At 40.6% G+C, this 72089-nt stretch overlaps 3 protein-coding genes across 4 annotated transcripts; 1 reads left to right on the forward strand and 2 right to left on the reverse strand.

Moving 5' to 3' along the window:
- Positions 1-14386: 14386 nt before the first annotated feature.
- On the forward strand, positions 14387-20245 carry LOC119775719 (epithelial membrane protein 2-like). The gene is made up of 5 exons (XM_038273795.1): positions 14387-14542; positions 15898-15982; positions 17965-18073; positions 18763-18903; positions 18994-20245. The coding sequence occupies exons 2-5, from the start codon at positions 15908-15910 to the stop codon at positions 19146-19148; spliced, it is 480 nt and encodes a 159-aa protein (XP_038129723.1). The 5' UTR covers positions 14387-14542; positions 15898-15907; the 3' UTR covers positions 19149-20245.
- Positions 20246-20478: 233 nt separating this feature from the next.
- LOC119775718 (germ cell-specific gene 1-like protein) lies at positions 20479-33480 on the reverse strand. The gene is made up of 6 exons (XM_038273793.1): positions 33361-33480; positions 29996-30305; positions 26268-26315; positions 26019-26183; positions 25810-25921; positions 20479-21037 (listed from the first exon to the last, which is right to left on the reverse strand). The coding sequence occupies exons 2-6, from the start codon at positions 30291-30293 to the stop codon at positions 20557-20559; spliced, it is 1104 nt and encodes a 367-aa protein (XP_038129721.1). The 5' UTR covers positions 30294-30305; positions 33361-33480; the 3' UTR covers positions 20479-20556.
- A 2724-nt stretch (positions 33481-36204) lies between these two features.
- Positions 36205-57593, reverse strand: tcf20 (transcription factor 20). Of its 2 annotated transcripts, none has more exons than XM_038273763.1 (6): positions 57069-57593; positions 47278-54503; positions 46234-46327; positions 46090-46139; positions 45842-45939; positions 36205-37647 (listed from the first exon to the last, which is right to left on the reverse strand). In XM_038273763.1, the coding sequence occupies exons 2-5, from the start codon at positions 54199-54201 to the stop codon at positions 45880-45882; spliced, it is 7128 nt and encodes a 2375-aa protein (XP_038129691.1). In that variant the 5' UTR covers positions 54202-54503; positions 57069-57593; the 3' UTR covers positions 36205-37647; positions 45842-45879. The 2 variants fall into 2 exon arrangements, with proteins under 2 accessions (XP_038129691.1, XP_038129689.1); XM_038273761.1 differs by having other exon boundaries at positions 46076-46139.
- Between the last annotated feature and the right edge of the window lie 14496 nt (positions 57594-72089).

Genomic DNA, 72089 nt, shown 5'->3' on the forward strand with positions numbered 1-72089 from the left:
TCGTGCTGTTTGTCCCCGGAGCAGTTTATCACCAACACCTTTCTGGCAGGACCAGGAGGAGCTACAAATGGAGACGTCTGACCGTTTTTCAGTTGCTCAACAACCTGGGGTGAGGTGGGAGTTTCAACACTGACTCCCCCCCCTCTTCATTTGTGGGTCTGCCTCATTCAGAGAAGCATTTCATCTACAATCCCCTGTAAATCCTGTAAATGTGCCCAAGGGGTGTTTTTCTTAAAAAGAGTGAAGAAATCACGGGGCAGGGTGCGACATTGTGTAAAATAGCAAAGGAATGAGCTCAGAGAGTCGGGCGACCACAGACGCAGAGCTTTACTGTTGTGTAAAAGCCAGCGGTGACTCGCCGGTAGTAGGGCCGGCTGCTGGTTTTGTTTTCTTGAAATTCACAGACTCCCCTAAAACACCTTCATTCTGGAGATTTCAGCACAACTGAACCTGAGAGGCAGCAGTCTGTCTTCTTCTTTGCTTTGTTTGTTTAGATCTATTATTTAAGATCAAATATCACATCTATTCAAAGCTTTACTGACGATAATTAACCAATTGTTCCTGAGATGAATGCTTAGCATTACCAGTTTAACTGTTGGTAATTTGGAAATGCATGACTCAGCCGACTGGAGAGGTAACACTCCACGATAGAGGAAAACTTGTTTAAATGTTACCACCTCTTGGCCGCCGTCCTAAGACTCTTTCCTCTATAAAATGTTAAATTGCACATGCGTCATTGTTTGAAAGGCAGTTTCAGCTCTGCTTTTAGCTTTTTGACTGTGGATTAAAAGCTAGAACCCATCAGAATAGCAAAGAATCCTTCTTTAACAATTCTGTCATGTTGCACACATATCAAAGTGTTTTGAAGTGATTTGATGTGATAGACAAGAAAGAATAAAGCACGAATTTTTAGCTGCTATATAAAAACCCGAAAAGTGTGGTGTGCTTTTGTCTGTATCACCGAAATGCTTTCATTAACAACCTTATTTGGTCTCAAGGTTGTTTTTTTTTTAGAAGAAACAGCATCATTAAGAAAAAATAACAAATCATAAACACATCTTTTTTTATTCCTAACTTTATATTTGTTTCTTTAAATAGTCAGAACCACAGATTAGAATCACAAATTGAAATAAAACTGTGCAGACAGGAATTGCAGCTCAGTCATTTTATTGAAATAGTATAATAACAAGATTAAAGATTCATGTGAAATGAATATGGACCCCTGCCAGAAGTGTGATGAGTCTGCAGAAAGGTGACTAACTTAGCAGTTAAACCGTTCTTAATAGAAATGGTGCTGTGGATGGGGGGAGGTTCCCTTCCATAAAAAAAAGCCCCTTTGATGTTACTGGTTCCAGTCCTGCCCAGTCTTCCTCAGCACATCTATACCTGTGACATCCATCCATCCCCGTAACAGCTGAGGTTAGTTCTAAGATCCTGTTTTCTCCTAGATGTCAGTGACTATCATGGTAACAACTGAAAGTAACTTCTCTATATCTCCGTGTGCCCACAGAGATAGAAAGAAAACCTATCAGTAGGACATCCTAATTGTTCCCCCCTCAGTATTGGTGATATTAGAAGAAACCTTGAGGTGCCAAGTAGGAATTAGGGAGGCACTCTTCTTTGGAGAATCCTGTTCAGAGATCAGAGGTTAGATTCTGGTATCAACATCATGCTGAAAGAGTAATGGCAGCACTTATCAAGGCAAGGCAAAGGCAAGGCACATTTATTTATATGGCACAATTCAGTACAAAGACAATGGAAAATGCTTTACATGTTTAAAATATAGGAAAATAAAACAGAATCAAAGCAAGAAGGAAAAAATAAATAAATAAAACTAAATAAAAAATATAAAAAAATCAAGCTTCCTGACTCGCAGACCTCTCGCCTTGATTACTATGTCTCTCCTCTATGACTAAATGATGGTGACATTCCTAGAAAACCTGTAATCATTTTTTAGTAAGGTTAACCCCTTAACTCCTATTGTTGCAAATATGCAGCAAACTGTTTGTTTTATGCAAAAAAACCTAAGTAGGATGTGCCAGTTTTTACACATTCAGTCCGAGCATAGGAACCTTTGTCAAGCACTCCTTTCTGGAAGGATTTCACCCTGAAGAATTAAGTTATTATTGGTTGTTATAAATGTTGCTAAGAATTTCAAACATATCTAAAATTCTAAATATATTTAAGTGTATTAGTCAAACAATCTAAATTTGGAAACTATTTTAAGCCACAAAACATATAATATCTTTTTTTATATACATGTATATAAATTACTGCATTGAGGAGTTAAAGTCAACAATCTGGTAATATGTAGTAAACCTAAGCAACCTAAAACTTAAATGCCGTCAATGTAAACTCACAGGCTGCTCAGTGAGAGTTTTAATCGAAGAATCAAACAAGAGGCTGGTGGTAGGCCTGGAGGAGTTGCAGAGATTTGCAGCTCCGGAGGAAAAATCCAAAAACAACAAAGCTGTTTATCCTTTAGTCTACAAACCTGTTTTTTTTTTTTTTTGTTTGTTTTTTTATGGAATAATTAATTTAGAGAGACATTGGTAAAAGAAACAAACAAAAAAACATAAGAAATCCTGTTTGCCACAAGCAGTCGTTTATGAACATGGGATTCCCACTGTGAAACATGATGGTGACCGCATAATGATGTGGGATGGTTTTTTTTTCTAATTTTGGGACAGAGTTGAAAATGAAATGAGATTTATTTTGAACATGATACAAATATAAAAAATAAAATAGTGCACAGTAACAAGAAGTGCATAAAAAGAAGATAAAAATACAGATATTTGTTTCCATTAACATATCATGCTCAAAAATGGGGTAGGAAGAAGTGAAAACTTATTAACTCCTACCCCCTAAACACATAAAAACTTACAGTCCTACTGTTATAAAAAGAAAAAAAAAAAAGAAAAAAATCAAAGTCAAGTGAAAGTCAAAGTGGCAGTCAGCAGTTACTAATATTTACCTAAAACATTTCCCTTTTTATATAAAAGATAACTGATGAAGTGGTGGCCATAGTAAGCCATCAGGTTCTCCCCATGATGCTCTCCCTCCCAGTTTCTTGAAATCAGTTTTCCCTGTTATAGGGCAGTCTGTCCTGGATTTTATCAACAGTAGTTGCCCCTAAGTCTAAGAACAGCCCCTACTTAAAACACCTGGCCTTAATGTCACTGTGCTGGACAACTTTAGGCCCATCTCTAAGCTGCCTTTTATTTGTAAACTCATGGAAAAAGTTGTTTACACTAAACTCAAGTCATTTTCAGATGAACATGCTATCCTGGATGTGTTGCAGTCTGCTTTTAAATCTCTGCGTAGCATTGAGTTAGCTTTGTTAAGAGTTTTTAATGACTCTTCCTGGCAAATGACTCTGGTGACCACATTATTAGTGTCCTGATAGATTTGACAGCAGCCTATGACTCTGTGGACCGCAACACTGTAAAATCTCAGTTAAACAATGTTGCTAGAATTCGTGGTACTGCACTGGATTGGTTTATGTTTTATCTTTCCAATGGAAGTGTCAGCGTGAGCCTTGAGAACTATGACTCTAGTTTCGCTCCTCCTCCTTATGGGGTTCCACAGGGTTCATTGTTAGGACCCATTCTATTTTCATTGTATTTGCCCCCCCTCCCCCTCTGGGATCCATCCTAAGAAGTCACGGCATCTGTTATAATTTTTATGCTGATGATAGTGAGATATATGTGCCTCATATCTTAACGAGAAAAAAACTGAAGTGATGGCGTTTAGTCCCAGTGACCTCTGTGAATCCTTCCTTTTGACTTGAGCCTTTTCACTGTTTTTTTTTAAGCCTGACGTCTCAAACTTGGGTTTTAAGATGGATATTAAGCTTTTATCATATCAACCAGTTGGCAAGGTCAAACCTTTTCTTACACAGCAGCATTTTGAAACAGTAATCCATGTCTTTTTTACATCTCAGCTGGGCTACTGTAACACACTTTATTTTGGTGTGAGCCAGTCCTCCTTTGCACGTCTCCAGTTGGTGCAAAATGCAGCCACACGGATTTTAACTGGAGTACTTAAGAGGGAGCACATAACTCCCATCCTGGCACCCCCCTAATGGCTGCCATTTGCATTTTAGAGTTCATTTTAAGATTATTTTATTTGTTTTTAAGTATTTAAGTGGTTTGGCCCCTCGGTGGCTCAGGTCAGCTGACCTGCTGCTCCTTGAGGTCCAAACGGAAGCTCAGAGGGGACAATCCTTCACCGTCTATTTTTAAAACTCATCTTAAAACCTATTTTTATTGTTTGGCTTTTAACACAGCATGAAACTCTCTCTGTTTTTGCTTTTGTGGTTTGTTTTATTGTTCTTTTTTTAATATAGCTTTATTTGTTTTAATTAATTTATTTTATTTTACTTGTTTTATTTCTTTAAACTTCTAATTTGCTTTTATACAAATTGAACTACTTGGAATATACAGCACTTTGTGGCGCCTGTGGTTGTTTTGAAGGGCTTTATAAATAAAGTTGAGTTGAGTAAAATACATCCAAACCCCGTTAAGAGTTCAGACCTGAAACAAAATCTGTGAGGAGATAGATAAAGATTAGGTGATGGCAAGGAGACCTTCCAGCCTCAAAGACTTGAAGGGAATCACAAATGATGAATCGTCAAATTACCACTGGAAACATGAAAAAAGCTGCTCTTAACCTTTAACAGGCATTTGAAGACCATAATATACATAGGTTTTACCAGGTTGTAATAAAAGCTTAAATATTTTTTTTTCTCAACACTGAATCTCTCTTTATTTATGATTTAAAAGATGCCCGTCTCATTTCCTTTCAGACACAAACATCGTGTTTGGATGGAATCTTTATATATGAATACATTTGAGCTTAACTGTAGAAACCGAAGACAGGACTCAGGGTTCGACGTCCAATTGAAAGATCTTGAGCTGCTGTGCAATGGTTTACATCGATGCATTTTTATTGAAAGTTCTTTAGCAAGGCTTGAAAATTGAAAATACAAATCCATGCCACACTTTTTAGATTTTTATTCCTTGCAAAATCCTAAAAATTCATCTATATCGTCTTAGCCGTTATCATCTCAACTCTGATACTCAACTCTAGACTGTTATTCAAGGACATAATCAAGCTTTATTATTTGGATACATAAAAAAAAATCCCATAAAAACCTATCGTTTTATTGTTTTCTCCCTTTTATCTCCTCTTTCTTTCATCCTTTCCTGTTCCACTTACATTGCAGTGTCCATATAACCTGTAATACTACCTGTATCATTATAATAAAGCTATTTATATGCATAAATCAAGCGAAACGCTATGGAGATGCCTGTACTGCTCCACTTGTGAGAGCAAAATCTGTTGGGCCCCTTTTTTGTCATAAAGACAATTATTCCTATTGCCACATTGCCAGACACAGGACACTGTTAAAATACAAAAAAGACAAAAATCTCTATCTTAAAAAGATTTGAACTGGAGAAAGTCAATGTATTTGGTCCCTTGCCCATAGGTGGTAAATAAAACAAAAAAAAACACAGTTAGCTATACAAGTCTCTTTTCAGACTCAAGTGAGAAAGAAGTGTTAGATGCCCCCCAGGTCTCTCCTGATTGGACGAATTTTACAGTAGCAATGATGTAAGGGGAATACTTGTCTCTTAGTCTCACTCAGGTACAGGAAAATGCAAAGTGTTCAGAAATTACCCCCCAAAAAAGTCATATTCTCTTATTTCTTCATCCGTTTGGTGATTATGTAATACTTGCCGCTGGCCTCTGATATAAAATCATTCTCATATTCAATGAGGACAATGGTTGTATTGTGATGAAATATGATAAAGTTCAAGAGGTAATTATACCTCTGCAATGTACAGTGATAGTTCATCAGTCTGGTTTTTCAAGTACAGATCTAGAGCATGATCCCCTGCATGTCAGCACGCCTCCACTGATGGCCTTCCTGAGCAGTGTGATTGGCCTGTTGCCTTTTCTGGATTTTGAAACATGTGCCCACCACCTCACCTCATCCCACCCGACCTCACCGCCCTGCTAAACAGTGGTGTGGATTAACATCCAATAGTATTTCAATCTGAATTTTTAAGCTGTATCATGCATGACTCATGGTGTTTCATATCCTTAAATACTCCAAGATGTGTTTTTTTTTTTTATTTAAAAAAGCAGAACATTCTTACTGAGGTTTTTGTTCCACAGGCTTTTATTTCTCTTTGGTTTTATCAAGCCACACTCAGTGCTCATTGTTTGCTGCATAGACTGAGCTGCAGGGAGTGCCGTGTTTCTCCCGCAGTGAACGTCGCAAACCTTGCTTCATATCACCTGCAGGGTGGGGTAGAACACACCCAGAACACAAGCAGGTCCGACCGCATTCTACTATTCCTTTTTTACCTGCCTCCATCTTGTTGGTGTCTGTCTCCGATTGTGGCTCGGAAGCAGTTTGGGTCACAGATGGCTCAGAGCATAGTTATTTATTTGCTCTCAGCTTGAGTCACTTTGCAAAGCAGGACATTTCGTATTATTTCCATGCATGGAGGGATATGTTACTCATCTGGGCTTGGTGTGTTTTTCTGAGATGATCTGTTATCTTTGATTATTTCACAACAATATCAAAATGGGACATTTAAGGTGTGGTGCCCTAAAATACAGACTAATTTATTCCAGTTTTCTCATTCCTTCTGGTATTTAATCATGCTTTTATATAGATGGGGCTACCTGGTCCAAATGTAGCCACATGCGGAGCTGTTCAGGGTCAGAACAGGCCACTGATGTTCTCCACTGAAGCATGTAGTCACTTTGCTCATCTTTCACCTGCAGCTGAGCAGGTCTGACGCTATACTGACCCTGCAGAGTCCACTTGGTGGAATATTCCCATCATATAGGCTCACCAGAAGCAAACAGACGAGCTCATTCTCAGAATGTGTTTGTTCCACCTTTCTCCCACCTGCTTTAGGTTTTGCATATGAAAATGAACGAACTGTTCTGATCCTCATTCTACTTCTCCTCCCTCTAACCGCTTCGTCCTGAAAGCAGACGGTGCCCTAGAAACAAGATTCAAACTAAAATCGTTGTCATTCATTGTGCCTCGAGCAGCAAATGCATGACATCATCCTCTCCACTGTATGTTCCACCTATGTCATGGACTTCCAGTGTCAAAGAGGCCTAAATCGTCTCAGCATTACTCCATTCACAGTCCTTTGCGAAAGAGAGTGTTAGATTTGTTGTCGGTGTTTAGTCTTTAACATTTTTATTCAATAAAATCTAAAGAGTGTAAATTAAAGAGGAAGAAAAGTGTCAATGGATACAAGCTAACACAGATTCCTTAAATGAAGAAGTTCAACTCAAGAATTTGAATTACTTACCCTCATCCGTCTTTGACATAAGCCAATCAGTTTTGAACCACGCCTTTATGAAGCCCAATCAGCATCCAGAGTGCATCTTAAAGGCCTCCAAATCTACAACCCAGTCTCCTACCGAGCCAAAATGCAGGCAGTGGTTATCTCCCTGAGCATGCGTGGGTCTCTCCGGTACTCTGGCTTCCTCCCACAGTCCAAAAACATGACTGTTGGGTTAATTGGCTTCTCTAAATTGTCCTTTGTTGTGACTGTGTGCATGAATGGTTGTTTTCCCTTTTGTTTTGTTTACCCTGCGATGGACTGGCGACCTGTCCAGGGTGTACCACGCCTTTCGCCCATTGACAGCTGGAGATAGGCACCAGCACCCCTCGCGACCCCAATTGGGACAAGCGTGTCAGATAATGAATGGATGGAATACGTTCATATTTTTAGTGAACTGTGAACAGATCAGCTTGAAGTCATGAACGTGAACAAGAGCAACGTTCACTCTGAGAATTAGCGACACACAGCTCACTTTTACATTCAGTAGATAAATGCACTTATTACAGCAAACAGCAGGAGAGACCAGCATGTCTACTGCTAGGACTGTTCTGCATTATTCAAACTGATCTACTGGTATTTCTGATACCGGTTTTGCAGAGTTTATGAACCAAGAAAGAAAAAAAACAACAACTCATGTTTCCGTGCAAACTGTGCCCATAGGGACTTATCAAACAGGTCTGTATGTCAGCCACGTCCACTTTAGATTTAAAGCGACACATCGAGTTAAAGAACTTGAACTAGTTAATTTATAGGTTTGTGAACTTAGTTCAACTTTGAGAAAGTGAACTATGAATGTGAACTACCTTTCCATCTGTGTGAACTGAACTTTATTCTTTTTCTTTTTAATCATGAACTGGCACAACATTGAATATACAGGTGCTGGTCATAAAATTAGAATATCATGAAAAAGTAGATTGATTTCAGTAATTCCATTTAAAAAGTGAAACTTGTATATTATATTCATACATTACATACAAACTCATATATTTCAGATGTTTATTTTGTTTAATTTTGATGATTACAAATGACAACAAATGAAAATCTCAAATTCATCATATCAGAAAATTAGAATATTGTGAAAAGGTTCAAAATTGATGGCCCCTGGTGCCACACTCTAATCAGCTAATTAACTCAAACCACCTGCAAAAGCCTTTAAATGGTCTTTCAGTCTAGTTCTATAGGCTACACAATCATGGGGAAGACTGCTGACTTGACAGTTGTCCAAAAGACGACCATCGACACCTTGCACAAGGAGGGCAAGACACAAAAGGTCATCGCTAAAGAGGCTGGCTGTTCACAGAGCTCAGTGTCCAAGCACATTAATAGAGAGGCGAAGGGAAGGAAAAGATGTGGTCGAAAAAAGTGTACAAGCAAGAGAGATAACCGCACCCTGGAGAGGATTGTGAAACAAAACCCCTTCAAAAATGTGGGGGAGATTCACAAAGAGTGGACTGCAGCTGGAGTGAGTGCTTCAAGAACCACCACACACAGACGTATGAAAGACATGGGTTTCTGCTGTCGCATTCCTTGTGTCAAGCCACTCTTGAACCACAGACAGCGTCAGAAGCGTCTTGCCTGGGCTAAAGAGAAACAGGACTGGACTGCTGGTGAGTGGTCCAAAGTCATGTTCTCTAATGAAAGTAAATTTTGCATTTCCTTTGGAAATCAAGGTCCCAGAGTCTGGAGGAAAAGAAGAGAGGCACTTCATCCATGTTGCTTGAAGTCCAGTGTAAAGTTTCCACAGTCAGTGATGGTTTGGGGTGCCATGTCATCTGCTGGTGTTGGTCCATTGTGTTTTCTGAGGTCCAGGGTCAACGCAGCCACATACCAGGAAGTTTTAGAGCACTTCATGCTTCCTGCAGCTGACCAACTTTTTGGAGATGCAGATTTCATTTTCCAACAGGACTTGGCACCTGCACACAGTGCCAAAGCTACCAGTACCTGGTTGAAGGACCATGGTATCCCTGTTCTTAATTGGCCAGCAAACTCTCCTGACCTTAACCCCATAGAAAATCTATGGGGTATTGTGAAGAAGAAGATGCAATACCCCAGACCCAACAATTCAGAAGAGCTAAAAGCCACTATTAGAGCAACCTGGGCTATCATAACACCTGAGCAGTGCCACAGACTGATCGACTCCATGCCACGCCGCATTGCTGCAGTAATACAGGCCAAAGGAGGCCCAACTAAATACTGAGTGCTGTACATGCTCATACTTTTCATGTTCATACTTTTCAGTTGGCCAACATTTCTATAAATCCTTTGTTTTTATTGGTCTTCAGTAATATTCTAATTTTCTGATATGATGAATTTGAGATTTTCATTTGTTGTCATTTGTAATCATCAAAATTAAACAAAACAAACATCTGAAATATATGAGTTTGTATGTAATGTATGAATATAATATACAAGTTTCACTTTTTAAATGGAATTACTGAAATCAATCTACTTTTTCATGATATTCTAATTTTATGACCAGCACCTGTATATATAGGTCCGGACTTTGAGTAGGCCGTTCTGACACACAATTATTCGTTTGATGTAAACTAGTTAGAGTCCCGGGTTTGTTGGGAGGGAGACCGTCTTTCCATATTTAGCTCAATTTATCCTCTCATCAACTCCAACCAGCGTCCTTGTCTCTACTGAAGAAAGGTATCCCCTTAGCATGATGCTACCACCTCTATGTTTAACCAATGAAGGTGTTGTGTTAAGATGAATAATCAAAGTTCTTTTTTCCTCCCAACCAAAAAGTTTTATTTTCTCCCCCTTCGTAACTATTTGTGACACGTCTGATTATGAAACATCAATAGGCAGATCAAAATGATTTTAGAAATGTTACCTTGAAACTAATAAAAAACATGAAAAGCCACTAAGATTTCCTGCCACTTAGTGAGTTCTCTTTCACAGATACCACCAAGTGCCTGGCCACAGATGAATAGATAACATGTTTTCCACACAAAGCACTTCACTGATTGGTTTTGGCTGTGATGCATTTTTTAAATTGCTTTTGCAATTCTTAATATGGGTAGAGTAAATCTGGTATAGCTGTTATAAAAGACAAATGTTGCTTTACTGAAATCCATCTCTCTTCCTCAAACAAATTCCACATATTGCCTCATATTAACGGGGGAATTGTGCTTCTGTTCTGCCTCTCAGCAGTGTTAAATTTGCCAGAGGGATCTGCTCCTAACTCTGCAGGCAGATGATGAACACAGATATTTTAGTCTTTGTTCGTTTTTTTATGTGATTTCTTTCTATAGATAGAAGTTTCCATCAGTGTCCACTTTCTTGCAAAGGTACCACTGCAACGTTCTACATTGTTTCGTCAGACTGGTTTTAGATTTGCACGCACTGCATACTTATCTGTTCTCTATTTTGAAAAAAAGGAAGATTTTGTTAATTCCTCTTCAGAAAGTAGCTCCAGGTCAGTCAGATTGCATGGAGAACATCGTGAACGTCCATTTTCCCGTCTTGCCTCAGATTCTCAATTATATTCTAGTCTGCAATTAATAGGCTGTTTTCAAGACAAAGATACTTGATTCAAACCTAATTCTCAAAATGTGAAACTGGGGCTACTTAAAGTGTTTGTGAGAACATAATTTAACATTAGCTTTTTTCACGGTAGATTCAAACTCATTATCAACAGAAAGAAAGAAAGTTAAGTGCTTATATTATGAATAATCTACATTTAAGATTATAATGATACTTCTTCATTAAAATCAAGCCAATCAGAGCAGTGATTAGCTGTCCCCTCCAGGAAGCACCTACCTTGACTGTGCTGCACCTGCCCAGTAAACAGCATGAAGACTTTCACCCTTGATATAAGGCTCAATGTTATTCCTCTCGATCAGTTTTACTCAAAATTGAGAACATGTGGCTGTTTTAGCCCTTAACCTTCAAAATGACAGTAGTGCTTCTTTTTTAGATAATGTCTAAGTCGGGGAAATGTGTTTTTCAGCTGCAAGAGCTCTGACTTTTTTCAGCCCTAACATATATTTCAAGAGGTAGCTTGAGCTAGCTATGCCATCAAATGGGGAGCACCCACACAGGGAGAGGTCAAAGTGAAGGCAAGCACCTTTCATCTGGATTAGAGGAAAGAACTAATAATGTAGAGCAAATCAAAAGTTCTGAATAACAAAGATAATATTCAATCATATATATCTGTCTCAGAAGACTTAATTTAGATCGGGTAAACTTTAGGTGATTCATATCCAGGTTCAAAAACCAGTGGGAGATCCTTATGGATATAATTAATGACAAGCTGACTGTTAGAGCAAGAAATGTATTTCTTTGCCTTTTGCACTTTTAAACAATGTCAGTGCATGTTATTTCAGGATTACCCTGCATTTCGTTCATTCAACTCTCACTGGCTTCCTCGTCTCTGCTGAAGAAAAGCATCCCCACAGCATGATGCTGCCAGCTCAATCTTTTACTCAATACAATCCATCTGGAAAAATGCCTCATCTAATCCAACGTCCCCAAAAATACTCCTGTCTGCACACCTCAACTTCTACCACTAGGGGTGTAAATCACATCCATTATGGGGATTGATTCAGTATCGATTTCCTGACTGAAATTGCGGAAAACAACTCATAAAGTTGGACCCGCTAGTAGAGCGAGGTGTGCGAGAACTCTGGGACCCTTTTTTTCACCTGGATCCCCGCTCTTTTTGGCCCTCGTGTCCCTCCGTTGTCGGACAAACCCGCCCCCACTTCCTCACCACCTCGGCCGTATCTAGACCCACAGCGTATAGCGCAGACCACACTAAAAATTTAGCATAAATCAAAAATGTCTGCGTCAAGCTCACTGCGCTACAAGGAAGCGAGGTAGGAGGGCAAAATAGGTTTGGGGCCACCGCAGCACGGGAGTCAGAATTATGCCAAGGAGCAAATGGATAAAAATAAACTGGAGGAAAAAAAAAACGAGTCGCTACTCTTGTGGACGTGTCGATGCATCGGATTGTCGGCTGTTGGATAGATGTATTGATACAAAACGATTATTATTTACACCCCTATCTACCACTGCGTTGCTGTCACCCTCATTATCATGAAACACCCGGAGAAGCTGCTGTTTAGTTTAATTCTACCAATTGTAAGCACTCTAATTAGCCTGCAGGCTGATGATCTAGAACTCACCCCGTCTTAATATTCCTCCTCGGTTAATTCATCTCCTTTATACTTTTCTGAGCATCTTAAAGTGGTATGGTTTGGCTCAACTACAAACACTGCAGTCCCACAAGGCTTTGTGCTGAGTCCCTACCTCTTGCTTTATACCAGTGACTGCATCAGTACGCCTCCAAAGATCATTTATTATTAATAAACTGATGACATGGTCATCCTTGCTATCCACAAAAGTGTTTTATTTTCTGTTCTGGAATATGACAACGCTGTTTGTCACTGCATCCACTGACCTGGAAGTACACCTGAATTTAAACAGAACCAAGGAACTGGTGGTAAGCCCTCCGACTCCTCTAACATCAACAACCAAACAAACAACTTCAAATATCTTCAAGTAACAGTGGATATCAGACTCACCTTCAATCAGCAGATCACAGACATTCATGAACAAGAGCCACTAGAGACGAGCAGCCATCCCAGTGGGACTCTGGGTTCCCCTGTGTCTGCTTCTGTGACTTCTCCAAAAGCATCATCCAATCCAAACTATTACACTGCTCCACCTTTTTTCATGACATGCTTGCTGTTAAAAGAACAGACTAAACTCTGAGGCATAACCTGCTTGGAGAATCATTGTTCTGTTTACGTCCAACCCTTCTGAACTCAATTATAGAGCCATCACACGCAGTGTATTATCTGTAATACAGAACTTTACTCATCCACGACATGAATACCTCACGCCGTTGTCATCAGGACGCAGATGTTGAACACTGAGGTGCAGAAAAGCTTGTTTCAGGAAATCGCTCTTGCACGTGGTCATAGCAGTCGTAATCAACAGGCTGGGTGGGCCATGCATTGATAGGTTTTGACCTGTGCGTTATTTTTATGGTGTTTTGTTTGTTGAAGTATTGCTGTGCCTTATTGTTAATGTATGCTGATGAGGGGGAGTCCAGGGGGTGGTCTGTGGAAAAGGGATTGAGCGAAATGGGATAATAAAGTCTAAAAGGAGATGTAATCTTTGACGGCTAGAGTTGTCTATGGATTCATTCGGGGGTTCAGAGTGAAGGAGGCCAAATGTAAAGACAAACTTTGAATCATTTTCCTCCCTCTGCACAAACAACCACATAATCCTAATAAAGAATTTTATCAGAATGTTTTAATATCCCAATAAAATACTTTGTGGTTTGTAGTTCAGATAAGACAGACTGTAAAAACCTTTAACTGGTATGAATACATTTGCAGGGCCCTTTAAACTAAATGGTACGAAATGCTTTGATGACTTTGAATCACCAGGCTCTTATGAAGCACATAACTCTCCGATGGGAATTAAGCAGTGACAGTAGGCAAGAACAAATAAAGTCACAGCGGTGTGAAAAGTCTCCCAAACCTCCCCACCCTTTACATTCCAACATGTTCCTCCTTACTTTGCACTTAGGCAACAACTTGTACTCGTTTGCCCTCTTCCTGCCTGGCCTCCTGTTGTCAACAGCAACATGCCTTCATCCTGAAACACTTTTCTCTGTAACAACAATGGGAAAAAAAACTGAGGGAAACCATGGGGAAGGAAAGCATAAACGTCTACGTGCCCAGATATAGCTATTTCTGTGCATACGTGTCACCCGTAGCAACAAGACTGTGATTGTGGTTAGCTGGGCTGTCCGTCTGTCGCCATGGCAGCGTGCATCCAGTCAGTGTTTTAGGAGTTCCCCCTCAACACTGCCCGTGAGTCACCAGCGGCCCTCATGAGAGTAAACATCTTCAGCTGATTGGCAAAGACATGAGAAAGAACACCAAAAAAAAAAGACTCGTTTGAGTTTGTATCTATGAGTGAATAACGTAGGGGGGAGGGAAGAGAGTAAGAGATGTCAGGGATTATGTGAAAAGCAAACAAGAGGCTTGTCTAGGGTGTGGACTTAAAAAGTGGGCTGGGTATAAGTGGGCGGAGGGGTATTTTCTTAGGTTTGTGCCTTTAGAATCTCAGTCTGGAATTAGGATCATTGACAGCAGGAGGAATAGAACCTGGAAGAAACTTGCACCCCTCTAACGGTAAGTCAAAGTTTTTGCTTTGCTTCTTAGAGCTGCGGTTGAGTTGATTCAGCAGGATAGGAAAAGGGATGTTTAAACATGTTTCCTATGGAATATTGGGTACTGAATGCTTTCCTTTTAATTCAGGTGCCAATCTTCTTGTCTACCCTAACTTGCTTTAATGGTCAAATTATCACTGACCTGAGTAGTTTACTTTACAGTGATATAAACTAAAAACTGGTTTGGAGATGCAGATAAAAATTCATTAAGACTGAAATTTCTAGTTTCTAAAGTCAAAATGAGATCTTTTTCCATTTTTAAGATGGAAATGCAGTAATATCATGGCAAGACATTAAGGTCTCTGCAGGAATTTGGGGAAACCAAATATTCCAAAAGTGTGTTTTTAATGAAAACATACCCTTTAACCTTTTCTCTTTTTTATCCTAGCCATATTTTCTTACTTAAAAGTCAGTATACCCCGGTAAAATCTGCAGAAAGCATCTATGTTTCAGCATCTATATGCTTTTTGGCTGAAATTGCACATGGTTATATCTAAAAAGTAAGTCTGAGGTGAGACAAGAGGGGAGAAAAGTTGCAAGGTTGTTTGAAGCCCGCTCACATGTCTGGAGGCTCGATGCCCCGTGTATGAAAGGGTTTGTTTGAGTGAGCGACAGTGGGCCGAACCCTGGACCACTCCTTTAACCAAGCGAGAACCAGCACATTCCACTGATCCTCTGATCTCTCCCCGCGTGGCCTCAGGTCCGTATTTAACCCAAACAAGGCCCATGTACACATGCGGTTCTTAACGGGCAACTAAAACTGTAATGATAGTTTTACAGTGAAAACATGAAAACAGTTGGTAAAATTAGTTTGGTGTTTGTTTTAAAAAGAATAAAGGGTTGCATTATCTGCCAGAGTGAGGAGGGATCAGCAGCTTGGAAGGATACAGTAACTGGGTGTATGCTCTACAGTTATTTTAGGGAGTGGCAACCATCTTTCAAACATTGGACAAGCTCAAACTCATCTATCAACTATGAACCATTCTACTCACTTGTCTTTCCTTACCTCCCTAGGCTACTTATTGTTTCTGACCCCCCTCCCCCTGACGATCCACCATCACCTTTGCATTCAGCCCCTGTTAACTGAGCTCAGTTTGCAGACATTTTCCACAAGAGGGCCTCAGCTCTAGACTCAAATTAAAAGCTACGAAGCGACGCCCTGAGTGGATGTGAGGCCTTTTGGTCTTCTATTCAAGCTTAGAATGAGCGGTTATAGAAAGGGTTGGTGCTTTTCCCAGCATATGTTTAGGTTAAGCTGTAACAACATATTCCTAAAACTGTGAGGTGAAACCAATTTTTTTCCATTCATCTTTTCAGAACAGTCATCATGCTGATCCTCATCGCACTTTCAGTTCTTCACATCGCAGCCATCATCCTCTTGCTGGTTGCTACCATTGACAATGTAAGTATTGTTCATATTGCATGCTTGTGAAAACACGTTATGCAGGATTTCACAATTTTAGACGATCACAATGTTTGTTCAAAGGAAAGTTAAATTGGATAGTTTAAAGAGGTTCTGGTAAAAAAAAAATCAACCTGCAGAAGTTAAACGTTAGGCCCCACCTATAGTACTCTATATCATTTTAAACAGATATATTTTTTTTCCATTATTTTCTTTTAATTGCAGAGCTCGGCTAATAATTAATTTTGAATTACATGCATTTAAATACAATCAAAAAGCTGCAGGACACTGGAGTTTGACACCACTGATCAAGTTCAGGTGGTCCCAGAGACTAATGCTAACAGCTAGTCTAAGAGAGGTCAAGACTAAAGTGGACCCATGGCATCTTGAAACAATTTAAGCCTCAAAAACATCACTTTATGCTTCTGGTATTGTGTAAATATTGAAGTCATCACTGTGTTTTCTCTGGGAGGTTATTTAAAGATTAGATGGGATTTATTAATACAGGAAATGACGGTTGGAGGCGGTACACCACCACTGATCTTGCTGAGTGAAACATTTCTGGTAGATTAGACAACTAAAACACAAGTAAGGTATTCTGAAAATGAAAGAAATAACCACAATTTAAAACTTTTGAACTTCTGACCTTTTCATTGTCCAGAAACAGTATGTATATCTATATATATATCTACACTGCAAAAACAATCCAGAAATAAGTAAAAAATTCTTAAATTAAGTATATTTACCCTTAATTTGAGCAGGTAAATAAGATGATCTGCCAATGGAATGAGTATTTTTACTCTTAAAATAAGATAGTTAGATAATATTTACTTGAAATAAGTAATAAAATTGTTTTTTCTTATTTTAAAAGGAAATTGTCTTGTTCCATTGGCAAAGTGTCTTACTTACGTCCCCAATTCAAGGAAAAATTCACTTATTTTAAGAAAAAATAACTTATTGAGGTTTCTATTTTTTGCAGTGTATATATATATCTATATATATATCTATATATATATATATATATATATATATATATATATATATATATATATATATATATATATATATATATATATATATATATATATATATATGTTCTATTCTGACGTTGTGTTTTTCCTTTCCACATTTTAAATCCAATTCTCTGTAACCAGCCATCCACTGAAAACAACAAATAAAAAGTTTTTAAAAATGCATCAGTTTTAGATACCTTGTTAACCTGGCAAGTTAGACTGATATTGGGTTCCTACTGTCTGCCTATGATTGGTCTCAGCCAATCACAGTAACAACATAAAATAGCATCAGACGCCATGAGAAACCACAACAACTTACACTTTCGTGCTCTTTTTGACCTCTTTCAAAAGTGAAATTCAGGATTCTGACAAATGGCATGTGCTAGCAGCAGCTACGCGTACGTCCTCCTGCACTCTCACGTTTTGCTTTCAACTGTGGGCTCGGCAGCTCTTGTCTTGCTTTCATCACATCTTTAATTCCTGCCTTAAACCATAATAATGCAACATAATCAGGCTACCTGTTACAGGTCGGTCTTGAGTGGTTTAAGCTGGAGCGGTTTCTTACTGCAGCTAATATATTAACTACAGATAACCTCACCTCAGACATTCTGTATAATCTCAGTGAGTCAGTTAATCTCTCCTGCCTCTCATTCTTTTTCTGTTAGTGGTTGTCTCTTTCTTTCCCGACCACATACCCATCATTTTTGTTAGACTCAGCTCAATCATAGTTTGTTTAACAAAGTAACCTGCGAATGCTGCTCAGAAATATCTCAGATTCCTATCTGGGTAAGATTCCGAAGTGTGAGATGAGTAATACCAATTTTATGTGGGGATGTGCATGGGCCCTTTAAAGTGTCTCTCCCACCGAGGAGGTTTCTTCCTCTCTGAACTCTGACCTTAAACAATGATGTAACAGACTTTGTCACAGGATTCGATTAATTTTTGTTTTTCTTTTAACCTTCCCATCAGGCCTGGTGGGTAACTGAAACCGTGCGGACAGATATCTGGGCCCGGTGGGTGTTTATGGATAACAAGTGGAATTATACTGACCTCCCGGACATCAGTTCCTACCCACAAGGTGAGCCTAATTTATCCCTATTAATAAGGAAATATCTAATTAGAAATTCTAACTTTTTTATTAATTTATTGCATATTTTGACTAAATATGGCCAAATACAAAAAACCTTTAAAGCCCAAACACTCATGTTCACTTCCTCACACGAAGTCTTTGTTTATACAGGAAATATGGCTCGCTGCCCAATGTAACAGAGTTTGCATTGGTATTAGAAGCACTCAAGGGAAAAAATAAAATAAAAATTGTATTCTAAATCAGGTTCTCTATCAGATTTTTTGTTTTTCTAGTTATGAGTGAGTGAGTGTCGCCATGTGTTATAGCCAAAAAAAAGGTAACAGTGGAAAAGAAACAGGGAGTGATGATACAAAACTTGATCTCTGCATTATAGCTTGCTTCTGCATAAATTAAAGAGCAAATTCAGTCTTTTAAACAAACCATGTTTGACAATTTTTTTTATAAAATCTGAATTTGAACATTACACTGTTTGAGATATAATAAAATAGCTATTTATATGCTATTATGACGTTTAGAAGTTTAGGAATATCCACATATTAGTCAAACCAGCACTGAGCTGTTTTAAATTTCACAATTGCAGTTTTTGATTAACAAAAGAAGGAATTTGGTAATCTTTTATATTTATTAATTTAATTACCCATCTTGTTGATCGTGTTGCTCTCTTGCTCCCCCTGCAGATTACCTCCAGGCAGTGCAGGCCACCTCTGTTCTGGCCTGTATTTTCTCCATCATTGGCCTCTTTGTGTTTATTGCTCAACTCTTCACCCTCCCGAAGGGAAACAGGTTCACCATCTCCGGTGTCTTTCAAATTCTTGCCTGTAAGTAAAGCTATGGTTGAACGTTTTTCCATATCTCCCAATGATCTCCATTAAATTGTTTTTGTTTTGGTTCTTTTTTCATCCCTTCAGGCCTGTTCATCATGATCGCAGCCTCCATCTACACAGACCGCTTCCATTTGGACGAGGCAGAAGGTAACTATGGCCACAGCTACATCCTGGCATGGATCGCCTTCGGTTTGACCTTCATCTCCTCCATTGTTTACTTTGTGCTACGTAAGAAGTAGGGTGGAGCACAATGGACATTTGATCACACTCCACCTAACCAGTTTCTTTGTTATTTTGGACAGATCTACTCTTTCAGCTGAAATCCTGTTGGTTTTTTTTCCCATTAAATTTAAGCTGCTAGTGTAAACAAAACAGACCTGTGGATATTCTCTTACACATTTAATGTTGGACTGAGTCTGCCTTCAGATGTTACCTTCTGAACTTTGGGGCAAACCTAGCCAGTCGCAGTCGTATTTAAGTGTATTTTCAGCCAGGAGTCGGGCTGGTTTACTTCAGGGTATACTTCATTTTATGCTGAACAGAGAAAAGCCTTCCTGTTAATGAGAGACAATGATAAATCAAGACGGTAACACATCATGATGAGCAGACAAATCAAATATTTAATGATTAGCTAAATGCATGAGTCAGGATCATTAAGCTGTTTATGAATGATTTTTTTCCCCCTGTGTAAATGAGGGAGTAAAAATCACTATTTAAAAGAGATCTTTAAATATTTGACTGGCAGCAATATTATAATGTTTTACCTAATAAGATGAATAAATATCCAGTGTAAAGAGTAAAATCTGTGGTTATTTTTCATATATACTTTTACATATATGGATATGTATGTTACAATAGTAAAAATGAAAGGGGAATTTTTTTATGTTTTTGCATTGTTTTTGTTAGTTTATCAATTATATTTTCTTCTTTCATAAAAAGTTTTTTTTTTTTTCCCACTAGGCTAAACTAACGTGATTTACAGTCTTTAGAATATCATATGAAACTAATGCAATTCAAAAATGATTAAAGATACATTACTCAAATATCAGCTTTGGATAAATAAATGTTTCCATAAAAGGATGACTGTTTTAATAAATGAAGCACCACTACTTCTAAACGCAAAATAAGGTTTAATCAAAAATGTCTTTTGATTGTAAATCCAACATTTTCATGCGCTCACATCAGCTGTTTATATAAAGGCATCTGTTCCAGAAATGAAGCATGAGACATAATGTGTAAATAGGCTTTCTTAAAGGAAAGCTCTGTATGTCTGATGTTGTTTATTTTTGCTACATGATTGACAATTACATTGATTTTTGAAATAAACATTTTCTTTTTCATTTACTGGTGACTTGTCATTTTTTTTTGTCCTTCCTTTTCATTTAAGATTAGATGTGGTGGTGATCATAACGGATCACAGTATAAATATTCACTGAATAACAGAACAATCCTGAATAGGCAAGGTGAGTGTGGATTGAATGTTCAATGTCCATCAGCATCTTAGTTAATTAAAATGTCGTCAAGAAGTGGTTTGATTCACAAAATCAATTTTAAAGGGAATCACGTTAAGTAGCCTTAGACAGGGAAATTCAAATTCTGCTCTTGAATTTCAGTAAAAACTAATTATGAATATGTGCCTGTAGGAGTTCAGAGTGGGCTGTAGTCCTCGTACTGTTCGAAGGGATTCTCTTTGTGTTCTGGGAGCATCATGTGAACAGAGATGGAGGGTGAGAGAGAGGGGGAGGGCAGGGAGAGACGGTGGAAGGGGGAAGCAGGTGCAGGGTGGGTCGGAGGAGAAGGGAAGGAGTCTGAGTGTGTGAGGGGAAGAGACTGGGAGTGTGTGAGCCTTGGGGATGCGGGCGGGGAGGACGCTAATGGAGGCTCGTAGTAGGGAGACAGGTGGGAGATCATGGGAGCAGGCAGGGGTGCAGATAGGGGTTCAGATTGGGTGACCGGTAGGTTTGGGGGGGTGTAGTAGGGAGCGGGTGGCAGGAGTCCCACAAAGTTAAAGCTGCAGGGGTTGAGGCTTGAGGTGCTCCTGGGTCCCACCATCAGGACAGTCTTGGTGTAGTTGTTCAGGGTGGAGACGCCTGCTGCCATGCACACAGTGAACGCCACCCAGACCACACTGTCAGAGAGAGACATGATGTATCTGTTTAGGTCTGTTGATTTGAGTCAAACTAAAAGTAGAGCTACATTTCAGAACCGTCTTTATCATTGTGCCAATCACCCTGCAAGATGGTCCGATCCAAATTTTTAAGGATTTAAATGAATAATGGAAAGTTAAAGGGACAGTGGAGGATTTTCTTTTTCGGGGTGGATCATCAAAATAATTGGTCCTCCTAATTGTCATCAATTCTGGTGATATTTGTTTATGTTAAGCTGTCCTACGTGCTTGTCCCCATTTACACCTACCGGTGGTGAGTCTGACATAGTGGAAAAAATGCAAATCTTCTTTTGGAGAGTGAGCTTGTATGAGCGATGCAAACAGCAACTTTTGAAGAGAGAGTGCACATGGAGAAATGGGCTCCTGCATTCTCTCGCGCACGACTAATAGGTGTTACCTCTTGCATTTTTTTTTTTTTTAAGTGGAGAGGACGGGTCTTATTAAAAAATTGCGAAAATCCTCCAATACCTTTAATATCAGAAGCAGATCATTTAAACTGATGTGAGCCATGTGTTTGGTTGTGTTATTTGCCCCAGTAAGTTGACATCAACTGGACCAACAGTTGTTGGATTCCAGCAGTAACGTATATTGTCAGCTGAACAAGTAAGTCCTTTTAAGCTTGTTTGTTTCTGAGGACTATTGAAATAGCTGGCAGGTATCAAGCAACCCTAAAGATTCTGTTTCTGTTTATGTAAAATCAAAAAACCTTGGTAGTGTGAGGAATTTATCGAGGCAATGGAGAATGACATGTCCTTGTCCTTTAGGAGGTTCTTCAATTTGGCATAAAGAGATTGATAGGTGTAGTTCAATTTGAACTCTACACAGAATCCACCTGGAATGGCTGCTGTGGAAATGTTAGCAAAAGGGAGGGACATTTAGTACAATTCTTAGCATTGGTTGGGTAAATATCACCGACTCACACCTGCATCCCATGTCGAGCTTTCAGCCAATCGCAGCAGCAGTAGGAGCTGTGATTTATCACATTCTTGATTTGTTTCTCAACTAGTGGAGTTAACTGATAAATCCAACTCTTGTCAAATCCGGTTTGGAGGAAGACGCAGACATCTTTCCTATCCCAATCACAAACCGTGTCCCTTTGCTTGTATTGCAAAAAAGAAAGAGTGTATTCCAGGTCATAGACTGAAAAGTGGGGTCTGTGCTTCTGGTTGACATCCCATCATTGCATTTCATTGGTTTGAGACATTTCTGTAATCAAGGCTAATTCATCTACTGGGTTCTGACAAAGTGGGTTTTCAGGAGTTTGTCAATTCATCAATCTCATGGCAATTTATCTTGTTTGCAAGGTAAGATGCTGTTGTGAATGAGACACACACACACAAAAAAAAAACAGGGCCCAAGGTGAGTTTTGGACCTTGACTAGAATTGTTGTTGACCAATGGAATGAGAACTTTGAGGATATCCTTATCAAGTCACAATCTCCAAGTGGGATCTGACTGCTTTCGGTTTGGGGTTAAATACGCATTTTTGCACAGGAATGGCTGAGATTTGTCCTTCTTTCCTGAATGCTATGCTCACCAGGGAGGTGTCTTAGCTGCAGTGCCACACTAATGCCGTATAGAGAACTGGTGCCAACATTTAGAGGCAGACTAGACTTGAGGTTATTTTTTCCCACAAAAAAGCTGATCATTGTTTGAACATGTGCCTCTACTTCTCTTTGGATGCACATAAAGCACCATGGGGGAGTGTTGGCCTACTGGTTAGAGCAGTGGGCTTTTGCTCTTAGAAGGTTGCAAGTACCCGATTCGATCCCCATAACCTGCACTCTGGGTCTCTGAGCAAAACCCTTAACCCCACACTGATCCCCTGGTGCTGCTCAGTGGCAGCCCACTGCTCCCCAAGGGGATGGCTTAAATGCACTAAATGAGTTAAGTGAGTTAATTTCTCCATTGTGAGATCAATGAAGTTCATTTTTTTTGTGCCTTTCATCGTGGCCATGGATGGACACCTTTGCAGAACTGCTTAGGGATCGTTTAGAATTCATTGATCTGATCTTTATGTGCCTAAAGCCAGGCGTACGCTGTACAATTTTTTGCCTCTTTCGCGACGATTTTCCAGTATGCGAGAAATTTTTCAATCGGGCCGACTTTCAGCCTGATTGTGCGTTTTGAGTCGTGTAGTGTACAGGAGTAACGAGGGGCAATCAGCAACTCACGACCACCTCCTGATCAGGAATCATGAGGTCGGGAGATAAAGTCAAACGTGTTTGAAATTCAGCTGGCCATCGTGGGCAAATCACTCAGTGGACAAACAAGGATTCTTCTTCTCAGACGAAAACAAAGAAGCATGGTGGGGGTGCGACTGAAATAGAGTTCTTTCTTTAAAATTGAGTGACCATAGTAGCCACCTTTGCTCAGCCATGTCTTTGTCCAAATACGTCGCCCCTTGTTTTTAGGGATTTCCGCACACAAAATTGCACAAATTGTCAAGGCAGCACGTTTCACTCTAGTGAGCTTCGTATTCCTCCTCCACTTGTTTGGCTTCCGGATAGACGAGTCCGAGTAGCGCCATCTCACTGTGGAGCTGAGTTCGACATGGTTTTTAGACGTACAGTGTGAGCAGGTAGATCACATCAGATAGTCGGGTCGCACAGTCTGAGAACAAACATCGCGAGCTGAGAATTTTTAAACCCTGCGGATTCATGCAAAAATTTAAAAAATCGTGAAGTGTACGCCGGCTTTATGGGGAAGGCTTGACACTGTGTCGGGGCTGCTCCTTGTCATTAATCCTGTTGGTCTTGTCTTTGGTCAGGATATTAAGACTTGGTCAATAGGAGGATGGTAGCTAGTATCGGAATCATATGGAAGTAATTATGTGTCGCTGGGATTTGAATTAAAAATGCCACTGAAATTTAAATGTTGTATGTTTGTACTTACTGTTTCAGTGTTAACATATATTCAGAACACATTTTTGACCTACAAAAAATCATTGTCATTATTTCTACACAGTTGAAATTTAGTTATTTTCTCTTCAAGCTAAAAATTCACATTACTATTTCAAAGTGATTACATTTTCAATACTTATTTTTCAGTTAAATGTTTCAGTGTTAAAAAAATGCATATAAAAAAATTCAACCTTTCAAAATTCAAACTCAATATTTTCAGCCTCCTAAGATTCAACCGGCTCTATGTCACTGTTTTAAATTCGGCGTCTAAATTCAGTGTAAAAAGGGAAGGGTTACTTCAGGTCACAGACATTAGCAATGGATTGTGGTGTCCAACACCCAGCCAATCCCGTTATGTTTTCTTAGTCACGTGACGTGACGCTTGCGGCGCTCATACTGAAGGAAAACCAGCATCACGGAGCCGGTCATGCAAGCTAACGCTTTTAGGTCAAAAATGTGTTCTGAATATGTTTTAACACTGAAACAGTAAGTACAAATATACAACATTTAAATTTCAGTGCCATTTTTAATTCAAATCCCAACGACACAGATTTACTTCCATAGAATCAGGGTTTCCGTCTTCTGGCCAGTATGATTGAGCTGAATGTACAGTGACTAAAATGAGTCAAGTCCTTTAAAACTGAGGCTTGGAATTGGAGTTGGCATTAGCAGTTAAGGAGCTCAAGTTTTGTCTTGACATCTTCACAACAATTAATGGAAGGCCTTATTTTTGCCACTTACTTCTGAGGTGGTTTGGTTCTCTGGTCAAATTGTTTCTCTTTTGAAATTTTATGGGCTTGTCACTGGAAAGTTTAACACCGAATTTACTGGGGGAACTAAATGTTTAATGACCATATGTATAATGAGTAGGTCCAATGATTCAAAGAGTCCCCATGACAGCAGGCAACAGGAAGTGCCTATCTCATCCAACTGGATCCTAGACATTTTAATTCAGAAATTAAAAACCAATTGGAGACAATGTTTAAAAGACAGAGCAACAGCAAGACGGAGTAGGAGAAGATTGCTGCACAGTTAATATGTAAGTTTATATGAAGTCTACAATGGCAGGGGGTTTTAACATTAACTAAAATCCCTCTCTCTCTTGTTCCATTTGTTTTCCATCCTTTAATTGAATTTCATTTAAGGGAGGTGCTATGTTTGTATTTTTAACACCTAATATGTCTAAAGGACAAAGATTTCCTTTTAATTATATGCACAAAACTATGACAGAACTCTGCTGATTAACTCAGGAAATAAAACGTGATTGGCTCTAAGGAGGGCGGAGACAGTGGACACTGATTTTACTGAGGAAAACCTGCTCCCGACCAAGTTAGGTCTGGAGAGAATGTTACTACGGTAACAGAAACAGAGGTTGAATAAATGTCTTTGTGAAACAGAAAAATTGTTTCCCTGATTTCAGTTGTAGAAAACGCAGTTTTCAGTAAACGTGCTATGAGAAACAGACACCATGGATCATCCCTGATAAGATGGAGAGACTTTTCTGGGATGATGAGGGATGTTTGGATTCTCACACATCCCACATCTGATCTGACATGTTGAAAACAGTGGATGGATGAATGAATGTAAAGATCCATTAGTGCTGTCAAAGATGCACATTTTGTTCGATGTTGGAATATCAAAACGATTTTTAGGGGTATGTTTTCATTTGGTTTTCATTTCATCTTTGGCCTTAAGAATAATTTTCCAACAAATGTATGAATGCTTTGAAGTTAAACCTTATATTTGAGGAAGTACCTGCAGACTTTTATCAAAATTCAACGTGGTTTCAGATTACAGGGGTTCTGTGAAACAGAATGTCTAATTTACTCACTAGAATGCCCAGGAGTAGCCATAGCTGTGAGGTTTAAAGTCCTCTGGTCCCATCGAAACAGTGGTCTGAAACACCTGCATGAACATCATGTGACCCACCATTCCCAGCAGACCTGCGGTACAAGAAATACCCCCCAAACCCCCAAAAGGTCAATCACTCACATTAAAACTATTAATCAAAATATAAATCTGAGGTAGTGTTAGATATACCTCCCAGAACTGTGAAGACAGCTGCGAAGGAGTTGAGCAACTGGCCCCAGCGTACCGTGGAGGGGAACCAGGCCCTGATGCACAGCTGGCCAGATAGCAGCAGGCAGCTGACCAGCAGCAGACCAACATACATGAACTCCAGCGTAAGACAGAGCCACATCATCGCTGCAGAGGAAGAATGGAGGAGCTGAAACAACCGTATAGGCAGGAGTTTCAATCTATCAATAAGCATGAAGATGAATGATTTACCTTCCTCTGATTCAGGAGTCAAACTGTAAAAGCCTCGACACTTCTCTTCTAAAAAACAAAGATAATAAATTCATGAATAAAAGGTCTCTGGGGCAGAGAACGTAGCTGCTATCTGTTATATCAGATATTTTTTTTTCCTCTAATAGGAAACCTAAAATGTAATTAAACACACCTATTAAGCTATTATGTGACAAAACTGTTTGCATAAAGAGCTTTTAATGCTGGACACTGCCTGATGGAAGATTATAGGATCTGTTTGGTGTAAATCTGCCAGGATGGAAGAGGAAAGAAAAATATTAGCCTCCCCACAAACTAATGGGTTGTTTTTTGTTTTTCATTTTTATGACCTTCTGATAACATTCAAACATTGAGAAACAAACTGAAAGTAATTACTTTTCTTAGAAGAATTTGGCTCCAGGCAAACAAAAAAAGAAGAGGAGAGAAAGGCAGCATCCTCCTGTCTCAGCTTTTAGTTAAGCCTCTTGTGGGTTGATTACCAAACTGTTGACATGATAGCTCCAATAATCGGCCTCCAAATGGACTGAGACATTAAGAGTCTTAAAGAAACAGTTGCAAGTAAGGACAGCAAGAGAAAAAGGAAGAACTCAGCCTCTTCATGTGTTGCACCAATAAAAGTGCAGTTTATGCTTCCAGACGTCTTAAAAATTATGCAGACTTGCTGAAGAATTCACTCCTGACATTGCTTTTGGGGGCGGTGCGCTTTCGAATAGCGATGGTCCTCCTCCAAAAAAAAAGGATGCAGAAATATAAGGAGGAATGGGAAAAAACAAATACCTGGGTGGAAAAAGTCTGCGATAATGAATATAAAGCACACAGCAAATATGTATCTAATTCAATGCAGATTTTAGTAAAATAGAGAAAAAAATCATTTCACACACAAAGAGGGGCTAAAAATAAATCACTACACCAGGAGGGGTAAAGGCAATTGGGTTAGCTGGCATGCACATGAGGTGCCCCTTTTTTTTCAGGCAGTTGGGTACCCTATTTCAGACCAATTTTACCAAAGGAGGCCAGTGAAAAAAAACAACAATGGGGCAACATTTCTTCATTTGGTATATTGAGAGAGCCAAAAAGCTACTTACGGTTCAGGACACCCTAAACTAGTGGATTAAAATTACTATCCTATCCCAATATGGCTGGAGCTAAAAGTGCTACATTTTTAAGATTGTGTAAAAAAAAAAAAAAAAAAATTGGGGTTATCAAATTGTCACACCACATAAATATATTTTATTAATCACCCATCTGAATTTAAATGATAAAAAACATAACTATGGATACAAAAAATTGAATGGCACTCAGAGAGCAGACCGTGGTCGGCTAGGGCAGCTAAAAACATGCCCACAAGCTATTCTATGTTATAGAAAATAACGCTAAATATTATAGATTTAAATCTGGATTTTAAATCCAGAGGGATAAGTGGAAGCTTTGTTTGACTCATGTTCAATGAGGAAACGGAGAACAGTCGCTCTGCTCTCTGATTGAAGACACAGGTTGCAGCTGCTGCGTCTGCGTCCCTGCGCTCAATAACTGTTAACTGAAGACAGAAAACTCAGAATGATCACTGCTCTATGTGTTCTCACCAAAGTATCCAACAAGACAGAAAAAAGTCACCAGATTTTTTGCTGATCGCTTTAAAAAAAAAAAGCAAAATATCCACTAAAGGGATCTGAAAAGACCCTAAATAAAGTTGCTGAGTCGGCAACAATGCAGAAATGTCCTTGCTGTTCATTTTTCTACTGCTGCTGCAGCAGGGAGCGGGCCTATGCTGAAGGCAGCTGCATGGCGACATGAGAACGCACTTTTAGACACGCCAAAAAAAATCCTGAGAGACAGGATTAGTGAAACACAAATTGAATTCTAATGCTGCAGTGCAATCAGAAAAGGTTGGGAGACATTTCATGCATGCAATACACCCATGATATTTATAATGGGTCTGGGAGAAAATTTGGGAATTCTCTTAACAACATCTTACATTTCTTTAACATTTGTTGAAGTAGACCTGTAAAAAATCAAAATCCATTCTGTTACATTTTTGTGTGCAAACATAAATGATCTGATTTAATTGTTAGTATTAAGTCTTTAATATAGGGGCCATAATGAGCATCAGATCCAGTTCTATAGGGGCACTGGCCCTTTTCGGCCCCTGTCTAGAACCGTCCATGCCCTGATTAAAACCCAAGCACCTTCAGAATGAAAGGAAGTGATCTGTGTATGACTGAATGCAGCTGTTGTGTTACGACCTCAGATGTTGTTTGGAGAATTAATTAAATTCAATTCAGTTTATTTATGTAGCCCCAACTTACAACATGTCATCTCAAGGCACTTTACAGTTCGCCAGATCATCCAGTCAAATTAATTCAAAGTTTTCTATCTAAGGAAAACCAGTTGATTGCATCGACTCATTGACTCGAAGGCAATCCCTCACACTAAGCATGCTTGATGCGACAGTGGAGAGGAAAAACTCCCTTTTAACAGGAAGGAATTAAGTGATCAGGCAGAATCATGAAGACCAAATGACATGGGAGAGAGGTCAGCAAGAAACCTACAGAGTACTAAAGCATTGCTAGAAAATATATACAGCAATTTGTAGCAATAACTTAAACTTAAAACCAATAATTAAAAAACTTAAAAGATGCCAAGAGGTCGACTGAACTGATCACTACTGGCTGTTCACTCCAGAAATGTGGTTTCTGTAGAAAGGTAATGAGGAAAGAGAAATCGAGAAAACATCCATGAACAAACATTTGGGGAAGGCTGTGTGTGTGTTTAAATTATTTTTCTTTGTTCCATTTATGGAGACGGATATGTGGGAAAAAACTCTCACTGCTCTGGTGGACTGCAAGGAGGTTAGACTGGTGTTTTAGAAAAAAATAAAGTTTCAGCTCATCTAATCAGCTGCAAACGAGACGATGATAACCCGGCCCATGTTGGTGAATCCTGTTAACCTCTCCCCTCTCAGGCTTTTAATCCATAATTGAGTCATGCTGCTGCAGTCTAAATCTCTGTGAGCAGAACTCGCCCCGGTGATAATCTTCTTTGGGCCCGGCACACAGCATTACAAGCTCACGCACACACATATCTATAACTATCTATATAGTTTTATATATATATATATATATATATATATATATATATATATATCCCAGGTTTATCCAACCTTTCTGTATCCTGCCTTGTATTGGTACCAACACAAAGTTTATGCCAAATATGTTTCCTGTTTCAGTGAAATTCCAGACAGATTGCTTTGATTTCCAAGGCTTCCCATGTAAAATGAATTAGCATCCTTAGAAATGCAGATTCCTTGCATTAAATAGTCTTTTTCAACCTATGTGATCAATTTCAGGGTTGCAGGTGATGCGTTCAATAATAATAATAATTGAACTTTATTGATCTCACATTGGAAAAATGTACCTCTGCATTTAACCCATCCCCATGGGGAGCAGTGGGCTGCAATCATGGGTGCCCAGGGAGAAATGTGGGGTTAAGGGTCTTTCAGAGACCCAGAGTGGCAGTCTGTGGGAGGGGGGCTCGAAATCAGAACCTCAGGATTCCAAGCTATATGCTCTTACCACTAGGCTGCTACTCCTCTGACTTTTGCACTCAGAAAAAAATTAGCAACATATTTCTTCACCCTCCACCTGTGATTTAGTTTTTCCTCTATTCAGGGTTGGCTAACTGGACCCATCTCCCTGCAGTGGTGCTCTCACCCCATTCGTCCACATAGATGTTCTCCTCGCAGATGATGAACAGCCCCGTGTGGAAGGTGGGGAAGACGAAGCGGTCGTCACCCGTCTCCCAGAAGAACTGGATGTTAGAGTTGTTGGACAAACCGGGCACAGGGATGCACCGGGTGAGCTTGTTGGCCGTGCAGAGCGGCTTGGGTATTTTCTGCTTGCCTGTGCACCAGAAGGGGGATGTGAGGGCCACGGTGCTCAGCAGGAGGGACACGACTGTCTGGAAGAAGGAGAGGGAAGGGGAACGAGCTCTCTTAAGGAAGGTCATCATAGGAGGAGCCTGCTGGAGAGAGGAAAAAAGGGATGAAATAAAGACATGATACATTTTATCCATCTTTTACCTACTTTGTTAACTAACACCAGGTCTCCAGGATAGTAGAACCAGTGGACTACATCTCACTTAACCTTTTAAACTTCAGTTGAACAGCACAAACCTCTATGTATCTAATTATTTTATTTAACAGACTAACTCAAAGTATTTAAATGTGCAGAGAAAGAAGGAAGATGCATGGTTTAAACATTTTTACAATAAACAACTGAAAAGTGTGACTCATATTAGCATTCATCCCCCTTAAATCATATATTTCCTTAATAAAATGCAACCCAACAGGTTTCATCCTCAGATTAGTAGACAGTCACACCAATTCCAGCTGCTCTGTGAAGCCTTCTGTGAATTATTGTAGAAGTTAGCAGAATTAGGTTATAAAACATGCCAGTTTCTCACAAAATATGCAGGAGACACAGCAAATAACAATAATAATAAATGAACTTTATTGATCTCACGATGGAGAAATTTACTTTTGCATTCAACCCATCGCCTTGGGAAGCAGTAACGGTAAGCAAAAGGCTTTGCAGTAGAAATATAGCAGAGCACACATTGGTAACTATAAATGGGGTTGGCTGTTCCATACGAAGTGAATTTTGTTCTATTCCTGCTCCAAGCAAAGAATACATTTTTTAAGTTTAAACAAAAATGCATTTCAGAAATGAATAAATGCAAAACATATACACACATGTATATATATATATATATATATATATATATATATATATATATATATATATATATATATATATATATATATATATATATATATATATATATATATATACACATATATATACACATATATATATACACATATATATACACATATATATATACACATATATATATATATATAAAATATTTTGCAAGTATCTTTGCCATTTTCTGTTCTCTTCTAAATTTGTTTTTTTTTTTTCTCTAATTTTTTCCATGTTTTTATTGTATTTCCATTTTTTTCCCAAAATGTATTCACACATTTAAAACTTAAAAGGTTTTTATTTGTTCTGTTGATCTGAATGAGTTTTACAAATGTGTGTTTAACAGATGTGTTGATATTGGCATTTTTATTGGTCTAAGTGCAAGTCAAGAGAGAATGTTTGGTATTTGGTAAGTGGAGAACATCTGTAATGCAATTTAAGAAAAGCACAAGAAAGCAAAGTAAAAGAAAATACAAAATCAAAAAAAAAAAAAACTTTTTGAAAATAAATTTTTTTAAGAATATATGATTTTGCATTTTCAAAATACATTTAAGGAAAAACAAAAAATTACAAATTTCCATTTAGAAAACATGTTCTTTACTTGCAACACTAATGGAACAAAATTCACTCCCTAGATTTCTGTCTTTATTTTAATTTGAATACAGCCAAAAATGGTAACGGTAGGCTTATGCTGTGTGGAATACTCTTTTTCAGGAAGATATTGGAAGCTACTCCGTGCTGAAGACATTTTCAGCTGGAATTTTCCTCACCAAGAAAACACCCCAGGGTGGAACATGGTGATGGGAGCATCATGCTGTGAGGATAGTTATTGGAACATCCTCGTAGTTATTGGAGAGAATAAAGAGATAAATATGAGATAATTCAGGAAGAGGACGCCAAAAATCTGAGACGGAGGTTCAACTTCAGCAAGAAAATTATCCTGCAAATTCAACCAGAGCTACAATTTAAAGGTTTTGTTGAAAAGTACCCTGTTAAATAAAACTGCAGTGGTTGAGCATAGACTAATTCTGCTCTAGATCTGGGATTTTAAACTCCAGTCCTAGAGGGCCGTTATCCTACAACCTTTAGAATGTTCCTGGTCCAACACACCTGAATCAAACATATGACGGTGTGAACATGGAATGCATTTTTGTCAACTTCTAAAATGAGGGACTGTGCTTCAGGTCATGCCACACAAAGGACTGTGGGATTCCTTACAGCTCCCCAGAAGAAACCATTACAGGAAAGATACAGACTCTTTTCTCTACCTCATCATGATCATTGGTCCCACACTACCATTTTAGCTGAATAATCCTCACTGATTTGAACAATTCGGATGTAATAAAGTTCACCAGAATCCTGCTAATCACCTGGTAATTTGATTCAGCCGTGTTAAAATAGAGACATGTCCGAAAGTTGCAGGACGCCGGCCCTTTAAGGACTGGAGTTTGACATCTGTGCTTCAGATCAAGAAAATAGAAAACAGCTGATCATGTAAAACATAGCTCTCCTTTTCTACTAAAAACAGACCAGCAATTTTTGTTTTAGTAGCTAAAAACAAGTCATATGTACCATATAAAAATGTCTTTTCTGTGAAGAAATATTAATAAAAAAGCTGTGACAAAGCCAGCGTTATTGACACCACTGATTTGGAACCAAATGTGAGTCTGAATATCTCAGTCAAAATCTAGCAATCAATGCATTTCAGAATCTGTGGTGATACTTAAACTGATATTGATGATCTCTGTCCTAATGAATCGGGCGTTATCTATTCCGCAAACGGATGGACAGGGTTGATATAGACCAGGCATGTCCAAAGCTGGTCCTGGAGGGCCGCTGTCCTACAGGCTTTCAGTGTTTCTCAGCTTCAGCACATCTAATTCTGAAAAACTGCAGCTCAGCAAAGGCCTGTTCATCACCTATCATTAGAAATCAGTTGTACTTAAGATGGAAAACCTCTAAAACCTGCAGAACAGCCACCCTCGAGGACCAACTTTGGACATGCCTGATATAGACAAACAGAAAAGACTTACAGCTACCCTGGCAAAAAAAAAAAAAAAACAGGCTATCTTCCAGTTTTACAGTGATGATGTGTTTTTGTTGGTCTGTCAAATAAAATCCCAATAAATCGCAGTGAAGTGTAATCAGTGTTTTTGGAAGAGTCATCATCACTAACTTTAAAAAAAAGGACAGACATTTCTCCGCCGCTGATAACAGGTGGCATGAGGATACACAGGAGGAAACCTGCCATCACCATGGAAACCCTCTAGCAGACAGATGCAAACTGTGAATAAGAGACAAAGACTCCTTACCTCCTTTAGTTTCTTGCCTTCCTCCCTTTGAGAGAACAGTACAAGGTGAGTCCCTCTCGCTCTTCAACAGATTTGTCGACTGACGGAGGATTTTGGTCATCACACTGACCTCTACGGAGGGGGGGGGGGGGGGGGGGGGGGGGGACTGTCACTCCTATGAAGCTATCCCACTGAGCAGGAGCATATCTCTCAATCACACTCTATGCCTTTAATCCAGCCGCATGAATAAATCCAAAACAGACAGCTCTCCTCCATCTGCTTCAATTTGATTTCTAGAATATTTTTTTATCCGCTTTAGCCCCTGCCCCCCCATTATTCCAACACTTTGCAGCCTTCGCAAACATGTACTTCAGTTTGATTTAACCTTGACATAGGCACATATACCGTCGGTTAAGCTGCAGCGCTTTAAATATGGAGACGTGAGCGAAGGGAGGAGACTCTGCTCTGACCTTTAGAGAGGAGGCCTTAGGTGGACCCTGACAAACATTCACACTTCATTTATTAAGACTACATATAGCTCCATGAGGAAGCCATTGATCTCTTACGGAAAAAAAGAATAACAAAATAAAAACAGCTTAAGCATATTGTTTAGCATTAAAAGGTGAGCAACACAGGCAAAGCTGCAGACCTCTGACAGATGAAAACTATGATCTGCTATTAATACGGCTGGAGCTTATAGACATATCAATTACTTCTCTTCTGTAAAAACGCATGTCATGATAAGAAATAGAATTAGTACAAAACTGATCTAAATAAGGGAAAATGTCCTTAACTCAAGCAGGTAAATAAGACACTTGGAATAAGACAATAGAGAAGTTTCTTCTTTATTCTAAGAGTAAATCAGCTTATTTCATTAGGAAATTGTCTATACATATATACACACATATATATATATATATATATGACGTGTATATATCATATTTGTTTATATGATTACCCAGAATATCAAAAGCTGACCTGAATTTAACTTGTTAGGTCTAAGCCTTACTGATGCCTGAACTATAAACTAGAGAGATTCCTTAAATAGAGCCTGACTGACAACAGGAAGTAGGCAAAAAGTTACAGAAAAGAAAGAAATTCCTCACCATCTAGTCTATAAATAAATACACGCCATTATTTCTATTATCCTAAAGATGGAGTGTTGAACCTTCGGAGGACAACAGGCCAACTAATACCGATCACACCGATATCAGGTGGGGGTGCTGTGATCATCATAGTTTCTCTGGTACTTAAAAAACTTACTACAAATGATGGAACCCCAAATTCTGCCTCTCTAGTGAGCATTACGAGCCGTTAGCTTTTAGCCTTATGCACCAAGACAATTTAAAGCACACCAGCCAATTCACATCGGACTGCTGCTAAAAGATTGAAGGGATTGGAGAGTGGGCTAATCAAAGTCTGCACTTTAATCTTACTAACGTAGGCAAACAGCTGCTGCAAATGGTACCCTTGATATACCCGAGTCACATTTATCATTTAAAAACTCTTCCATTGTTTGGATTAAATGAAATTAGCAAAAAAAAAAAAAAAGAAAAGGAAAACTAAAATCCCCTGTAAAGTGTAAAATTAGTGTATTACAGGGGCACTCACTATTTTACATAAAGTGAGGATGGTTTCAATCGCATTTTCATTCCACAAAAAAGTCTTTTTGGTAGAAAATGGAGTCACACATCTGAAATAAATAATGTTTTTGTGTTTACTTTTTACTTGAAATGTTAAAGGTTAGTCAGACTATTTCCAATGGTCAACAGAAAAATCTATTTCTGTGTTTTTACTGCTAAAAGTCATAAAAGAATTGGTTCAGGTGGCAAAATGAGGCTGGAATAACTATTTTAAAAGACTTATATGACAAAGCTTTTTACTTCTTTACAGTGCTATTCCTTCACCAATTATCTGGATTCATGCAGGTCTGTTGTCCTTATGATTTTGGCTCTTCCTGACCAGGAAAACCAATGATCGTTTCTGATCGTCTCTGATCTGTGCAGAGCAGTGATGACCTGCCTCCTCCAGGAAGCAGCTCTTTCATCCTGGTTGGAAAAATGGCACCAGTAAACAACTATGTTGTAACAGATTAATACTCTACTGTGCCAAAGGCAATATGTCATCAGAAATATACATATAGTTGACATGGAAGTTTTAACCCGTTAACTGTCAGGGCTCGTCTGCAGTGCTTCCAAATTTGCAGCCTCATCTGCCACAATAAGGCTACTGTCCGCCATTGCATCAGCTGTATATGGCGGCCTGGACCCCCCCAATGGTTTAAGAACAGCAGGTATTTTTAGGTGTTTTTGGTATTTTTGTCCACTTTATAGGTTAAAAAGAAGACATAAAACCTTTAACAACGAATACGATTTCATAGTGTTGAAAACACCATAGCAAAATATTTCTCCATAGATCATGTTATCTTTGTGGTCTGATGGTTCCCAGACTGTTGCAGCATCTTGCCTGTTTTATGAACAAGGAAGTCGGAATAAAACCTCAGCCTTTCAGAACCTTCAATTGTTTCTTCTTTCTTTGAATAGATCTGTCAGCCCTGGGCCATTTAATCACCAACTACTACACCTCAATGAATGCCCTACCTAGACTTGCCCCAACAGGTTTTAGTCTGTGCAGGGCGTAAACCGTGTGAAACAGCCCCTCCCTACCAACTGAAAAGATTAAGTCATGATGGATAGAAGAAAAACTAACGTGTGTGAATAGTTTAGGCGAAAAAGGCCGCTGGTCGTTTCCCGCCTCATGTCATTCAGCTCGTTTGCTTTGTGATACTTTTCTATCAAAGGGAATCTAAAAAAAATTGCTTTGACATGCATGACATCAGTAAATTCAGACAAGAAAGCAAAAAGGTTGAAGCATTTTTAAGTGTATTCATAATTCATATACATATTGACAGGTTTTCTAATACAGCATGGTTTTGATAGTGTAACTGTCTTTCAGTTGACCTTTTTTTTTGTACAAGAATAACAGTAAAAAGTAATAAAGACAACACCATGTATGACTCGCTTTGAAATCTGATGGCAATGGATTTTGCATCTTCTGATTCATTCGCCGCTGCCTTACTGAAGTAGGAAAAACCTCTCTAAGGTACTTGGTCAGGCTCGCTTGGTGTAAGCCAAAACAGATGGCCTATCAAAGCTCCGATTCGTCTCAGTCTGGAGGACTGACGCGTGCCGCTCGAGCGAACGTTTCACCGGAACTACGGAAGCTCCTCAGCGTCCCGTCCTGCCATTCTTCTTCTGGTGGCAAACACGCACCAGTCTGTAGTGTTATCTCCTCTTTGCACTTTATGAACGTTTTGTTCTTGAAAAATAAGACTGTCCATCTGATTTTTTTTTTTTTAATGAATACTATCTGTACCGTAAAAACCCCTGTGATGAAAAATAAGAACACTTTTCAAAAAGGACCAAAAAATGTAATCAGACCCAGATATCGGGTAATTTTTCCTCTCATTCACACACACGCATTCCTCACTCATTCATAACTTGTTTTTTTGTTTTGTTTAGTTTTCTCTTTAAAGGCAACAGATGTCCATTCTCAAAGGCAATAATGTCTTTGTGGCAAACTCGACCCTGACATTCCAGACATTAGACGCTCTGGCTCCTCCTCCTCCAGGAACAGAAAAGTATAGAAAAATAAAAATCCAACTCAGGTGTTGTTTGAATATAAACTGGGATACATCCATTTCATTGTTGTAGGTAAATACTGATGAGGATACAAAATAATGAGGGCTAAAGCAATAACTGTGATCGTTTAATACCGTAACATAAAATACTAACTGGTAAAACGAGGCCAAGTCTCCCAGTGTACTTTCTGGGTTCCGACGCCCAACTTGCTCCCAATGCATCTCCTCAAAGCAAGCAAAAGATAAAAAAGGTAAAAGGATGATGCAGAAAAATGATAACCAAGGATTTAAACACTTTAAGGTTGTCTGGAAAATCAAAGCAAGCCTGGAGAAGAAGTTTGTCTCTTTAGTTCCTCACAAAGAAAGCTGCTTTAATTCCTCCGTCGGTCTCGTCTGTTTTCGCCCCGCTTTGTTCGCTGTAGCTTGTTCGGTTTTCTGCTACGCCTTTTTCTCTCAGCAAAAGTTCCCCTTTGTTGTTTTCGTCTGTTTTCTTTTGAAGTAAAGAGCGATGGTTCTGGTAAAAATGTTCAATTTTCTCCATTGTCCTGGAAATGCAAGTAATGCTGATTCAGTTCTGAGAAATTGTACATTCCCTTTAGTCGCTCTGCTCGATGAATCCAAGTCCAGTCGCTTCACACGTTCCCCGATGTCCTACTGTCCAAGGTACCCTGTGAGAGGAAACAGTCATCAATCACAACACACAACAATAACATATCAGGGTTTATACAGGAATGAGCAACTCTAATTTAATGCTTTTTAATGCTCTTTTAATGCTCTTAAAAATAATTTTAATGCAACAAGTACCCATAACTCTCATATATACACAGCAAATTCATCATCTTTACTGTCAGCAGGCTGCAATTCCTCGATTTCCAGCCACTTTTGTTGAAATTAGCATTTTCCCCATTCTACAGCTTTTTCTCCGACTTGAGCTTCTTTTCCGAATATACGGCGTGACAATCAGCCGGAAGCAGTTCCGCGCAAATATATCGTGATATATTTGAATATTCGCAAATATATATATATTTTAAGAAATTGTTTTAATAAACTTTTTTTCTTAATTAAGCATTTTAAATGCCAAAATAATCACATTTAATGAATTTTAATGCCAATTCAGGCCTTAATTTTAAAAATAATTATTTAATGACTTAATGTTTTTTAATGACCCGCGGAAACCCTGCATATGGACTGTCCTCACACCCTCACATACACACATCTATGGATCCAACACTTCTCAACTATAGCTGTATATAAACTGAAAATCTTTTATCTGCTATTATCTGTCATTAACTATCCTGTATTATAACCTCACTAATATATATACATAATCCATATGCTAACTTTCCTGAATAATATATAGTCTTCATTAGGGCTGCAACTAACGATTATTTTAAAAATCGATGAATCGGACGATTATTTTTTCGATTAATCGATGAATCGGACAAAAAATATTTTTTATATTAACCTCTTTATTCCAAAATAAACATTTTAGACAGAACAAACAAGCACACAAGTACAGGTTGCTCATTAACTGTACTGGTGCAATATGAAAAATAAATGTTTGTGTTAAAACTATGCAAACTTACATGAGAAATGTAGATGTACATCCACAAAATATAGGGTACTTTGTTTCATAAAGTGCATAAAAAGACATTTTTGTTTTTAAAAGCCCCTAAGGGGTTCAAACAATAGCCCCCCCATTTCAACAAATGAGTTTTTTTAGACTAGAAGAGTTCTGCCTTTTAAGACAGGAAAGTATAGCAGTTAAAGTTGCTACTTGAGAAAATACTGAACCATAGAGATAAAAATAGCCCTGTGATTCAAATTATAAATTGTATTTGGAATAAAAATGAGAGAACTAGGAGTGTTAAAAAACACATCCTCCAAAGACAGATATTTACATGGGAATGTGGCATATAATTAATTGACATATTACTGATCTTGCTGGATTTTATTCTGCTTTGCTTCCATAAATTGCAGGATCTTCTTTATCTTTGCCAGAAGATTTAAACTTTAAAAGCCTTGCCCTCATAATTTGCAAGTTAATTTATTTATAAAGTAAATGTAAACGCTGCTTAAGCTAATTCAAATGAAATTAAAAGTAAAATAAGTAGCCAACCTTATCACTGTCTGTAACCTACTAACAAGGTAAGGAAAGCATCAGATGAGCTACCTGAGAAACTAACGTAACGTTTCCCCACTTTAAAACCAAACAAACATGGTGGTTCCGTGCCATGTTAATTTCTTTTGAAAAAAGTTGCATGTTATCACTTTTTTCGCTTTACAAAGCGCAGGCTATTTTAATTATTGTGATCAATTTGCGCCGTCAATCCCGGTGCATGCGCGCTTCATTTGCAGTCTGGACGCTGAGGCTCTGACTGCAGCGCTGAGAGGGACTCCTGCGGGAAAACGCGGTTGGGGTGGGGGAGGCGCCCCACGGCAGAGTAGGAATGATGCATGCTTTCACGTAAGAGTCTCCAAAAGCCGCCAGTGACACCGAAAAAAGTCGCCAGATTTGTCGCTAGTCGCTTTTTTGAAAAATAGTCGCTGGAGGGGTCTGAAAAGTCGCTGAGTTGGCAACACTGCACCTGCAGCGCTGACTCGCTCTGCCGTATTTTTTTTTCTTCCTCTTTCAGTCAAGAGGCAGTGATGACGGCGCGGCGATGACGCAATAATCGCGCGACACAACTAATCGATGATGAAATTCGTTGCCAACGCTTTTAAAAGTCGATTTTTATCGATTTTATCGATTCGTTGTTGCAGCCCTAGTCTTCATATTTATTTATTTTTAGCCTCTTAGAATTATTTCTCTGTTTATATATACCATTTATAGTCAGTACATACATAGTGTCTGACCACATATAAATATTTATATCCTATATAGCAGGGGTCTTCAACGTTTTCCAGGCAGAGGACCCCCAAAACTGATGGCGAGATGGAGCTGGGACCCCCTAATGATATATACAGGTGCTGGTCATAAAATTAGAATATCATGAAAAAGTAGATTGATTTCAGTAATTCCATTTAAAAAGTGAAACTTGTATATTATATTCATACATTACATACAAACTCATATATTTCAGATGTTTATTTTGTTTAATTTTGATGATTACAAATGACAACAAATGAAAATCTCAAATTCATCATATCAGAAAATTAGAATATTACTGAAGACCAATAAAAACAAAGGATTTATAGAAATGTTGGCCAACTGAAAAGTATGAACATGAAAAGTATGAGCATGTACAGCACTCAGTATTTAGTTGGGCCTCCTTTGGCCTGTATTACTGCAGCAATGCGGCGTGGCATGGAGTCGATCAGTCTGTGGCACTGCTCAGGTGTTATGATAGCCCAGGTTGCTCTAATAGTGGCTTTTAGCTCTTCTGAATTGTTGGGTCTGGTGTATTGCATCTTCTTCTTCACAATACCCCATAGATTTTCTATGGGGTTAAGGTCAGGAGAGTTTGCTGGCCAATTAAGAACAGGGATACCATGGTCCTTCAACCAGGTACTGGTAGCTTTGGCACTGTGTGCAGGTGCCAAGTCCTGTTGGAAAATGAAATCTGCATCTCCAAAAAGTTGGTCAGCTGCAGGAAGCATGAAGTGCTCTAAAACTTCCTGGTATGTGGCTGCGTTGACCCTGGACCTCAGAAAACACAATGGACCAACACCAGCAGATGACATGGCACCCCAAACCATCACTGACTGTGGAAACTTTACACTGGACTTCAAGCAACGTGGATGAAGTGCCTCTCTTCTTTTCCTCCAGACTCTGGGACCTTGATTTCCAAAGGAAATGCAAAATTTACTTTCATCAGAGAACATGACTTTGGACCACTCACCAGCAGTCCAGTCCTGTTTCTCTTTAGCCCAGGCAAGACGCTTCTGACGCTGTCTGTGGTTCAAGAGTGGCTTGACACAAGGAATGCGACAGCAGAAACCCATGTCTTTCATACGTCTGTGTGTGGTGGTTCTTGAAGCACTCACTCCAGCTGCAGTCCACTCTTTGTGAATCTCCCCCACATTTTTGAAGGGGTTTTGTTTCACAATCCTCTCCAGGGTGCGGTTATCTCTCTTGCTTGTACACTTTTTTCGACCACATCTTTTCCTTCCCTTCGCCTCTCTATTAATGTGCTTGGACACTGAGCTCTGTGAACAGCCAGCCTCTTTAGCGATGACCTTTTGTGTCTTGCCCTCCTTGTGCAAGGTGTCGATGGTCGTCTTTTGGACAACTGTCAAGTCAGCAGTCTTCCCCATGATTGTGTAGCCTATAGAACTAGACTGAAAGACCATTTAAAGGCTTTTGCAGGTGGTTTGAGTTAATTAGCTGATTAGAGTGTGGCACCAGGGGCCATCAATTTTGAACCTTTTCACAATATTCTAATTTTCTGATATGATGAATTTGAGATTTTCATTTGTTGTCATTTGTAATCATCAAAATTAAACAAAATAAACATCTGAAATATATGAGTTTGTATGTAATGTATGAATATAATATACAAGTTTCACTTTTTAAATGGAATTACTGAAATCAATCTACTTTTTCATGATATTCTAATTTTATGACCAGCACCTGTATTGTATGAAATTGTGTTATATCAAACTGGTCAGGGATTATACAGGAATGAATAACTCAAATTTAATGCTTTTTAATGCATCAATGGGACAGGTGTTGTGAATGAAACGGTGCCCAGCTTGAAAGAGCTCCTGTGTGTCGCTGAATGTGAGCATTGATGACTGAAAGACATCTTCTGCCTCCATTTATCTGTTTACTACAGTGTGTTGATTTCATGTTAATGTGGATTTAAAGACATTTCAATTAATGGAAAAAAACTACAAGGGGGAATATAAAATAAAAAATAAAAAATTTGGCGACCCCAATGCAGTACCTCATTGGACCCCCTAGGGGTCGCAGGACCCCCTGTTGAAGACCTCCGCTGTATAGCACTTCTAGATGAATGCAAACTACATCAGGAAAAAAGACCCAATACTAGGGCTGGGCGATATAGGAAAAAAGCTTATCGATAAAAAAAATGCATATTGATCGATATCGATAATTATTGAAAAGATTTGAAACCATATTTTATGTGCAGCTCTGCCTGGACTTTTTATGATATTGCTAAATGATTTAATTTTAATAAAAAACACAAACACAGACTTCGAATTAAATCTTTATTTAACCAACTTTTTTAACCATAACAGAATTGTTTTAAAGAAAAATAACTTAAGAGACCTGAGTTATGTTATTAAAGGCACACTATGCAACATTTTTCAGTTAATTAATGTGTTCCATAACGTTTTGGATGATTAAATGAGTCATTTCAGGTTGAACAAAGGTATTCTCGGCCGCCCTGGTGGTCTGTGGGGGAAATACTGCACTTGCAACTGCAGGAGCACCGACCCGCACCCACAGGCTCAGAAGTCTCGTGAGAGTCAGTCTTGCTTTACGGCCGAGAACTGCTACACCCCCCAGTTAAAAGCATTCTCGTTGCTAGCACAGTGGCGATCTTTGTGCAGTTATGCTACGTTCACGCAGCAAAAGCAGCAAAATCGTGTCTGCTGCTTCATTTTTACTGCTTGAACCAGTTAGTTCTGATGCGCAGCTGAAGCCAGCTTTGCTGCTCTGGCTGTGCGGTGCAAAAGTGTGTCTGACGCGCGTTGGGCGGAGCTTCACTATCCTTTCTCTGCCTTGCAGCTATATTTGCTGTGATCATTTGGAATAAAGTAGTTTTAATGTGTTTAAATGAGAAAATACACCTGAAAACGTAATCAGTGCCGTCAGTTCATTCAGATTATTATCCTGCCTTCAATATTTTTTCTGTCGGAGCCGCTCAGACCCCCACATACCATCGGTGCGCCGACAGAAGGAACCCCTTCATCAGCAGCTTCTGGCCAGGTCACGTCCTCGCGGTTCACCGCGGCAGCTGGTAGGTGTTTTTCATCTAAATAATCCAAACTGCATATTCTGCCGGCAGATTTCTGCATTTTAAGTTAATTTAGGCGTCAATAAACTGTTTAAGAGGAGAGAGATCATAGCCTCTGATCATCAGCGCTGTGTCTCTCTCCCTGCTTCAGCTGCTCAGACGCGCTGGGCCTGCTGCTCCTTTGCTGCGCCTTGACGCGCGTCAACCATTGACTTTGCATGTAAACTCGCTGCTTCTGTCGCGCCAGCTGCGGTGTGAACGCAGCATTAGTCATTCGTTGCGTTCGCCTGTCTGCTATGCTCAAAACAACCGCGCCTGGCTTGACGGAGAAACCAGGAGAACAGCTGTGCATATTTACGACAGTGCACTTTTACTTTCGCCCTCTGGGGGGAGTCTCGCTGGAAAATCAACACCGGTTGCATAGTGTACCTTTAAATACTGACAAAGAATAAACTAAAGTGACCAGAAAAGTGACCAAAATAAATATAACAAATAAATAAATGCCCCCCCACCGCCGCCGCCGCCCCCGTTTCCTGCTTTAACCTGAGTTATTACTTTGAAGTTTCTGGCCCCTCAGCATTTTTATCTCAATTGTTAGAACTACGTGGGAAACTGCCAGAACTGAAAATATATATATATATTTTCTGAAGATTCCTCGGAGGAGAGCCGCGTCGGGGCCTACACAGCTCGTACTCCTGCGGCTGTGAGCGGCTGAGATGATAAAAAAAAGTTGGTTTCGTAATCAGACTGGTATTCACTGGTTCCCGACACATTTTCCAGATGACTGTGGTTTGTTTTTGGTCCGACTTGCCATGACCGAAATACTGCCAGACTGCCGAACTACAAAAACCTTTCTTTGAAACAATTTCCTCCGCCTCTCCTTGCTGCACATCTTCATGTGCTCTGTGTTGTGGTTTGAGAGGGCGGCGCTTGGTGACGGCATGCCTGGGTCCGCGATTGTGATTGGTTGGGAGGAAGCAGTGACTAGCATAAACCTACATGATAGGCTACAATGAGAAGGAAGGAAAACTGCGTTTCTTTTTTATCGAACTTTTATCGACCCTCTTTTTTTCTATTGCGCCACACGTCTATCGATCGATATATATCGTTATTGAATTATCGCCCAGCCCTACCCAATACACAGTTAAAAACACTCAAGAATGGCTAAGAGGAAAATGCTAGACTACTCAGAAGTGGCCTTTTATGAGTCCTGACTTAAATCCTATTAAGCATCTTTGGAAGCAGCTGAAACATGGCGTCTGGAAAAACCGGCCAGCAAACCTGAGACAACTGGAGCAGTTTGTTCATGAAGAGTGGATAAAAATACCTGCTGAGAGGAGCTGAAGTCTCACTGACAGTAACAGGAATCATTTAATTGCAGTGAATTCTTTAAAAGGTTGTGAAGAAAATATTAGGTAAAGGGTACCGCCGTTTGGTTTGTTTCATTAGTTTATTTTATCCATTCTGTTGAATCATGGTTGAAAGGCAATGTCTGCAAATCCAATGATTTAGGCGCTTCTTAAAGGAGGAAACCGCTTTTAATGGCAGCTACATCCTCACACATCAAAGCAGTAAAAAACTTAAAATTAAAACCTCTGGTCTACCTTTGTTATATTTTAAGGAAGATGAGTTTTTTAGAAAAATGCTGCACTCCGTGTTGGTCTATCATTTATGATCACAGAAAATAGATGAATTTTTGTGCCGTTTGATGTGGGAAACTGTTCTTGCAAGGAGCAGTTAATATGTTTTAACCGTTTGAATTTTAAACATCCAATTTATTTGTTTTTTTGTTTACCAAACCCTCCAAACAAATCAATATAAAGGGGATATGTCCCCATAAAAAAGCCTCAGCTGTACATCGGCTTTATACATCTTGCATAAACGGATAGAAAATGTGAGCTACTCTATATGTGTATCTGTTTCCATGGAGTCTGGTTGGTTTGAATGTGAGTGGGAGGAAGTGACAGCGAGCAACAGGAGTAAATAAAGAATGAATCACGCATCAATGAGATGAATGAGGGAGTTTGGAAGGATGAGGGGGAAAAAGGACGATAAAAAAATAAAGGAATAAAATAATGAGGTAAACTGATAATTAAACTATTGGCCTGTCTGTTAAACTCTTCTTTAATCGTTTACAAGATAAGTTAAGCATTAAATGCTCCGTCATTTTAAATCGTTTATGCTACGTCTCACTCCAACAAAAGTTCCCACGGTTTTTGAAGAGAAACAGCCCCACAGCACCATAGATCTGCAACCTTGCTCAACATTAATCATGAGCAGCTTTTCTATAGTTATAACTGTATTTCTACACCATACTGACCTGGAGCATATTTTTTTAAATAAAAATCCTCAATTCTAATTTAATCTTAGCAAAAGTCCCAGTATGTTTATGTTTGTGACGGTAGGACAGAAAAGGCTTCTACTGCCCCACTTAACTGGTTGGCATTTATCGTTGCTATGGAGATGTGGTCCCAGAATGCCCCTCTCTGGTGCAGCTCGGTAACAGTGAGCTTTGAAAGTTTGCACTTCACGCCTCATGCTGCGTGTTTACGAGACATGAGTCCACTGCAGCCTGATGGCCACTTATTAAAGGGCTTGTGTCACGTCATGTTTATGGCCCAAGGCAACAGAAAGTCATGGGTTATTAATCAGGAGATCCTAGAAACTCTATTTCAGTTACATCTATTTCAAACGATTGTTAGGGGTACAAATTGTGCGTAAAAACAATTTCTTAACTCATAACTGATTTAATTTTGATATCTGAACTAAGAAAAAACTAGCTGACAACAACAGCTTAACAACTGCCAACCAACAGCTTATTAGAGTCGAATACATCTCTGTTTGGGTCTGGATCTTTAAACTATTAAGCTATTGCAGAACACAAATCAAATATCAGAAAATATGTACAAGAATATCTATAAAATCAGTTTGGACTTACAGCTTCCCAAATCCTGCTCTTCTTTCTCCCAGCTGCCCTCAGCCTCTCCCTGACTGCTCCACATACACTGGCTTGGCGGGCCGGATGCTCTGGGTAAACTGGGTTAACACATGAGATAAGAACAGGCAGAAAAGAAAAAAAAAAGAAAAAGAGAGGGTTCCTGTTAGTATTCCCCAGTTGTTAGGCACTATCAATAAATAAATAGATCAGTGAATAAGGCAAAGAAAGACGAACCTCTCCTTCTTTACCTTGTGCTTCGGACACCTCAGCGAGAAGTTGTCTTCATTTAGAGAACAGTCTACGGGAGAGGAAAAAGAAAGCAGTAATTATTAGGAAACCCCTGCAGGGCTGCAGAGAAAAAGAGTAGGGCTGCGTTTCATGCCCCTCCTCACCTGCTTCAATAGCACACATGTAGTGGTAGCGAAGCGTGCAGCCTTTACTGTAGCAGCCCAGCGTCGAACCGACCATCTCACAGAACGAGCAGCACTGATGAACCAACGCAGACGGAAAAAGAAAACACTTCTCAGAGACTAATAGTTTTATACAAAGCCGTTTGTTGACATTATAACTAAAATCCCTTCCTATAGATGAGCCGTTTCTTTTACAGAATAAACTGATGACTTTTCTCAGTAGTTTTATTAGCATTCTTAACACACAAGTAAAATAAAAACCCTGGCTGGGTTTTATAATAAGTATGATCCAGAAGCTTCAGTCAAGTCTGTGACTCTCAAGTCTCTTAATAATTTTGTACCAAGAGATTTTCTATATAGACAAGGTGTTTTTTTATTAACGTAACCAGCTTAAAAACTAAAACTTAAAAAAAAAAAAAATTTTCAAAATGAAACTAATTTTAAAGGGAGTAAATGCAAAAGTGTCTATTCAGGTTGGTTCTTTAACAACTATTATATAACACAACAGCAGACAGAACCGGTACTGAAGCTCTTCAAGGTTCACCATCTTTCTTTGCTTCTCAAAACCATTTTATTTTTATAAATAACTGACTTCAGTTTTTATTGTCAGATTAAACTTTTTTTTAAATAAGCTACAGTGACCAAGTGAAAATTATCTGCTGTGTTATGCTAAATTAAAACGAAATTATTTAAAGGATTTTCTTGTTCCACTTTAATAAACATGAAGAAGTGTTTTCTAGGGTTCAATAACTTGTTAATATACCCCCATCTTCTTTTGTTTTTTTAGGGTTAGGTTTCAGTAAATCAAAAAGCAAAATAAGGAGGAATAATGAACAGAATAAAACTGAGTTAAAGAAACAGTATTCAAATATAATAGTTAAAATGCTATTTTTCAGAAATTCAATTTCTATCTTTTAAATTTTCTCTAAAATCAAAGATTGTGAAGGGACATTTCAGAAAACAGTGAAAATAAACAAATCAAATCCATTCACAAAAGAAAGCTAAACATATACAGCTGTTACTCACTGTCTCTCTGGCGCCATCTAGTGCCTCCTGGAGGCCGTACAGTCTTCCGTTGACGAGGTACACACCGCTTGTCCACACTATACATCCTTCATGCACCCACAGCTCCTCTGGATCCATGGGCATCTGTGGCAGCTGTGCAAGTTGTGCCAAGGGTCCCAAGGAGTCCAAGGCAGGGGGAGGGGGCTGAAAGGGCAGGGAAGCCTTGCTGTTGGATGGCACCATCCTGGGGGAGTCATCGCTGGACTTGTGTCGCCTTTTAAAACGTGGGTGTGAGGTCAGCTTTCTGTGCTGAGGTCGCTGCTGAGTGTCATCCGTCAACAGCTGAGGATGCTTCTGAACCTGCTGCTGCTTGCTGTCAAGGTCCGGCTCCCTCTTAAGCTCGGGGATGGGACGCATGTCAGGGTTTTGATCCCAGGTTGAAGGTGTTTTAACAGGGTGAGAGGTGCTGCTGAACTTTTCAGGCGTATGAGTCGTCATCTTCATCTCCTCTGAAACAGGATAGGCAGTTCTGTCTGCTGGGAAGGAGCTGTAATCTTCACTCTCAGAGGACGGCTTGTTGAACTGAGCAGGCCGTGTTTGTGTGGCTTGGAGTGTACTCAAAGCGTTCGTGTCTAAATTTGGTCCGGTTTTGTTTGGGCCTGCGGTGGCCTGACACTGTCTGATCTGGGGCTGGTTCTTTGGGAGCTTGGCGGCGTATTCGGCTGGATAGTACGGCCCATAGAGATCTCCGAGATGTTTGTAGTTTGCCCATTTCTGACACAGGCAGCAAAGCAGGCGGCCTGAATGACTGGTCTCTGTGATCACAGGCCCTGTAACAACGTAGCCGGATGAAGGAAGCGCTTTGCCTGACTGAAGCGTGGTTTCCACCTCATCTGTCTCCCTTTTCTCTGACTCTCTGTCTCTCCGAGATAACTGAGAGGAAAGAGCTGAGGTTAGGAGTGAATCAATCCCACCGCCTCCTGCTCTCCCCGCCACCGCACCCCGCTCTCCTTTCATCTTGTCGTCCTCAGCGTTCACGATGGTACACACTGCTCCGATCTCAGGTACTTTTTTCTCCACATGTATGTGAGGAATAAAGAGGTTTTTTCTGCTTGGATCTGTGCAACTTCTGCTTGTGCCAAAGGTCCCCACTGCCCCTAAAGGCACGTCCAGCTCAGTTTTAGACAGCGTTGGCGGCAGCAGTGGGGCCGCAACCGGTGCCCTCCTCCTTCTCCTCCTCTGCCGCCCCCTCACTTCAAGTGACTCCCCATCAACTTTCGCCCCCCTGCGTCTGCGGCGCGCCTGTTTCACCTCGATCTCTGGCTGTGTGTCCTCGCTTTCAACATCAGCTTTTACCGCCTGGGCCAGAACCGGGGGAGCTATCGGGGGAGTGACTGCATTTTCTGACACAGTGGGTGCGGTGGGGGTTGGTGTGTTGCTGGGGGGCTGTGTTGCTGGTGGGGTGGAGGCAGGAGGTGGGGCTGGAGGAGTTGGTGTAGTTGGAGCCGAGGGAACACTCAGAGCTGTGCTCGGCGGCTGGACTTGAACGTGAGCTTGGTTCTGGGGTTGCACTGGGGGTTGGGTTTGAGCCCGTTTCTGCTTATTGACGCTTCCAACGGGCCGGCCCTTCTTCTTACCAGATGGGAAATAGCCCTTAGGCACGACGTTCTCTAACGGCTTGGAGTCCGTCGGTGACAGACTGGACCTTCCAGAGGAATTCTGATGCCTGTTCAACATGTGGCCTTGGTGGGGCGGGGTGGTCCCGTAGTAGTCGCTGCCAGGATAATCCTCAAATCCCATACTGGATTCTTGAAGTTTCTGTCGGAGGAGGTTAGCAGCAGACTGCTCACCCCTTCGAGTCTCCAGCTGCTGGTAAGTGTTTGTAAAATGCTGAATGTCTGACAGCGCAGAGGAAGAAGGAGGCGGTGAACCCTGGACCGGGCGGGGGAGAGGTGGGGGAGGAGGCAACGGGCCAAGCAAAGCAAAGTCCTCCTTGTCACCAGATGCAGATGCCACAGAAGCCCCTAACCCAAAGTCAAAATCTTGCTGCTTGGCTTGAGTCGCCTGGTGGGATTCACGGGGGAAGGAGGGTGGGGGTAGAGGCCCAGTTTCATCCACTCCTCTGAATGGAATCATGTTATTTAATGAGTGACTTTCATCCATGTAACTATCCTCCCCTCCTGAAACCCTGGGGAAATGCAGCAAGTCTTGGTCCTGTGACTCATTAAATGTTGCCGTTTCTGAGTGCAAGAAACCGGGATAATGATTTGACTCATCAGTGGAGCCCGCTGGCTTTTTAATGTTTGGAGTGATTTTCTGTACTATTGCCTCCAACTTTAAGCCTCGTCCTTTTCTGGCGGCCAAAACCTTAGTGTTGCCACCTGATGGAGACAGTGGCTGTATGAAGGTGTTCTCCCCTGGCTGTGGGGAGGACAGCCGAGGACACGGAACCTCACAGTTGGATGAGTCATCGTCGTTGTGATGGCTGGGTTCTGACTGAGCTCCAGGGGAGTGATGCGAGTTTGGAGCGGCTCTTTGCTGAGGTGCGTCCTGGAGCAGTCTTTTGGCAGGAATGGGAGAGATAAAAGAGCGAACCCTTCTTCTTAACATTAGGGGATTCGTGTCACCGGAACCTCCAGCCTTAGTCACACGTTGTGCCTGTGGCTGAGTGGCGTTTTTTTCTGCAGGAGGCTTAGAAGAGATGGGTGGAGGAGGTGGGCAGGGGTGTTTGGCTTCCTCCAAAACTCCTCTAGATGCTTCCAGTTTGGCAGCACTGTGGCCATGAGTCATTGGCGTCTGAACGTGACTGTGTGATGCTACTGGGGGAGGAGGCTGGGCTCTATAGAAGTCTCCCTCCCTCATCCGCGCGCCCCCTCTGTCCGGATGCGTCGACTCCCACATTTTCATGTCATAATAAGCATTTTGATGATGCAATGATTGCGTTTTGCTTGTATGTTCAACTTGCATGTCAGCCGGTGGGATTAATCGCTGTCTCTGCTCCGATTGGTTAACCTTGTGTCTCCCAGGAGAAGCTCCTTGCTGCATCATCATCTCCTTCGAAGGCCTGTTTATGGCTTTGACCCAGTCGCTCATGTCGTGAGGATGAGGGGGGCCACGTTGGTGAGGAAACATCTGAAGCTTACTGGTAGATTGAGGCTGTGGAGGTAAATGGTGGAAGGGATGGTGTGAGGGAAAGTGCAGATTACTGCGTGACATCACATTGTCTTCCCTTGAGTCTCCGTATCTATACCCAGGAAATGCACCGCCGCTGCCAGACGATAGATCGACTCCATGGAGATATGAGTGATGCCTTGTTGGCGAGGACAAAAAGGTCATGGTCACAGGGTGGGAGGGCATGGGGGTTATATCTACGGCCCCTCGCCGGTAGGGGTCAGCGCTCACTCCGCTCGATAAATGTGAAGTTTTGGAATGATACCCCGCCTCGGATTCACTGGCATGATTCTCATTTTGCAGATTTCCAGACTCTTTAGGAACATTTTCTATTTTCACTTGTTTTTCTCCATCATCCTTTTTACAGAGATCACTGGGTGCAGCCGAAGAGGAAAATGGCTGCTGAATCACGGAGGCCCCGTTTTGACTCTTTTCCCGTTCTTTTTCCCTTTCCACCTCCCTTTCCCGCTCCGGTGTGCCACGGCGGTTCGGCGACACGTCACATATGACTGAACGCCGTTCTGACGGGGCAAGCGTGGTACCCGACGATTTCTGAGGCTCGTTTTGAGAAGCTGGGGTTAACGGTTCGGGCTCTTGCAAAAGCAGCTCCTGTACGTTAGATAAAGTTTTTCTCTGTGGCATAGAATAGTCAGATAAGCTGGTATGTTTAACCGGAGGGTGTTGGGAATCAGCAGTCTGTGTTATATGGCTGTGGGAAACACCCATGTCAGATTTTTCAGTATTTTGTAGAGTATTGATATTGGATACTTCTGATTTTACTAGGGGCTTAGTGTCTGAGGTGAAATCCGAATCTCCTCCATGTTTCTGATTTGTGGACTTTCCGATCTGAGCTGAGTAAGAGGAACCCTCAGGTGCTCCACTCTGTATCCGAGTGCCGTCTGTCGTGCCAAGTGAATGTCTGCCTGGAAACTGCTGTGGGTCTTGGTGACGTGCAGGGAATGTTTGCTGTGGTCTACCGTAGCGTCTATCTAAATTGTAACCCTGCAGAACCTCTTGCAGGAGACTCGGGAACTGCTGCATCTGCAAGTTCTCCTCCTGAGCTTTAGACCCCGCCCCGTGGCCCCTCTTCACCATGGCCTCAGAACTGGACGCATCTTTTGGAGTGTAACCAGTTTGCGGTTGCTGGTACCCGAAGTACCTAGGGTTTGTTTCCATTACTGTTCCAGCCCTGGCTCTGTTTTTCATGGATAAATCTGAGCCATAGGTCGATTCTGGGTAGTTGTATTTATGCGAAGCAGAATGTGGAGGATTGGGAGACCTCCCACTGTTTGACCTTTGATGATGGGACGAATACATGCTAAGATCTACGCTCTCCTCCCCGTTATGACTGCTCATCTTTTTCAAATAAGAGAGTGACATTTTCTCTTCCACACAGTTGTCTTGGGGATGCTTACTTTTGTCAGTGTGACTTGAAACAATCACACCAACGCTGCTGACATTCTGCTGCTCCTCTGAAGCGTGTTTTTTCCCCTCCTTGTTACTGTGCGACTGAGATTCAGAGTGCAACATACTTTCTTTCTCCTGGCCATTTTTTGCACTCGCTCCTCCATCTTGTTGCATTTGGCTGCTGACCTTCTCTGTTTTCTCAGCTGCTGCTTCGCTTTCCTTTTTAATTTCCCCACCTCTGTGGTCACTGTGTGCCAAACCAGTTTCTTGGACACAATTTTGCATTATGGCAGAAGGAATATTGGGGGAGGGGGATGAGGGAAAAGGAGGTGCTGAATGTGAAGTCAGGCCACCCTCAGAGGATGGAGATGCTGCTGATGAAGGAATGGTAGTTTCTTCTGTTTTAGCGTCTGTGAAGGCTGCTTCTTTCGATTCTGCATCAGGGACAGATTTTTTAATATTACATCCCTCTCCAGTCTGTGTTTGGGTTGGAGTATAGCCTGCTGCCTCAAACCCCGTGCTCGCACCATCCACCTGCCCTGCTCTCCCAGGCTCCCCCTCTGACAGCCGCTCTTCTCGCTCTACTTTGGTCCCTGATGGAGCTACGCAGGGCATCCCAGAAGAGTCATCCTCAGCCCCTTCACTGGTCCTGACGTCTTTCGCTGCGCTGCAGTTTGAGGCGGCACTTAAATGCCGACTCCTGGGTTGTGATTGGGGCTGGCAGTGTGCTGCCTGTGGCGTCTGCCCGCCGTCTCTCTTCTTGTGGGAAAACACTGTGTCAGTGAGAAGCATGTGCTGAACGGTGTTTGGCAAATTGGCTACTTGGGAGCTCAAGGCATTTAGACTATTCAGACCGGCATCCTGCATTCTGTCAAGAGAGGAAGTGGAATAAACAGAGGAGCCTTCCTCTCGGGATCCCTGGTTGATTTTACTTCGACCCACTGAAGGTAGACCGCTCCCTCCGACCGCATTCAGGCTGTGAGCTTTTTGGCTGCCACTGCTGCCGCAGCTACTGATGCTGCTGTTAGAGTTGGGGGTGGGACTTAACTGAGGCGCAGTTTGCAGTAACCGTCCGTGGCCATGGGTGCTACGAGTGCCGGACATAGATGGACCATGATTTGAGGCGTTTCCGAGAGCCTCGGAGACCCCCATGAGTGGGGAAGGAGAGGAGCTACAGCTGGGGGAATGAACTGCAGAGGCAGCAGGGGAGGGGTTGGATATGGGGCTGAAGTTTTGGTTCATGTGAGTTTGCTGTGCATTAGAATGCATAGGGGATTTAGCTATTTCTTGGGAGGATGGCTGAGCTATACTCGTGGTTGAGGCTTGATGATGTTTAGCATAAACAGCAGCAGGAGATGGACCCTGGTGAGGCATTTTCAGAGAAGCATCATAGCCGACCCCTGAACTATGCTGAGAGTTTCTGTGCTGTAGTGCGGCTTGTTTGTGGAGCGAATGAGGCTGCGGGAGGTATCCAGAATAATTTGAAGCTGGGTAACCCTGCTGAATGCTCTCCACTGGTCCAACATTGTTAGCAGCGCCTGCACTGGAGACTGAATTGGAGCTAGCAGGGACACTTTGGGAGCTGTTACCTTTAGGATCAAAGCTGGTGTTTGTAGCTCCGTCCAGATATCTGTGCGGAGGTGGGCTGTACATTCCAGACGACCCTGTTGATGCTCCCCCCTGTGGAGAGTAATGAGAGTACTGTGGGGTCATCCTATGCCCGGAGTGTTGGTAGCTTCTTTGTTGCTGTGCATGGTGGACAGGAGGAAAGCTCTGCCCATGCTGGCGCTGTGGCATTTGAGAACCTGGAACTGACTGCATCACGGGGTTCTGATTCATACTGTACTGATGAGAAGGAGAGAAGGCTCCGGCAGTTCCCACGGAACCAGCAGTAGAACCGTAATCCACTGGGTAAGGGGACATCAGGCCGGATGAGGCGGCAGGACTGGATCCAGGATGTCTATACTGGTGGGGTATATGTCCGTCAATACTTGGGTAACCGAAACCTCCACTGTAACCCATACCTCCCCTCCTGTGTCTGTCTTTTCCACACATTGAAAAATAATAATCCATAGCCTCCTTCCTGTAGGGGTTGTTGTTGTTTCCCGTGTGGAGGTTACCCTGTGTTTGCGGCGGCTCCAAAGCTCCTCTGTTTCTGGCGCCGTATGTGAGCATGTGGCTGGCTTGACTCGGGTGGTGGTGTCCTCTGTGAATGCTCTGCTGCTGCATCCCGATGTAATCTTCAGTCATCCTTGGAGAGATCTGGGGCTCCACCGGCTGAGGGGGATACGGCGGTCCACCCATGCTCCTCCCGCTGAATCCAGGAGGGATTGTGGGAGGAGCAGGGCTGTTGGGGAAATTCTGCATTTTTCTTTACCCCCCGATGTCAGTTAAAAAAAAAAATAAAATCTCTCAGTGTCTATAGCAGGCACTCATTTGGCCTATAGATGCATTTGTTCTATTATTCAGTACTTTTTTTATTAGGACTCCTCCTGGTGTTCACCGTCTTCAGCATTCACTGCTGCTCCTCCTCGTCAACAGTTCCACGGCAACAGTTTTTCCAAAAATAGGGGTAATCCATTTATTCCAATTCAGATTCCATCAATCCCAGTTTGTGTATTCAGTAAATCCATTCACATGCGATACTTTTGCTCCCATCAGCTGGTGGTCTGTAGAGACAGAGAGACAAGCCAAAGGAATTAGGAACAATTTCTTAATGTTCATTGATTTAAAACTACAAATATTCTGCTGTGCATTATATAAAAAAAAAAAAACACAAGATCATTTCAAATTTAATATGTTGATTTTTTTTTTAAATCAGGGCATTCCTGACTGATAAAACCTTTCAGACTACATTAGGACCTAATCATTTTTGATTTTGAGCCATTGAACAATAAAACGGGGAAAATAACATGCAGACACATTTTTTTTACCCCTACAGGGGTGGGGGACTAATTCAACAAGTATTTGCAGGAATTTCTCATGCTTGCATAAAGACTTTCATTCCAGACCTTTATATGACTTACTACACATAAATGTGCATCGTGCTATTTATGTGATTCCTTTATAACTCCAAAAGGGTGTGTTTCTGGTTTTTTGGGGAGGGGCTGTGAATAGGGGTTCTGTATTTTATCCAATCACTCAAAATAAAATAACCTAATTACATTGTTCGCCTTACTTGTTGTTGCATATTCATAAGCATTAATAATGCAGTTAAAACACAATTCTTTCAAGTGATATTTCATGTTTCTTTCCGAGGAGCTTTAGCTCCTAGAAACACGAACAAACATTACATTCCCAATCATATTTTAATATGCATGGTGAGAATATTGCATCTGTTCTTGCATTAACAGTACATGCTCTATTCGTCTCCTGTGGCCTATTACAAACAGATTTATAGAAGAAAACAAAAAGTTTGATTTAAGTAACAATAACACATCAACTACACCTCGATGTTTCATTATGTAAACAAATAACCTTGTTAATTTTCACATGCATTACACACACATAACACGGAAAAATGAAAAACAAAACAAACAGTTATTTGGGGAGATGGCTGGAGGCAGGGCAGTTCCAACTTTAATGGGGTCAGTGTCTTTATTTGGCATTGTGACACTAGCCTCTTGTCAGTTTTAAATGCATTGGAAAACTGTTAATAGTCCCAAAACAGCTGTGTGTGGATTCTCAAACAAAAGGCAGCACAATGACAGGTTTGCTGTGAAATGCGAGACATGAAGTGAAACAGGGTCAGGAAAGGCTGCAAACCCACCTAATCAATCAAACAGACAAACATACTCTGCAACTTCAGCTGGACTCATTTGAATATGTCAGATTTTTAGGAACCAAATTAACAGGAAAACAGCTTTTTATAGGATTAATCATTTATAGAATCCATTTTTTATTCAAAAATTCTGTAGGTTTTTAAACCTACATTTTTAAAGATCTCAATTCATTTTTTTGAACTAATTGGAGAATAAATGTATGCAGTGGTCAAAACATGCAAAAACAGACACTTAAAGATAACAGATGCAAAGCTGGATGGATTGACAGACCCACAGATGGATGGACAAATGGATTCCTTTAATGATGGTTGACAAAATTTGGCCCTTTATCAGCTATTTATGCAGTTTATGATTAAGTAGCAGACAGCCGAGAGAAAAATAGGAAAGTTTGATCAAAAGAATGGATGGTGGAGGTTTGTTTATCCTCTAGTAAAGAAAATTGATGGATAATAAACAAAGAGATGGATAAATGAAAGGAAGATTTCAAAATGATGGACTATAAAAAGGATGGATAAATGATCATCATATAGATGAACTGATAATTAACAAATGGGTGTATGTAGAGAGAGACGAATCCATGAACATACATTAATATGCTCATTCATTAGGGAAACAGACCAGGAAACACTGAAAATATAAATAAAAGCATTTCCTCCTTATTTAACCACTAAATAACACTTGAATAATATATTTGCCAGACTGTGTAGGAAGCCTAAACATCTCATTGTGTGCTACAAGGCAGCAGCAGCATTTCCAGCCCACAAACAGTGCAGCAATAATAAAAAGTGGCTGCCTCAGTGCAGCCTGTCAGCCAGTCAATCACCAGCAGAGCTGCCTAATTGATGCAAGCAGACGCAGTGTTATTGCAGTGAAGGGGCCAGCTAGCTCTGGTTTGTTTTCTATGGTTCGTCATATTGCCATCAATGCCACATTGGAGGGGGGGCTCTATCGCTGCAGATATAGCAGCAAGGAATACGCATTACAATTAGCTCCGTAGAGCCTCTTTTAGCCATGTCAGGTTAGCCCTAGCTAAAGCACAGCAGATATCTCCAATTAAATATGCGAGCTAGCCACGTAAACTGCGAGCTAGCTAAAACGGAACCCCTCGATAACATCTTTGAGTCTGGATATTTGTATTTATAATATCATTAAGATGTCTTTATACACAGGCGTGTAGTTATAGCAGGCTAAAAAGGAGCAGCTACTGAGGAGAGGTGATTAGGTGCAGATGTTACTCCCTCTCTCAGTAAATGGGTTAGCTAGCAGCAGAAATAGCGTCTCCTACCAGGAGACCTGCCATGACTACTGCGTTACAAAAGCTGCCGTTACGCAGTCTGCCTTTTTTTTTTTTATCTCTCTCTCTCTCTAAATAAATAAACACAGAAAACATTTCCCCCCCAAGCAGAGGCAAGTCAAGCAGAGACGGAGCTAGCTTAAACTCTGAAAGCATACCTGGAAACGCAGCGGTTACAGGCCCCGCGAAGAGTGAAAGGCTGTTTTTGTGACAATCCCGCTGCTGTGGCAGGAAACCCCAGCCTAGAGTCGACCCGCTCCGCCGCTTTTCCCCCCTCAGCCTCCTGAGTCCAGACAGCCGCGAACCAACCGGCGGCGAAGCAGGGGGCCCCCGTCACGACACCCAGATCCCGGGCCTTTTCTTCTTCTTCTTTTTTTCTTTTGTCCTTACACCTCCAGAAATGATGAGAGCGGAACACAATCGGGGAGCCTGTGGGTCCCGTAAGCAGTGAGGTCCATACACCCCCTCCCTCCCCTCTCTCTCTCTCCCCCCCTCTCTCTCCCTCACCTATGTGTCCAACTAAAATCAAACATCGCTTTCTCTCACGCCTCTTTTTTCGCGTCGTTTTTCCGTTTCTATAAACGCAACTCCACTCCTCCAGCAGCAGCTCCACTGTTTTTTTCTTCTTCTTCTTTTTCTTGCAACAGAAAGACCGCCTTGGAAATGCACACACTCATATTCCTGCACCCCCTCCCTCATCTCTCTCCATCACCCCTCCACCCCTCCTTCTCTCAAGCTTTAGCTTTTTTCATTGATCATGGCGAATTTCTGCCATAAAATCTAAATATTACCCCAATGCTACTAATGCATTTTTTTTCTTTTTGCATAAGCACTGCTCTTTTGTTCATATTTCATGTCAAGTGAAAGTGAATTAGCCTGATGAAGGCAGCAGGGTACAAAGGCAATATGGAGAAGACCCAGGACTGAAAGCAGTAAGGGTTATGTCAGTAATGACCAGGGAAACAGAGAAAAGAACAATCAGTAAAAAAATAGCTATGGCTACATTAGAGAGATTACAGTGTAATGGTTAGAGCTTTAAAAGATGCTGGAAAAAACATCCAATAATTATTAAATATGGGTAATTAAGTATGGGTTTCCTCTGCTCAATTTCAAAACGAGCAGACATAAGGAGTAGAACAAAATGTTTGATTCTGTTTTGCATGTAATTCGTTAGAGGACATAAGAGGCACAATAGTTTAGCTGACATTAGTAAATATTTGTGCAGATGACTAAAAAGCAATCATGGTCCATGAGCTGCAAGATGTTCAAACTGTAAGAATGATAAGAGAATCGTTAAGCGAGCTGCCAAGCGGTGCCATGGAATTGGAACACACTGAACCGGTTCTAAACAGGAACCGGTTTTTGATTCCCATCCCTATCCATGAGCTGCAATATGTTCAAACTGGAGTAAGAACGATGCTTGTGGTCGATATTAGTCTTTTTCTTGTATCAGCATCAGCCGATGCATGCGTTGGCCGATTCATTGGCCCATTCATCAGTCTTATCTTGAAATCAAGTGAAGCGCATACATCGCCATCCCCTCCATCGGCTGATTATTGTTGTTTGATTTGTTAAGAAATCAATTTCTTTTATCTGAAATTAGCCTTGTGTAACATTTGCTTTATTTACTTTTTATCATGTAAAAATTGAGGTAGGAAAAGCAATATTGGTTCTAAGAATCTGATTCATTCATTGGCACATTCATCAGTCTTATCTTGAGATCAAGTGAAGTGCATGCATTGCCGTTAGGGTTGGGAATTGATACGATTTTCACGATTCCCATGTCTTTATCAATTCTGTGAAATGATTCGATTCCTTATTGATTCTCTTATCGATTGGGTGAAACAATGAACTTGGTAAGTGCACTGTGACATTCGTCTACCTTCACCTGGGACACTATTCCTGCCTGCCTCGGCAAAAACAGAAGGCAGTGAACGGTAGAGGTGGGCAATACTGGTCCTTTTTAATCGATATGATACCAAGTACATACAGGGTTAGTATCGCCGATATCGATACGATACCGATACTTGTTGAGATTTAAGCTTTATGTATTTATTGGGACAATGAGCGAAGTTTCGTCTCCTCTCTCTGTTTCTCTCTGTGCTTATATAAACTTGTTGTGTTTCCACTGCATTTTTACAAGCCATACAGCTTGCTGTTGTTTCATTTACATAATGCGGAACAGCAGTGTAGTTGTATGTGTTAAGTGGAGAGAGAGCCGAGTGGGCGGGGCCATGCTGAGCACGCGTGCTGAGCCGGTGACGAGAGGGGAGGAGGGAGCAGCAAAGCGATGTTACAAAGGCGGGCAGACTGGTCAATCTACTGCAGTTAGTGTGTGCCGGAGAGAAGAAGAAGTATCGGTCTTGTTTAACCAATATTGTTTGATATCAATACCAGAGTTGGTATAGATAGTATCGATCCTGGGATGGATTCGCCCACCTCTAGTGAACAGGAGCTGCCAGCCTCTGAGCCAGCCAGGCTATCCGTCTTGTCACAGTCATCTAAATCTGATGGAGAAGGCATCTCTTTAATAAAAAAGCATTACTGTAAAATTTTGGGGAATAAACTCATCTCCTCCTGATTGAAATAAACAAGCGTCACTCTTCTGTCGCTCCCTAAACTGCGCAGCAACTTGTAGCATGTTTCGTTACATCCATTGCATGTAAGAATTCCACCTATCAGTAGTATAAAATGCTATCAATAAATATCTGGATTAACGAGAAAGGCACACTCCAAAAGAGAGGTAGGAAATTGGTTTATTTCCAGAAATGGCATATGATTTACTAGGAACCACATTAAGCACAGCCAGTGATATAAAACTAGCTACTTACCACCAGAGTTGCCTTCCATGATGGTCGTAAGCATCAAAAACACGGCATTCGTAAAAATGTATGCCATGTTGTGCTCGCAGGTGTTTTTGCATGTTGGATGTATTTCCTCCAGCGGATGTAATTGCCACTTTGCAATGACTGCAAAATGCCTTGCTGCCATCTTTCTCTTCCTTAAAATTAAGCCAAACTTTCGATCACTTTGACCGCTTTTGTTTTGCTTTTCTAGACTTACGCCTGGTCACGTCGTACGTGCTTACTGAATGCCATGTGCGTAACTTGCGTCAAAAATGTGACGTAAGTCGTGATGCCGAGAGCTAGGCTCTGGTGCTGCCTGGAATCGATAAGAGAATTGTTAAGCGAGCTGCCAAGCGGTGCCATGGAATTGGAACACACTGAACCAGTTCTGAACAGGAACCGGTTTTTGATTCCCATCCCTATCCATGAGCTGCAATATGTTCAAACTGGAGTAAGAACGATACTTGTGGTCAATATTAGAGGCCTTATCTTGTATCAGCATCAGCCGATGCATGCATTGGCTGATTCATCGGTCCATTCATCAGTCTTATCTAGAGATCAAGTGAAGCGCATGCATCGCCTTCCCCTTCATCGGATGTTTATTGTTGATGTTTTGTTCGATTTGTTAAGAAATCTATCTCTTTTATCTGAAATTAGCCTTGTGTAACATTTGCTTTCTTTATTTACTTTTTTATCATTTAAAAATGGAGGTAGGAAAAGCAATATTTCTAAGAATCTGCCCAAAATATCAGCAGCACATGTGTCAAAATAATCGATATTGGCATCATTCCTAGAAAAAAAAAATCAATCATCTAGTGTTATTTTAAACATGTGTATAATTGAGATGTGATTGTGTCTATATTTGTGCCCTCTCCACTAATATAGAAGGGACTTTGGCATGTTTTTTTTTTTCTCCCGAGAGGGCACTTTAGCACGTGTTTTGGCTCCAGAGAAGGTAGCTTGGCACAGATTTTGGCTCCCATGAGGGCACTTTAGCATAAGTTTTGGCTCCTGGGAGGGCACTTAAGCACATGTTTTGGCTCCTGAAGGACACTTTGGCGCATTTGGGGTCCCAAGAGGGCAATTTATCATGTGTTTTGGGTCCCTAGAGGACATTTAAGCATATGTTTTGGCTCTCGAGAAGAGACTTTTGCACCTGTTTTGGCTTTGGTGCTAAAACCCGTGCTAATATTCGTTAGCACGGGTTTTAGCACCCAAGAGGGCACTTTTGAATTTTTTTAAAGAAAATAATAATCTGACTACACTGGTATTTTCAGGGTTAAAGCTTTATGAAAACTAAAGGAGACTCAAAATCCCGATCAGTACCTAAAGCAGACAGTGAGAACGATCGTCTTTAAAACATGAAATGATTTGAATGTTTGACATCCCTTTGTAAATTTCATCCTCTGATTGTTTCTTTTTTTTGTGTGCATATTTTCCACTTTTAGTATGGATACATACCGGTAAAAAAAAAACAACAGATCACATAAATGTTAGCTCCTTGAGAAGAAAAGTCGTCCAATTCTAAGTATAACTTGAAGATATTTATTAACCCCCAGTCTATTACCTATTACTACTGGGACAACAATGGAGGGGAAACAAGAAGCAACCTTTTCCTGGTTTAATTTATGGTGTTGTCTCTGACTTGGCTTATCTTCACTAACACAGGGCCCTCAAGCTAGGCACAGTCTCCAGTCATCGTAATGATGCGCCCTATGCCCCTCCCATCAAGGCTGCTGCACTTTTAATATACTGCTGTGTGCCAGACGTGCAGCCTCTCACTTCCACATGCGGTCACCATATCATGCATCCATATGTAAAACTGACATATGGACTATAGACCCAAGCCCTCATTCACAAACAGTAGCTGCCCTGTTGTCCTTATTCATCCAAACACTTAACCTGTCAATCACAGGCCAACATCGCTTGCTGTTTCCAACCAACACTTTAATACATTTCATTCCCGTGCAGATGCACATCTATTTCTATCATTGTTGCCATAGCAACTGCATCACAGCGCCTTAACGGGGGGATAATTTTAAGGCTGCATTTGCTCTTTATTTTCATTGACGATTTCATGCAGGCTCTCTTTCTTTGTCGGCACAAACGAATCCCTCATGAGCGGCTAGGGGTTTTAACAACAACAAAAAAAAAAGTCGACAGGAAGAAGCAGAGGGGCAAGATGAAGAGGCTGAGATACCGAGGACCAACAAGCCAGGCAGCCAGGCCTGTCCAATCAACAGGAATGCCTGCTGAGAAACACTCAGAGTCTCTCCATCAGAGACAAGGTCAGAAAATCTTCCACAGAGGAGGATCAAAGAGCACAGATGTGAGGAAGGCAACCGGTTTGGCACACAGCATCACAAGGTTTAAAACATCCAGGGATAAACTAAAGTAGAAAGACAGGAGAGTGAAAACTGCACTAAAACACCTTTAAAAGGGATTGGTCCAGATTTTCTCCAAAGAGTTTATAATTAGTCGATATCTAACCTGCAGTAGATGGGACCCTTGGCATATCTTTTTTATATGAATCAAAATTCTCACTTATGCCTGGCAGTTGTATTTTGTTTGTGTGCATATACAACAATTCAAAGCAGTTCAAAGCAATTTGTTTGAGCTCAACTAAACTAAAAACAAAACACCCTACTGTTAGACTTCAGACCCAACCATCCAGTGCTACAAGCTAGTTTAAGCCTATCAGGCTAGGATCGGTCATTAGCATGGTTTGATCTATGAATCCAGATAAATTGGTCCTGAATGAATTAGGGCTCAGAACTAAAAACATAATTTCAGTAACGGTATTTTATGTATTTTTTTTCCCCTTAAACTGTTGAGATTTTTTCGAAGGATATTGATTTTAAATAAAAAGAACAAAAAAAAAAACTTACTAAATTTTATTGCCACAATGTAAAAGATGAAAAAAATACTAGTTTGAGTAACAATGATTTTAATTATTTACAACATTGCCTCACTGTTCTGTTATGCAAAGCTAGTTCCTCAGACGGACACAGAAGATCTGCAAACTTCTACGGCTCTAGAAAAGAAATAAAATCAAACTGAGCTCTTTGTAATTATTTGTCCTCTGCCATCATAATAATGATTGAAATATTCACATAAACTTTAATGATAATTTTTATGATCAGAGTTATTTTGATATGGTAACTATATGTTTAAGCTTCCAAGCTTTTCTGTTGGTTGCGGCAGATGGCTAATGACATTCACCATGTTTGTGCAGCAGGTTTCCTCCAGTTAAAAAAGAGTTTTTCCTCTCCCCCATCGCTACATGCTAGGTGACGGTTTGCCGCCAAGTCACAATGCAAGCTGCTGTACATCATCACTTTCTTTTTTTTTCTTTTTTTTTACAGTGTCCTGTCTGACAATGTGGCAATAAGAATAATAGTCTTGATGCCAAAAACAGCCCAACAGATTTTACTTTCACAAGTGTAGCAGTATGGCAATTGCCATATAGCTCCACTTGTTTCATGCATATAAATTGCTTTATTATAATTATGCAGGGAGTTTTACAGTTTATATGGACACTGCAATGTAAATAGAGCAGAAAAACAGAAGAAGAAAAGGAAAAAAGAAAAAAAAAGAGAAAAGATGAAAGAAAGAAGAGATAGAAAGGAATGACAATGACAAAACATTTTCAGTCTGCTTCGTCACCTGTAAATTCTGTCATTTCAACAACTTGATCCAATCTGCTTGATTTCATTGGGTGCAAACTTCTGCCAATCTGTCTGTATACTTTGATTGAACTGCCTTTAGATGACATGTTTTTGTAAAAAGATGCTAAAAGAATTAATTCAGATTGAAAAAATTAATTACACTGTACTGCCCACAGTTTTTGCTCATCCATCCACATATTGGCAGTCAGGTGTTCTAACCATTTCCATGGCAACAGATGTATAAAATCAAGCAGACTGTTTCTAGAAACATTTATAAAACAAAATATGTGCAACTAACCTAATCATGACATTCAGCTGTCAGTGGAAATATAACAAAGTGGAAGCAACATGGAACAACAGCAACTCAGCAATGGATGTTAATATGCTGATGTTGATATGCTGAGAGGTCGCAAACTTGCTGCAGTCAATTGCTAAAGACCTCCAGATAGGATGTGACTCTCAGATAAGCTTAAGAAGAATCTATAGAGAACTGCATGGAATTTTTTCAATGTCACCGAAGTTCATATGCATGTTAGGGATTGGGACGTCTTTTTAAGCTCTTAGAAAATCTCAGAAGATCTCGATTATCTAGGGAAAATCTCTCTAACTTTAATTTATAGATGAATCTCAGCATAAATATACCAGCATAAAACAAATGTCTTTTCACCAGACCTCTGTCAAACTTGTTGATGATTTAGCTGTTTTCAATTTGGAATGTACCAAAAAGTTGTAGGGCAATAGACTTGATTTAAAGACCCCTAATTTAAGAATACAGAACAGAAACTAAGTACCTGTCAATGCTAGATGTGTCTGCTAAATGTACTTATCTCTAACAAAAGCACAATTGACTTGTCAACGTTTTTAACATACTAAAAACCTCTATTTCTTTATTTAATTGCATTCTCCAAGTGGCCAGATACTGCCACTGCTTCCATTACTGTTATATACATACTTCTCACAGCAGAATTGAAATAGAATTTAAAATCCTCCTTCTCACCCATAAAGCCCAAAATAACCAAACTACATCTAATATGAGAGATTGGATTGTTACTTATGTTCAATCAGATTACTTCTCTTTGAATCTGCAGGTTTATTTGTGAGTTCTGGGGTTTCTTAAAGTAGAGTGGGAGGCAGACAGTATAGCTAACAGGCTTCTATGCTGTGGAACCACTACCAGCTTTAGTCTGTGAGGCAGACTTTTTGATAACACTTATCGTTACTGTAGATTGGCTCAGGTTATCCTTCGCTATCTCTGTAGTTATGCTGCTTTAGGCTTTGGCTGCTGGAGGACACTGGGACCACTTTTCAACATTCTGCTTCATTCGATCTGTATTCTCCAATTCTGCATTATTTCTGAGGTAAACATCTAATTTTATATTATCTATGCTTTTTGTCGTCAGCATAGTAGCTTCGTCTGGTGTATCTGTGAAGTTTCTCATGTTGGCTTGGATAACCTCAAGCTTGATCTGTTCTGGTGCTGTTTGGAGGTGAAAACATCCTACTGAGAAAAATCAGTTTGACTGATGCCATCAACACGCATCGACAATAGATGACAGAATTGGATTTGTTTTTTAGTGTTTAGTCCTGTTTCTCTGCCAGACATACAGTATAGCTATGGGCTCAGCTTTTCGTGTGGCTAACTATTTGCTCTCTTTTGTCCCTGTTGGCATGAAAACTGGCTCAGATGATGATGTGTTGTGAAATGGCACTATATAAATACCGGTAAATTAAATGGCATTAATATTTCTTTCTATCTATCTGTCTGTCTGTCTGTTCAAAAGTACATCATTAGTACAAAAAAATCTCAAAATCTGCCAAAATATCTCAAAGAAAAAAAAAAAACTCCCTTGACAATAAGTCCATCATCTCAAATCGAAGCTTTATATGTCTGTTGTCCTGCAGAGTTCACAGAACTAAAAAGGCGACAGAATTGTATGTCACTCATTCAATAGAGCAGGTGATAAAACCTCAGCTGGAACTTCTGCTGCACGACTCAAGCACATGCAGTGATGGAACAATGGCTAAGTGCCTGCCCTCCGCGCTCGCTCCTCAACCTGAATACAATCTGCTTTTCTAGCTAATGATAAAGTGTGATGCTACTTTGAAATGTGTTTCCAATAGGTGCTGGTTGCCAGTGCTTTAGGAACTGACAAAAGCCACATGATCTATTTTAAACCAATTGAGAACATCATAAAACCTTCAGTTCCTGTCAAAAACCAGATGCAGACATTTGTGACTCAAACCATAGTTTTTGCAGTAGTTTCAAAGCGCATTTGTTTATTACTATTTCATGATCATTTAAAATGATATTGATCAATTGTTCTGAAAGCTTCCTGCAGATCAATTAAACATTTTATTTGGACTTTAAATGTTTTTAACAAATTTTCCATCAAATTTAAGTGTACAGTAGGGCCTTAAACACAGTGAGATGTATGAAAAATAAAAAAAGATCTACATAAACTTTCTAAATTAACTAACTATCAGAATCTTTATTCCTCAGGGAACCCTTTCCTTTCTCTCTTTGTGATGAGAAAGAAAGAGTTTGGGTATAAAAGTTAAATTAGTAATCACGTTTTAGTCCTAAATAAACAGCGAATAAATGATTAAAGTAACAGTAAGAGTAATTAAGCTTCTGATAGCAAGCCAGAAGCTGTGAATCAGATGCTTTTAAGTAATTACACAATCCCTGTCCATGGCCACAAAGGCTCTTACTCTGTAAGAATTCCAATGCACCTACAATCTCGACATTTAGCCCTTATAAATGATATAAATGGTAACGTTCATTTCACTGTTGTAAGCTGTATGCATCGGAATTTCGTTTTGTATACAATCTGTCTATACATAATGACAATAAAGTTTGTCTAAGTCTAAGTGTTAGATGTGAGGTTCTAGACCAAATTTACGGGGGAGCAGCAAGCTTTCATGGGTGCACAGAAAAAGCCCTAAACAAAACAAAACAAAACAGAAATGGTTCAAAAGTTTAAATTGTAAAGCACATTAAATGAGCTAACTTTTTAATTTTCTAACCCTGATTAAAACAGAACTCTACAGAGATTAAATGAAATGGGCCTAAAGGACCTATTAGCCTGTTTCAGCACATATCATCATGGGGAGTGCATTTAGTGTTGTGTTTTAGGGCCATAAAAGGCACCTGGACCAACTCTACAGGAGCACTGGCTCTTGTTGGACCCTTCTTTAATAGAGAATAATTTATACTGTGACAAAAACCACTGATTGGATGCTTACCTATTTTTTTTTTTTTTTTACAAACTTTTTTAAGATTAATCTTAGAGACTTTTAACAGAGCTTAACCAGTGGGGATTTTAAGTCCTCTAGCTCTGACTTTAAGGTGTCACAAACACAATGGATCACAGTTTGTTACTAATCTGCAGACCAACACAGTGACCTTTTTTACAATACCAAAAACCCCAATAAGTACCTGAGCATTAGAAGTAGTCTGCATGGGAATGGGCCAAGCTGAATCCTGGGAGTGTCTCTGTCAGTTACCTGGAGAACACCAGGATTCACTTTGGATGCAAAAGTGGTCTGATGCTCTGGGTAATGTTCTACTGGTCAAAATTTGGTCTGCTCTTTCATGTGGATGATACTTTAACTCAAACTTCTTAAACACCCATTGCTAAAGAACCCTTTTTGGATGATCAGAAAAGGTTTAGAAGGCATTGGCCTGGTTTTTAATCTCAGTCCAGTCAGTTATCTATCTGATGTACTGGAAGGCTCAATTTTTTTACTTCTTGATGCCCAGAACTGCCAGCATACCTTGATGGAGTCCCAACATGGATGAAAAGAGCGGCGCTCACTAGGTAGTCATAAAATTATACCTAAGTTGTTTCTTTGACATCTCATATAACAAAACCAAACACCTTACAATCCCAGATCCCATTAGAATCCTGCAATAATATTTAAAAACAAAAGCTGCAGTATTCTGTAGTTATTAATACGACCACCAGGGGGCAGTTTCATACAATGAACAAGCAGAGGAAATGTGCAGCTCACAATCAACTGGCCTTGTGATGGAGCATTACATAGGATAAGATAACAAATAGCCCTAGCAACATGTAATGAAAGCCAGCTCCATCAGGGCCTTTAAAGTAAACACAAAATCTTCCCACCTTTTATCCCTTTTCCTCTGCAGAGTCTCACACTATCATGATTAGTTTGATATGAACATTAGGTGTCATGATGGTGCAAAAAGCCCCACCTTCATGATAAATTAAGCAAACAGTTTCCCAGAGGTTGTAGTGAAATAAGTTATGGAGGTGATTGATATGAAGTCAGGGTGACCCTGTGACAGTCTTGGTGAAACTGCTCACAGAAGATGATGGTGCTCAGATGAAATGCACTGGCATCAGGAAGTCTCTCACTGTGACCTGAGCAGAAGCTGCTGATGTGAAGATGGATCCTCAGAGAGACATGGCACACACAGACCCAGTTACCCTGTCCTCCTCTCAAAGACCCAAAGAAGCTTCCTTAAAAGCCACAGATTTTTAATGACATTCAAAAGATCTCTCTCATCCTCCTAAACACACGGACACACACACGTACTTACCTCTGTCTGACCATTTGCGTGCTCACCAAAGATAAGAGCTGGTTTAAGGCATTTATCTGAACCAAAGCACTATCAGTGGCAAGTAGTGACCAGAAAGGGGCACTCTCTCCTAATGTCCCTCACCACTCTCCACATATCTCCCTCACACTGAGGCCTGCTGTCACACTCTCTCGGTCTCCTAGCAACCCTCTAACCCTACCTCCAGTCACTACGGATACCGGAAGAGATGGAGGGAGGAAGGGAGGGTCTCAGACTTCTAAGAGAGAAATGAGGGGGAGTGGATGGAGGGAGAGAGGCTGGCCTGGCATCCCAATCATCAGATCTGATTGGATGTAAATCTCACTAACTAGTTGGCGTGTGGGTTTGTAGAGGATGGTCCTGGTGGATTAAAGGTGAAGGAGATGTGACTCATGAAGTCAGGTTTTTCAGGGCGACTACTAAGATCATAATTCTAGTCGGTGATCTCAAATAATGTGGAGTGGAGGAGAATGATTGCCTCAATTAAGCCAGCTTCTCTTGAGGGTCTCCTTAGTCTCAGCACGGCTCACCATCCCCTCCTCTCTCAGCATCTCCTCCTGTAGACTGTTCCCCTGCTCTCACCTATGGTGCCCTGCCTGTTAAATCTGATGGTGCCATCATCATCCCTGTTCTGTCCTTGTGACTCATGACGGGCCTCCGTGCTTTATGACTTCGCTCTTCCTCAGGGGTCCTTACTCTACCCACCGCCTCACTATGTGATGTATGCTTCTGGCTCACACTGGGAGTGCAGCTGTTTGTGCACAAGACAAAATGGGCACATCCTGCATAATATAATCTGATAAAACATAATATAGATGTCGTATACGATGCGTTGTAAAGATATTCATACGCTATATCCCCAAGCGTAGTGGGGAAGTTGGAGCAAAATGATAAACTGCATACAGTATTTTTCACTCTGATACCCCTAAATAAAACAGTGTAGCTCATAGATATCATCTAATCTGTGAAGGATTCAGAGGTTTAGCACCGTAGAGAATATTAGGGAAATAATGGGAATAATGAAAACCAAGGAACCTTGCAGAATGGTCCAGGTGAAAGATGTGGAGAAGTTTGACTGTCTGACAAAGCTCTGTTCAAATTCACATCTTAAATACAAACAGGCATGCTTAATAGATCATTGTTAAGACATACAGAGAAACCCACAATCCCATTAAGGAACACAACAATTAAATTAAGAAATGTGCTTTGGTCAAGCAAGACCACCTTTTAAAAGGACTGTATCATGCAAAATCGACATTTTTTAGCTTTTATACACTATATTGCCAAAAGTATTTGCTCACCCATCCAAATTATTGGAATCAGGTGTTCCAATCACTTCCATGGCCACAGGTGTATAAATTCAAGCACCTAGGCATGCAGACTGTTTTTACAAACATTTGTGAAAGAATGGGTCGCTCTCAGGAGCTCAGTGAATTCCAGCGTGGAACTGTGATAGGATCCCACCTGTGCAACAAATCCAGTCGTGAAATTTCCTCGCTCCTAAATATTCCACAGTCAACTGTCAGCTGTATTATAAGAAAATGGAAGTGTTTGGGAACGACAGCAACTCAGCCACGAAGTGGTAGGCCACGTAAACTGACGGAGCGGGGTCAGCGGATGCTGAAGCGCATAGTGCGAAGAGGTCGCCAACTTTCTGCAGAGTCAATCACTACAGACCTCCAAACTTCATGTGGCCTTCAGATTAGCTCAAGAACAGTGCGCAGAGAGCTTCATGGAATGGGTTTCCATGGTCGAGCAGCTGCATCCAAGCCATACATCACCAAGTGCAATGCAAAGCGTCGGATGCGGTGGTGTAAAGCACGCCGCCACTGGACTCTAGAGCAGTGGAGACGCGTTCTCTGGAGTGACGAATCGCGCTTCTCCATCTGGCAATCTGATGGACGGGTCTGGGTTTGGCGGTTGCCAGGAGAACGGTACTTGTCTGACTGCATTGTGCCAAGTGTAAAGTTTGGTGAAGGGGGGATTATGGTGTGGGGTTGTTTTTCAGGAGCTGGGCTTGGCCCCTTAGTTCCAGTGAAAGGAACTCTGAATGCTTCAGCATACCAAGACATTTTGGACAATTCCATGCTCCCAACTTTGTGGGAACAGTTTGGAGCTGGCCCCTTCCTCTTCCAACATGACTGTGCACCAGTGCACAAAGCAAGGTCCATAAAGACATGGATGACAGAGTCTGGTGTGGATGAACTTGACTGGCCTGCACAGAGTCCTGACCTCAACCCGATAGAACACCTTTGGGATGAATTAGAGCGGAGACTGAGAGCCAGGCCTTCTCGTCCAACATCAGTGTGCGACCTCACAAATGCGCTTCTGGAAGAATGGTCAAAAATTCCCATAAACACACTCCTAAACCTTGTGGACAGCCTTCCCAGAAGAGTTGAAGCTGTTCTAGCTGCAAAGGGTGGACCGACGTCATATTGAACCCTATGGATTAGGAACGGGATGTCACTTAAGCTCATATGTGAGTCAAGGCAGGTGAGCAAATACTTTTGGCAATATAGTGTATATGTTGTTATGCTATTCCCTCATCAAAATCATGTGATCAAAGTGATATTTTGTCTGATTCATGCATATCTAAGTATGGAGAGCAGAGGTACTGACATCCACAATCCATCAGTTTGTCCAGGATAATGCATGGAAGATCACTCAGGCAACAAAGTTTAAGTTTAATAAGGGTTTGGCAAGGTTCAGCAACAATCAGAAAAACTCAACTTAATCAAAGGTAACTTCTGAGCAAAGGCAGTGGTTGGGGACAGGCAGGGTCAAGGAACAGGAGAATACTTGGCTCATGAAACAGGGCTTGAAAGCTGTGAAAAGGAAGACGATCAAGTGAAGAGCAGGAGTTTAAATAGGGAGCGGCCCAGGTGGGAACCATCAGTAATTGACAAGTGAGGGAGAGTGGGCAAAAACAAGGCAGGACTAAAATCACGGTGGCACAAAAATCCCCCATAACACATAGGAATTTTGTGATTGTTATGTGACAAAATGTTTGAAAATGTTCAAATCACTGTTGGAAAATATTTTTACATTCCAAACATGAAGCTGCTCACGTGAACAAAATACTGTTGCATCCTAGATGCATGAAAGTGCACCTCTGCAGATCCTTCCTACCAGCCACTGTTAGACTTTATCATATGTGTGTCTTTACGCACACATTACAGGTTGGTTAGGTTTTAAATCTGATCCAGAATTACTTGCATTATTTTTAATTTCTCAATAATTGTCAAACAGATATTAAGGATCAAGATTTTAAGATTTATAGACTACAGTCACTTCCTACCTCTGGAAGTGTTGTTCATTGCCTGGTTTCCAATCATTCTGGGAATGTTTCGTGTTTCTACTTTTTATTTCTTATTAACTTGAACATCTTAGCTTAAATTTATCATTTTTATTTATAAGAAAGTAGATTTTCCTCGTTGATGTTTTCAGTGCAGCCTCACTGATTATTTTGTCCATGTCACATTATTCAGTCTTGGGTTTAAGCATTGCTTCTTCTCTCTAGTTGTTTTTGCTACTGTCACACCTGAATATCACTACTGAGGGAAAATAACGCTATTCTATTCTATTCCATTTGACTTATACTATACATCCAGGTGTATATACTTAACAAAATAATCACACTCTGTACATACCTCTCGCTAACAGCACCCAAGCCATGTGTGACGGTGCGCTGACCTTACATGATGCAGCTCCTAACCCCTCAGGCGGCTGTCAAAAGAGGATGTGCTACACAGATGCATGCATGATAGGGTTGGGTCGGGAGGACTTAGCTGAGATCAGTGTCAGGCTTGTGCATAGAGCACAATCTGATGGACTGAAAGCTGGCAGTCTTTATGCCACCTTTAGCAGCAAGGCAGTGAATATACTCTACCTTTCTCATTGAGGTATTTTTTCCAAATTGAATGAACATGAACTTGGATATCTTACTTACTAACTTAATAAGGAAGAGCTTGAGGTAGAGCTCTATATATTTGGTAAACTGTTCGATCGATGCACTCTGGCCTTGGAATGAATTTTTCCAGGTGTCTGTCCTCAAGATCTTCTGAAATGAAACTGAAACGT

Source organism: Cyprinodon tularosa, unplaced genomic scaffold, assembly GCF_016077235.1.
Source record: "Cyprinodon tularosa strain WSP-4 unplaced genomic scaffold, ASM1607723v1 ctg89, whole genome shotgun sequence".
Taxonomy (NCBI): domain Eukaryota; kingdom Metazoa; phylum Chordata; class Actinopteri; order Cyprinodontiformes; family Cyprinodontidae; genus Cyprinodon; species Cyprinodon tularosa.

Coding starts and splice junctions, on each gene's coding strand:
- LOC119775718 (XM_038273793.1), bottom strand. CDS start 30,293: ATGATGACCTTCCTTAAGAGAGCTCGTTCCCCTTCCCTCTCCTTCTTC. Junction 26,184..26,267: donor GACTCCTGAATCAGAGGAAG/GTAAATCATTCA, acceptor CTTCCTCTGCAG/CGATGATGTGGCTCTGTCTT. Junction 21,038..25,809: donor GGCTACTCCTGGGCATTCTA/GTGAGTAAATTA, acceptor TCTCTCTGACAG/TGTGGTCTGGGTGGCGTTCA.
- LOC119775719 (XM_038273795.1), top strand. CDS start 15,908: ATGCTGATCCTCATCGCACTTTCAGTTCTTCACATCGCAGCCATCATC. Junction 18,074..18,762: donor CATCAGTTCCTACCCACAAG/GTGAGCCTAATT, acceptor CTCCCCCTGCAG/ATTACCTCCAGGCAGTGCAG. Junction 18,904..18,993: donor TGTCTTTCAAATTCTTGCCT/GTAAGTAAAGCT, acceptor TCATCCCTTCAG/GCCTGTTCATCATGATCGCA.
- tcf20 (XM_038273761.1), bottom strand. CDS start 54,201: ATGCAGAATTTCCCCAACAGCCCTGCTCCTCCCACAATCCCTCCTGGA. Junction 46,328..47,277: donor TAGATGGCGCCAGAGAGACA/GTGAGTAACAGC, acceptor TTGGTTCATCAG/TGCTGCTCGTTCTGTGAGAT. Junction 46,140..46,233: donor CATGTGTGCTATTGAAGCAG/GTGAGGAGGGGC, acceptor CCTCTCCCGTAG/ACTGTTCTCTAAATGAAGAC.